General features: G+C 50.3%; 1 protein-coding gene and 1 pseudogene across 1 annotated transcript; both read right to left on the reverse strand.

Annotated features, from left to right (window-relative positions):
- Nucleotides 1–18,148: 18,148 nt before the first annotated feature.
- Qsox1 (quiescin sulfhydryl oxidase 1) lies at nucleotides 18,149–56,039 on the reverse strand. Its single transcript, XM_026388511.2, has 12 exons — nucleotides 55,700–56,039; nucleotides 46,807–46,907; nucleotides 37,312–37,357; nucleotides 36,714–36,816; nucleotides 34,192–34,282; nucleotides 32,095–32,240; nucleotides 30,433–30,567; nucleotides 28,318–28,447; nucleotides 25,386–25,508; nucleotides 24,561–24,708; nucleotides 21,696–21,875; nucleotides 18,149–19,958 (listed from the first exon to the last, which is right to left on the reverse strand). Exons 1-12 carry the CDS (start codon nucleotides 55,968–55,970, stop codon nucleotides 19,195–19,197), a joined length of 2,238 nt encoding a protein of 745 aa, XP_026244296.1. The 5' UTR covers nucleotides 55,971–56,039; the 3' UTR covers nucleotides 18,149–19,194.
- LOC144256887 (large ribosomal subunit protein uL4-like) lies at nucleotides 37,981–41,226 on the reverse strand (annotated as a pseudogene).
- Nucleotides 56,040–57,261: the final 1,222 nt, after the last annotated feature.

Raw genomic sequence — 57,261 nt, forward strand, 5'->3', positions numbered from 1 at the left:
TTTATAATTATGCCTGGGATTGGGTAGGATTCTCAGGAAACAGAGAGGTTAAGTGGTTTGCCCAAGGTCACCCAGCTAATAAGTGGCAGAGCTGACTGGAAATTAAATCCAGCCTTCTGATTCCTGATGTACTTTTATCTCTGCACGCAAGACTTGTGTATCTTTTAACCCTTGCATTTTAAGAGCTTCCCAGAGTAGGCAAGTTTACCTTTGGATGCCAGGAATCCTGAACCCCAACTGCCTTCTCCACTGAGGAAAGAATCCCACCCTCCTGCTCCCGTCACCCCATCTCTAATCATCTCCTCCGTGTCCTCATTCCTCTCAAACCCTCTTTCATCATTTGCATTTTGAAACTGTTTCCTTAATTATTCTCCTGCTGTTGGAAACCTGCTCCCCCCACCCGGCTTCTTGGCATCCTCTGATTTATCTCTGTCTGGATAGCAGCTCCCCGATTCTCCTTGGGGAATTCAATTTTCATTCATTTTTCTGTGGGGCTAGATTGATATAGACCCTCTGCCCCGGTCCATATTACTCATCCCAGCCGCGAGGACCAGGGAGCCCGGCCCCCCGCCCCGCCCCCGGGGAGCTTCTGTCTTGTTCAGGGAGCCACAAGGAGTTCTCCGATAAAAGGACAGGGGCCTTTGCTCTTCCCCATCTGTCCACCCGGTCCCTTCAGTCATTTGTCACAGGCCCCTTTGGTGGACCCACCACTTTGTCATTTGTCTCCTCTTCCCAGAACCTGGAGGGGAAGGCTCCCGCCAGGATGCTCCTCCGAAGGCGGTGGGTGCTCCTCTTCAACCTGTGTCCTTGACACAGGGACGGAGGGGTGCGGAGAGGAGGGGGCTCAGCCCTAGAAGATCCTGACTCAGTAAGAGAAACAGGACAAGACAGGACACTAAGGTCCTTGGAGGGACCAGGAAAGCCTGGTCTGTACTGTCTGTTGTACCCTCAGGTCCCTCAGGTCCCTCCAGGCAAGGGCTACTCTTACCTTCATTTTGCAAATGAGGAAAGTGAGGCACAGGGACCAAGTGATATGGCCCAGGAGCACAGGTGGACACCGGGGTGTGCCTACAGGCCGATTGGCTCTGCCTTGCCAGCACCACCAGCCTAACCCTAACCCTAAGAAGTCAAGTAACTTCTTTGGGGTTTTTTTGTTGTTGTTGTTCTGGGGATTGAACCCAGGGGCACGCTGAGTCTCCAGTCCTTTTTATCCTTTTTTAAATTTTGAGACAGGGTCTTGCTAAGTTGTCCAGGCTGGCCTTGAGCTCGAAAGCTTCCTGCCTCAGCCTCCTAAGCAGCTGTGTGCCACCCCAGCTGGCTATCGGATAGCTCTTATTTGGAGGTCCCTGGGCATGGCCAGATGGTTGGTCCATGCAGAGCACATGACCCCGCAAAGCCGAGTGCTCTGCGCCCCCTCTGTGCATCCATCTCACCTCTTGGCCCCTGTGCAGTCAGGAGCTAGGGAATGAATCTGAGCATTTGGTTTTGTTCTAATTTCAGAGTTAGTTCCTTTCTTTCTTTCTTTCTTTCTTTCTTTCTTTCTTTCTTTCTTTCTTTTTCTTTTTTCTTTTTTTTTTTTTTGGTGCTGGGGATTGAACCCAGGGGCACACGACCACTGAGTCACATCCCCAACCCTATTTTGTATTTTATTTTGAGACAGGGTCTCACTGGTTGCTCAAAGCCTCACTTTTTTCTTTTTCTTTTTCTTTTTTTTTTAATTTTTTTGCTGAGGCTGTCTGAACTCACGATCCTTCTACCTCAGCCTCCCAAGTGCTGGGATTATAGGCGTGCACCACCGTGCCAGGCTCGGAGTTAGTTCTCTTTGAGTTCCATCAAAAATTAGAAATACCAGGACTGGGGTTGTGGCTCAGTGGTAGAGCACTTGCCTAGCACGTGCGAGGCCCTGGGTTCGATCCTCAGCACCACATAGAAATAAATGAGTAAAATAAAGGTATTGTGTCCAACTACAACTAAGAAATAAATTTTTTAAAAAATTGAGAATGCCTAGATCATTCCTTAATTTGTCCATTCAAACTATTTATTATATGCCAGCCCCGTGATTGGCACTGAAGGCAGTGACCTGGGTGCCAACTGTCACAGTCCACATAGCTCCTTTTGCCCAAGACTGGGGCAGCATTTCTGTTAATGTCTGCAAAGTCCTCCAGGTGCCTCTGCCTCCTTGTGTGCCTCCTTGTGTGTGAGGGGCTCAGATGACCTCGTTCAGATCCCGCTAGGATTCACCCCAAGGGGGCCGCTGCAGGGTGTAGGGGGCCCCTCCGCTGCCAGCAAGTTGCTTTTCTGCTTTTCCATTCCACCAGCCAAATGGGACACACTCCAGGCACCCAGCAAGCTCTTCCCCAGGAACGTCACTGGCATGGTGATGGGACCCTCATGATATTTTGCTGGTTTTTTTCTTTCTCTTGTTTATATTACGGGAGAAACAGGGGGACAAGAAACTCTGAATGTTTTTAAGCAAAGACTGGAGTTTGGAAAGCTCATCTTTCCAAAGAATGCAGTTGGGGTAGGGAGAGACCCAGGGTGGCGGCCCATTCTCTGTGTGTTCCCTTTGGGGATGGAGACCTGTTCTTCCAGCTTGGTCACCAGCAGAGCTCAATGGAGCAGAGAGGCTTCTTGGGTGACATTTTTGCTCTTTTGGGGAAAGCTCCATTCTGTCTTGGAAGAGGTGACTTGTCCCCTGTGTGCTACAAAGGGAACAGGAAGGAGCACCTGGGCACACATCACCTTGCAGCTGTGTCCTCCGTGACTTGCTTTCTGATTTCACTCATGTCCAAGTTTACGTGAAGGAGGAGCTGGCCTCCAGATGCTGCGTAACTGAGCCTCCCTCCCTTCCCTGTTTCCCTCTTCAATCTCGCAGGCCCCTCACTGCAAGAATGATCCTGGGAGCCCTGGCTCAGAGCTTCCCGTCGGCTCCGAACCTCTCCTCACCTTCTTGGCCTGGGCCTCCCAAGGCAGGTGGGCCCACCCCATCCCAGAGGTGCAGGAGGATGGAGCCGTCTACACTGCCTGCCGCTGGGCCTAAGGAGGACAGCATGTGGGGAGGGGGAGGGGGACGTGCAGCCTGGCTCCATGTGAAATAGCTGCAGGTGTCAGAGCTGATCTATAAAACAACTCCGTCATCGTCTTGGCGAAGGGTTTTTATGGAGGCGCTTAACTCAGCAGTTTTCTCTCAGGAACTGACTTACAACCAAAAATGTAGATGTGTTAGACGTGGGCAGAGGTGACAGGAGGAAAGCCCAGGAGGTTTGTGGGAGGAGAGGTGGGGAGGCAGGGACAGGCTCCCGGCTCTGGAGCCAGGTGGACTTGGGGGCCAGCCTGCTCTGCGGGCCTCCACTTACCTAGGTGTACAATGGGATCGTTCCGGACAGTGTTGGCACAAGAGGGACAAAGCCGTCAGCACAGAGCCTGGCACACAGTAGCTCACCCGCCTACATATGAACCATCCTTAGTGTGCAAGGAAGGGGACTCAGTACCCCAGTTCTCACTGCCGGGCCTTCTCTTTTCTCAGCCCCGGTTCACTCTGAAGAGCTTGCAACTAACCTTCCACTTGAAAACACTGACCTGAAAAAAAGGGACCAGGACACTGGGACCGTGGCCTCTTTCAGTCAAAGATGAAATACTGTTGGGCGCAGTGGTGCCCACCTGGAATCCTGTTGGCTCAGGAGGCTGAGGCAGGAGGATCGCAAGTTCAAAGCCAGCCTCAGCAAAAGCAAGATACCAAGCAATTCAGTGGGACCCTGTCTCTAAATAAAATATACTCAAAGGTGGGGGGAAGACTGGAGATGTGGCTCAGTGGTTAAGCACCCCTGGGTTCAATCCCTGGTACCTCCCCCCCCAAAAAGATGAAATACTGAGAGCTTTGGGGGACAAAGGACTTCCCCAAGAGCTCACCTAAGGAAGCGTTCTGAAGAAGACAGGAATCCCAGCTCTAATGTGCACCTGGGTTTTATGGAGGTGGGAAGTGAAGCTCTGAGCCTCCCTTTGCTGTGTTTGAATGGGGACATTAATACTTTGATCATTCTTCTGGGAACCAACATGAAGAATCCCAAGGCAAACGGACCATAAATGCTTACTCCATCCTGGGGGCCCTTCCCACAACTCCTCCGACTTGACCATGCATACAATCAGTCGCCTGAGGATTTTTTCAAACACTATAGATCCTGGCTCAGTAGGTCTGCGGCCTCTGAGCCTGCTTCCTAAAGAGCTGCTGTGACCCGGGGGCCGCACTGTGTGTGGGTGTCTGCTGTCTAGTACGGCTGCCCCCAGCCACATGTGGACACGGAGCACTGAAATGAGGCTGTTCAGAATGAGATGTGCTTTAAATGTAAATTATACACTGGATTTTGAAGATTTTTAAAGAAAAGAATGTAAAAATATTTCATTAAGTTTTTTTTTTATATTGAAATTATGCTATTTCGGATATACTGGATATTTGGATATATTGGGCTTTTAAGAATCTATTATTAACATGATTTTCACTTTTTTTTTTTTTTTTCCTTTTCACCTGGCTATGAGGAGGCTTACAACAGAAAGAAAGTTCTGTTCTTTCCGGGCAGCACTGTTCTGGGCCTTCTGACCTGCCTGATCCTGTGCACAGAGGCACACGACAACACACAGGCACAAGGCAGTCCCCTCTCCGCCTAGCGCCTAGCACAGTCTCTGGTACTGAATGAGGGACTAACAAGCATTGGCTGGACAGGTCAACGGTGTGGATGCCCAAAATGTAGCTCCAGGAGCAACGGGCCCTGGCCCTGATGGGAGACCTCAGCTGTAAGAGAGAGAGCAGGTGGCTGAGCCTGAGGAATGACCAGCTCCTCTTTCAATTGACCCTGACCTGCCAGCCATCCATTCTCTGTCATCTTCAGCCCCACCGTCTGCTCTCTTCAGGCTCTGATGGCAAAGAAAGAGGAATTCCAGGGATCCCTCCCCAGGGCTGGCCACATAAAGAACACAGGGACAGGACACCAGCTTGCATGAAGTCCGGGGCACACTCTGCACCCTACACGTTCCCTGCCTACCCTGGCCAACCCCACGGGGCTCAGTCCTCTCCTCTGCTCCCCTCACCACAATTTCATCACACACTCGGCTTCTCTTTGTGTTCTCTCTCCCTGCCCTGTCCAGAGCCCCTTGACCACAGGGCTCTGCCCAGACCTCCCAGGGGAAGGGGCTGCAGGTGGTCCAAGGGGGTCTCAGAGGAAAAAACAGAACACAGTTTCTGAAGATGCCCTTCTTCCACCCTGACATCAGTGGGAGACTGAGCCCAGATTCCTGCAGTTTCTAAGACTCCCAGTGAGCAAAGTTGGGGTTTCAGGGTGCCACAGTCTGAGTCCAGAGGTGGGAGCTGGCTGGGGGGAAAGCCAGGCTCAGGAGAGCTCTGCTGAGTCAGGAGGGTCCCCAGGGTGCGGAGGAGCTGGGCTGTGCCCCAAACCACAGGGCTCTGAGCCAATATCTGCCCACTGCACCCAGGCCCCGGAGCCCTGAGCCGGTGTACACGTGGGCCCACCCACTCCGACCTCCAGGTGCCCCACACAGCTCCCCTGACGATTCCCCCTCCCCAAGCCTCTGACTCTCAGCAGGACAAAGAGAATTCTGGAAGCTTGTGAACTTACCAGAGGCCAGGGGAAGAATCTGCCTTCATGGTGAGCTTTGGGAGGAGGACCTGGCTGTTCTCCGGAGCCAGGCAGCTGGGGCAGAGTCAGGATCTGGGAAGCCACTTCCCCCATCCAGAGAGGGGGCCAGGAAGGGGTGCAGTGGGGTGGGGATGCTCTAAACTGGCCCAGGCTGAGCCCCAAGGAGGCCTTCTCCTCCTTTCTCTGGGAGGAAGGTCTCTGCTCCCCCTGGAAGCTGGGGAAAGGAGGTCTGCCGAGCGGGAGCGAAGCTGAGGGGCTGGAGACCGCCTCGGAGAAAATTAAATTGCACTTGAGGGCAAATTCTATTAGGGAATAGAGCCTGTCTCTCAACAGCCCGCGTCCATTTAGGTGATTAGCTCAGCCCAGCACCTCCACCCAGGGCCTGGCCAGCTCTGTCCCTTTGCTGTGAGAGTCAGGTCGGTGGCCTCTGGGGTCCCAGCCATCCCACTTCCCGCCCCTGCTCAGCCTGGGAGCACCAGGCCCACCACTCAGCCCTGCACCCGCCTTTGAAGGTGGCCGGGAGGAAGCGAGCACCGCAGGGTCCTCCTGGAACACCATGGGGGCTGGTGTCCTGGCATGTGCAGAAACAAGGACAGTCAGCGCCCAAGGGACAGAGATGGGATTTACCCTGGTGAGGTCTGGAGCCAGCATGAGCGAGGTCAGAGGCTGCCGGACAGAGACTGCTGGGCACCAGGGTGATCAGGACGGCTGCCCGACCTCCGGTATCGGGCAGTCAGGAGGCATCTGGAGAGGTGGGGAAGGTGGCCGGGCAGGGGCAGGAATGAGAGTGGGCAAGAGGCAGAGTCTCAGCAGGGGTTGGAAACGGCAGGTACAAAGAGATGCACAGGCTGACGTTGGGGACGTCAAGCGTGACAGCAAATTGGTGGAGCCTAATAGGGAACGGTAAAGTCAACTCAGCTATGAAGTGGGCTTCATGGGCACACCCATAATCCCAGCAGCTCGGGAAGCTGAGACAGGAGAATCTCGAGTTCAAAGCCAGCCTCAGCAACTTAGCCAGACCCTAAGAAACTCAGAGACCAGGTCTCTAAATGAAAAAATATAAAAAGGGGCTGGGGATATGTCTCAGTGGTAAAATGTCCCTGGGCTCAATCCCTGGTGGAAGGAAGGAAGGAAGGAAGGAAGGAAGGAAGGAAGGAAGGAAGGAGATGGGCTTCATGATGATCACATGCGCTGTGTGGGCCGCTGTGTGCTTCAGGACACGGTCCACGCTTCAGCAGAAAGGTCTAGGTCTGAAGCCTTCAAGGCCAGTGCTGACCCCTATTCCTGAGCATCAGGGGCCTCACATCCCTGCCTCACAGGCCAGTCTCAACAGGATGGACCCTCCTCTGGACGCTGCTGGTATCTGACCCCTGAAGAGAGGGCCCCTCTTCTACTCTCCGTATTGACGGGAAACTCTCTTGGTTTCCCTCAGTTTCCAAACACACTCAGCTTAAAGTGAGTCCTGAGAACACAGTGCGTGAAGCACCCCCTGGTCCTGGGTGACCCTGTCCTCCAGGCTCTCCTCAGGCTGCCTTGCACCCTGGTGCCCCCTGGGGACGCAGAATTTCAGTCCCTTTCAGCCAAGGGTTAAGTCATGCGTTTCTATTCACCCAAAGAGCAAGGGTTTGTGTTCTCTTGAGGAGGGGAGGGAGGTGCAGAAAGGGAAGATCTGAAGAGGGATGTAGGGGCAGGGTGTCTCCTGGGCTGGTGGAGGGTTGGGGCCTGCGGGGAGAATCGAGAATCGCAGGCCTGTTCTGCACACACCCTCCGGCCAGGGCCTCTCTCAGTGGGTGGGTTCCAACCCTTTAGCAAAAAGAAGAAGACCTGGTCTTGTTTACCATTCTATTTCCTGCTCCTACCACAGGGCCCAGTGTCTTACCGCTTCTTAGTAAATCTCTGTTCCGTGAATGGAGAGAGTGAACGCGTTTTTAAATAACCTACTCCTATAACCCAGGATTGGGGAAAATCCCAGCACCTCCTCCTTGGGCCAGCGAGGCTGGGCAGTAGCCTCAGTTCTCACTCCGGGGCACAGCGGAGCCGCGGGGTGGCCCATCGGGCCTGGTTAGGTTATTAGGCCTGTTATTGGTGTGGTCAGCGGCGAGAGAGGCACAGATACGCGGCTGTCAGGGCCCCACTCACCTCTCATCTGTAATGGTCTCTGACTCTTCATGTACTTCCAGCGGCTCTCTGTGGACTTCATTATGTCCAGCACGTGGTCTCCTATGACTAGAGCTAAACAGGGAAGAAGCCTGGGAAAAAGACCCAGAAACCCAGGCACCAGCCTTCCGCTTCCGTCACCAGTGGCTGGAATCAGCCTGGGGCCTCCTGCTGCTGAGGGGCTCCAGCGAGGTCTCATGCCAGGGATGCACGCCCCTGCTGCCCTGCCTACCAGTGCTGGCCACAGCGGTCTCAGGAGGCAGTCCTCACGTGCCTCTTAGTGTCACAGGATCACACCTCCGATTTAGAAGGCTTCTTAGAGTCGTCCATTCCAACCCCCCGGAATCATGTCTGCAGCCCCTCTGGGTGAGGGTCAGCAGGTGTCAGGAGCTAAGACCATTTCTAGGTGGTTCTACAACAGGACTATTGTTTTTCAAGTAGTTTTGCCTTTGAATAAATTCAGTTGGAAGTTGGATGTTTCCCACTTGGGTGTGTTCCACAGGCTTTAGAGTGAGCACTTAGATCCCTGTAAACACTTTCCCAGTTGACTTTAGCATCTGGGGTCACTTGTTTTGGGGCAGTGTGTTACACAGGTGGTTCCGCTCAACCATGTCTTGGATTTGTGTCCTTGTAAAGTCCCCTCCTCAGTCTGGCCCGACCTGTGATTTGCTCTAACTGATAAAATGCAGCAGAAGTGACATTGTGCCACTTCTAGGACTAAGCTTTTAGGAGGCATGGTATGTTGGAGAGCTTTGAGACCCAGTTCATGTAAGAAGCCTAACTGGTTTACTGGAGAGACCAGATGGAGGAGGCTGGACACACACACACACACACACACACACACACACCCTCACACACAGGCTGTCTCACTGCAGCTAAGCCGCGCCCTCAGCCTGCCCACCAGCTGAACACAGCCACATTAATGACCCTGGCAAGACCTGCAGAAGAGCTGCCCAGTAGAATCGAGCACAGACTGCAGAGTCATGAGCACGAAAATGGGCACGGTTGCCAGTTCTGACATTTGGGATGGCTCCTCAGATAGCAGGGGACAAAGATAGCCAGACCACGGTGCGGCACCCCACCAACCCTGAAATCTCAGAGCAACAGAGGTTGGCAGGAGGATCTGGTGTTTGATAGCGATGCCGCCTGGAACATGTGGTCTCCTTGGTGGCCAAGACAGGAAGAGAAAGGAGAGCTGGGCCCCTGGATGTGTAGAGAGACCAGGTCACTTCCCGCACGTCTCAGTCACTGGCTGCAGACTCCCTGCAGGGGCTGGAATTAGGGGGCAAATGGGCCTTGCCATCGTCTTCGATTTAATCAGATTTTCAAATACTTGTGAGTGACATGGAAGTGCTTTGAGGAGTAGTGGTTTTGCTGAAGTAGAAATTGTCCCCCTGTCATTTATTTATTTGTTTGTTTGTTTATTGGTGCTGGGGATTGAACCCAGGGATGCTTTTCTCTTGAGCTACATCTCCAGTCCTTTTTATTTTTTATTTTGAGACAGGGTCTCACTAAGTTGCTGAGGGCTTCACTAAACTGCTGAGGCTGGCCTTGAACTTGCAATCCTCCTGCCTCAGCCTCTTGAGTCACTGGGATTACAGGCATGCACCTATACCTGAGGTACCTGAGGTACAAGCCAGTCGAGGAGGCCTGGCAGGAGATTCTCCAGGCCCTGATCTGGGAGGGGCAGGGCTCTGAGATGAACAACTGGGTGACGCCACAGGTGACTGGCACGCTAGTGCCATCAGCCAGGTTTGAAAGTAATACATCTGCTTTGCAAATAATCCCCCAACACAGATGTACTCTAGTAGCAAATGAATGACACTTGACCCAGGCAGGAGTGTGGTGGCAATGGAGTTCAGGTGTGGAGAAGAACACACAGCCAGGGAGTGACGAAGCCCGAGGCCCAGGGACTCACGAGCCCTACTGGGAGGGAGGTGTCTGCATGGGCGTCCAGAGGGGCAGCTGGAGAAGCAGGCGGAGCTCAGCTGGACAGCCACACCAAGGCCTCACACATTACAGGCTGCGGAGAGCTTGGGCCTCAGGCCTGGACCTCTCAGGTGGGGACTCCCTACCTGAGGTGCCCCTGCCTAAGGATCCAGCCTGTGCTTCTGGACTGTTCCTTCAGTCTCCGATCTCCCCTACTGCCTCTTACTGCCTCTGCCCCGCTTCTTCCTCCTCCACCTGCCACTCATGTGACTTTCCTGGTGAACTCCCTGCTCTTCCTACAGGGTCACCCTGTTGTCCCCCCACCTCACCATGAGGAGGAGGTGACTTCTTGGTCCCCCAGCACCTGAAATTCTCTTTACACTCATTTTCCAGATGCACGGCAGGGAACTCTAGGGGTCAGTCTCCTTGAGGGCAGGACACCTCCTAAAAATCTGCTATGAGTGTAGCAGATCCCACCCTCCGCTCCCCATCAGGAGAAGCCCACCCAAGCTCTCCTCTGGAAGGGACAGTTTCGGGAGTCGGGCTTCCCTAGGAGACGGTCCCCAGCAGAAGTATGTGTGACCCCGGTATCCTCTAGTGAGTTTTAACACATGTCTACACATTCTTTGACACCTCCTCCCAAACACACCCCCAACATCCACTCAGTCTTTTCAGTCCCAGAAACAGGAGGGTGGTGACAAGAAGTGTTGCTCAGGCCACAGGCCAGACACAGAAAGGAATTCTTCCAGAGGGAAAGGGAATTGGCCTGCTCTCCCCCTCCAGCCCCGAGGTGACAGCTTCCTTGAGGCTGGTAATCCACCGTGAAGGCCGCGTTTCACACTTGTGCTCTGGAATAGGCCTGCAGGGAATTGCTCCTGGAGAGTGGAAATTGGAACCCATCAGGCTAATTTGTCCTTTTTGCCACACTTTTCAGGGCTGGTACTCAAGGTCTGAGCCGGGGGGCGGGCTGTGATTGAAAACGGTCTGGTGGGGGGGGAGAGAGGGAGTGCTGGGCCTTGGTTGGGAGAAGGCTTGGCCAGCTGACCAGCAAACCTGGCCGCTGGCCCTGGCGTGCCAGTCACCTGCTGCGTCATCCCCCTTCATCTCCGCGCCCTACCCCCTGAGACCAGGGCCTGGAGAATCTCCTGCCAGGCTTCCGTGACCAGCTTGTCCTCAGGTGCCCAGAATGACGGCGGCAGCACTTTAGAGGTTGGGAATATTCCTTCCCAGTCTGCAGCCCCCACCCCCACCTCCAGTCACCCATGGACAGGAATCCTCCTTGTGAGACAGCCGGGGGACACTCCACCTCAGGGTCGGGGCTTTCTGTGTCTTGTTTACAAAGCACCTTCCCCCGACTTTTGTGTTTTCTTTTATTAGCTTTGTCATTTCCATCTTTCCTGTTTCGGTTTCTCCGCCTGAACCATCCCTCTTTGGTGTACAGCCGACCGTCTTCTTTCTCTCCATATTATGGCCACTTTCTAGGTCAGAGTGGCCAATGCCAAGGAGGACTTTTCAGAGGGAGTGATATCTCAGCCGAGTCTAACAGGGCACAACTAAAATCTATGGAGCAAGCAACAGAGATAAATATAAGTGCCGTGAGCGAGGTCTCTTCTTAGACAGAGACGTGCTCTTCTGAGTACCCATTTCACCGGCACATTCCTCAGCCCCACACAGATAATGCCCTCTACCAGTTTTCCTGAAACAGGACCTGTATAGTTGGAGACTTAAGTTCAGGGGAACTTTTCCCTCTTCTAAATCAACAATGCAAATTATGAATTACCAGTGGAAATGCAATGGTAAACAGTAACTGCCCCTTGGTATTCATGTTGGAAGGCAAAGGGAGAGGTGAAGAGTATGGCCCTGGGGAGGGAGGGGACTGGTTGACTGTTGCCACGGAGGAAGGAGACCCACATGGGCAGTTCTTCGGGCCGGTGGACTTGTAGTTTATCCCAGGTTTTAGGTAATCTCTAATTATTTCCTCAGGATAGATTTTTGAGCAATTTTGACAATCAAAGGAAATAAACATTTTAAAGTTTGATGCATATTGCTACCTTATTTTCAGAAATGTTCTACAAATTACACTATCACCTTTGCAGCATCAAGTTGCATTATTACATGATATATTAACAATGAGGGCTGGAGTGGTGGTGCATGCCTGTAATCCCAGAGGCTCAGGAGGCTGAGGCAGGAGGATCATGAGTTCAAAGCTAGCCTCAGCCACAGTGAAGCACTAAGCAACTCAGTGAGACCCTGTTTCTAAATAAAAAAAAAATAGGGCTTGAAATGTGGCTCAGTGATTGGGTGCCCCTGAATTCAATCCCCAGTACCAAAAATAAAAATAAATAAATAAATAAATGAAAAAAAATTAGCAAGCTGGATGCATAGTGGTAACACATATAATCCCAGTAATTTGGGACCCTAAAGTAGGAGAATTACAAGTTCAAGCCAGCCTGGGTAACTTAGACCCCATCTCAAAAAAGGTTCAGTGTGCACATTTTTTTTACTTCTTTGATTATTAAAGTAGAATATTGTAATATTGTTTAATATGTTTATTGATCTTTGTATTTCTTCCTTTGTGAATTGACAGTTCATGTTCTTGGTTCATTAAAAGTGTTTTTGATTGTACAAGTAATATTTAATAAAAAATTGATGGGGGCTGGGGATATGGCTCAGTGGTAGAACACTTGCCTAGTATGTGCAAGGCTCTGAGTTTGATCCCCAGTATTGTTAACAATAAATAAATAAATTAAAATTAAAATTAAAAAATAAAGAAAAGAGAAGAAGAATATAGATAAGTAGAAAGAAAATGCTCATAACACCACAGACCATTAACCATTATTACCATTTTGGTGTATACATTCCAGGTTTTCACTCATACATTCAGTATCTATAAATACATGCGTATGTGTGTTCACATCTTGTTAAAAATAAGAACAAATGATATCAAACCTTTTAAACTTGATTGTTTTTCTTAAGAATGTGGTATAAAAATAATTTCAGTTTAAAAGTATGTATTACAGTCATTTTTTAGTGTCTGCATTGCATTCCATTGTTACGATGTACCAAAATTTAATCAATCTCCCATTTTGGGCTTTAGGTTAATCTAAAATTCTTTGATATTACACATATTTCTCATACAGCAAATCTTAGTAAACATCCTCAATTACTTCCCTAAGATAAATTCCAGAAATAGAATTGCTGGATCAAAGGTTATATATATTTTCTTAAGGCTTTTAAGACATTTTACCAGTTACATTTCATTATGAATTACTATACATATTTCCGAAAAATTGCATCCATTTATGCCTCCACTGACAGTATCTGAGAGGATTCGGGGGCAGACTGTGTTTCTTAAAATGGTCTCAACATTATCTCCCGTCTCACATGGTTTTCCAGAACATTTTCAGGCCCTTTTCAAACAGTGTAGCCAAGGACATCCCCCTTGAACCTGCGTAGACCTTTGTACCTGCACCCTGGGGGAGCCACCGTATCTGCCTCAGTGGATGAAGGATGGCAAAAGTAATGCTACGTGACTTCTGAGGATAGGAGGTAAAAGTGCTCCCACATCCACCTCGTCGTCTTTGGATCTGACCTTGAGTCCAGCCACCATTTGTGGGCATCCCACGGAGAGAGACCCATGTGGAGAGGAGTGAGGTGTCTGCCCTCAGCTCCAACCAAGCTTCCAGTCAGTCGACTACCAGTGCCCACTTGCCAGGTGGTCCCACTCACTACTGCATGGGCAGACAGCTGTTCTGCTGAGCTCTGCTCATGTTGCAGATTCATGAGCAAAATTAAGACCACTGATGTTCCAAACCTAAGTTCTGGAGAGGCTCTCACCCAGCAATAGATAACAGATACTTCTCTTTGCCTTCACTGTGGCTAACACTATTATTGTTGTTACTTATTGAATCTTTGCCAACAGGATAGGCAAAGAGTGGCAACTCTCATTTGGTTTTCATACTTTGACTCATTATTTTCAATGGGGCTTTAGTGCTTTTCTTATTTACAATAGAATGTTAAGGTCCTTTAATCCTATCCATCTTCCTTTCAGTTACCTTTTTGTTTGTTTGTTTAGTGGTGCTAGGAATTGAACCCAGGGCTTTGTGCATGCAAGGCAAGCACTCTACCAACTGAGCTATAAGTGTTGGCTGTATTTATCTTCCTTTCAAAAGGCTTATTTTGTTGCAAGAAAATTCAACAACATTTAAGCCAGACTTGAACCAGGCTACTGGGGCACCCCTCTTAGTGTTCATATTTGGTGTATATTCTTCCAGACTAATTTATATATATATATATATATATATATATATATATATATATAAATAAATAAAATTTATATACTCACATGTATAATTTTATATTATAAAATATATATTATATATAAAATCATATATAAAATTTATGTATATAATTATATTATAGGCATAATATATCCATATATTTATATATTATAAAAATATATATATTAAATATAATTATATGTAAGCATATACATATATTTTATAGAAATGGGTCCTTCTTGGACATCTCCAGGTCCTATGTCCTGCAGGCCCAGCTCATTCTAAGACTGCTTGCTGTGCAAGAATAAGATTTCTTTTCCAGTTACTAAATATTCAATAAGCCATTTGATTTTGTTTGCTATTTCAACTTACTTTTAAAGAAGTGATGTCGAGTGAAGTCTCGCCCTGATTTCCTGTCGTTTCCATGCTTTCAAAAACAGCGAGATTGTGAACTAGTCATAAGGACAATGTGCTGCGCATTTCCAAAGCGAGGAGGATTTTTGAAGTTTTCACCATAGAGAAATAATAGAAGGGATACATTTACATGGATATGAACATTACATAGTGTATATTAATCTATCAAAATATCACATTATCCCATTAATATGTACAGTTTTAATGTTTTTATGTATCAGTTAAAAAGGTTTAAAAAACTGAAAAGAAAAAAAAGTGAAGCATACAACTGTGCTTTCCTTTTTGTTTTCTTAAATCTCTTTTAGTTCTAGATGGACTCAGTACCTTTATTTATTTATCTTTATGTGCTGCTGAGAATGGCGTGCCTCATCCGTGCTAGGTGAGTGCTCTACCACTGAGCCTCAACCCCAGACCCACCTTCCTGTCTTTTTTGTGGTTTTGCATGAGTTTTGGTATTTGGTGTGGAAGTGGGATCTTAGCTGAACTTGCCCCCAAATGATTCATATTGTCAATCTCAGTGGTAAACAATAGCCCCCAAGGCAGAACTCTGAGACCACCAGAACCTTGAGAGGACTGACAACTTGGTGGGGACATTGTGAGCAAATTCGGGCTGGGTGAGATTTTCAGTCCCTTCCAACTTCGAGCTGCTCCTTCATGGTGGGTGAGAGGCAGGCCGCAGGACGCAGAGGTGGAGAAGTTTAACTGCAACACCGGAGGCTGCTGTCTTTGGGAGGAACTGGGTGGCTGCAGGGGGAGGCCTTTGCCCTCAAGTCCTGCTGGAGAAGCACTTGGGTAGATCCCTCAGAATCGGAATCCATGTAGATGCTGAGAGTCTTCCTCACTCCCCCAAAGACTGCCCCTTGGCTCTTGTGAGTCTTGCTGAGAGTCTTCCTCACTCCCCCAAAGACTGCCCCTTGGCTCTTGTGTCCTGCATCCTCAGATGCCCCCACCTGTACCCTGTGACCTCCTGACTCTTTTCTGTGACCCACGCCTGCCATCCCCCAACCCACCCCAGAAATCATCCCAAATGGTCTACTTACTCCAGTCAGGTGCCAATCACCAGTCTAAAAATTTAGAAAACCAAAAGAGTAGTTAATGTTCTTATTGGAAGGAAACAGGACTGGCATGTTCAGCTCCAACACCACCAGAGTCTCAGAGAGAATTCTGTAACTGCTCTAAATGGAACAGAATATGAAGAGAATCGTACATCAGAGCTTGATGGTTGAGAGGGCGGATCTGGGTTCAAGACCTAGATCCATCTCTTGCCATTTGTGTGAACAAAGGCAAATTTATTTATTTGGGTGGAGATAAAGGGTATAGGACATTTGTTAATCTCCTTAAACCTCAATTTCTTCATCTAGGGCTGTTGGGGGATTAAATGAGATTTAAATGAGTGCCAAGATTAAAACTGGTAATTATTGATTCTGCAGTAGTATAAACATTTTGTAGATAGAAACAAACTCCAAAGCTTCTTAAAGCCCGCCTCATGAAGAGCTCCACCTCTGCGGAGGTGGACGGGAGCAGGGTGGCATTATTTCCACTGAACGCTTTCCCTGAACCCTGGACAATAGTACCTAATGTGGTGGCCCAAGGGCTGGCACCTGGAGGCACAACTCTAGGGACACCTTCACAGAATATCCTGTGTGAAAGCCCCCCCCCCCCCCCCCCGCAGCACACGGGGCCCTTTGTTTTAGTAAGACAGAAACTGGACGTAAACAGTGGGCTACCATCATTGAGCACTTACTGTTTGCCCAGCATGGAACAACTGTCTGGAAATTTCGTAGTTGATTGTCACTGACAGGGGACCTAAAGTCACACAGCCAGTGTCAGGAGCTGGGCTCACACCTGGATGTCAGATGCCAGAGTCCATTCTCTTGAAGGCTGGACTTGCCTCCCCATCTCCAAGGCCAGATTTAAGGGCTCCCTCTGTGCCCACCAGCACTTGTGCTCCCTGGTTCATGCCAAGACTTCTAGGGAGGAGTCTGGCCAAAGGCAGACGCCTGCTTGGTCCCCCAAGATGCAGAACCAAGTGAAGGTCCCTAAGGCTGTGGTCCCTGTGCACCTGCACATTGTCACCCAGCCCCCCTCCCTCCACTCTGGTTCACACCTGGGCCAGGGAGACATTCCCCTGATGTCCTCCCTGCTGCTCTCCATCCTCCAGAGGACACTTCTCAAAATCTGGAGTCCTTTCCTGGCAAACTCTGTTGTCACACTGGGGGCAGGTCGCTCCTGTCTTATCCCCAGCCTTTAGCCCAACAGGGCATTGAGCTAATCCTTAAAACTTAAAAAAAAAGAAAGCCCTTTATTGGAATCCTTTTTTCTATTCCCATTTTTCTTTGTTGAGCAGGGCACGTGCTCCCCCTCTGCCTTTGGCCAGACTTCCCCCGTTTTCCTTGCTAACACCCACTCACCCTTCCCACCCAGCTCCGCTGCTATCTTGAGGAAATTGTCCCTGAATCCTTCAGGAGGTTATGTTGGACAGAGGCTCATGTCTTTGTCTGGGTCCCCCAAAAGAAGCCTTTGCTTACAGGGCTCCTCTGGGGACCTCCTCTTCTGTCATGGAAGCCTCCTAAGGGACAGAGAAAAAACCTAGAAAGACACAGTGAGCCCAGGTCCCTGTTTGGCAGCCTGTGTTGGGGAGGGGACCAGCTGGTCGCAGGCTGGCTTATCGAAGCTGTGGACAAGAGCCCTGGGGAAATCAAAGTGAAAGGCAGCGATTCTGCTGAGGAGTCCCGCCCCATCTATCAATCAGAGGGACTGGGACAGGGCAAAAAGAAGCTCACTGTGACACACAAATCCACACCACTAAGTGGGTCCCAAATAAGGTCCAGTTTCTTGTCTGGCCCTGTGGACAGACATTTTGCCTGGGGCAGTCACACCAGCATTTCCAGCAGAGCCCCAGACCTAAACATCAGGCTATGGTTTTGGAAATATGGCCCCTGAAAAATCCAGGACTTGCTAACAGAACCCTGTCCTTGCTATTGTGCCTGGGAGCTTCCTGCACCCTACTTGGTCATGTGCGGGCCTGTGGGTCTCTGATTCCCAGCCAGGTCCTAGAGAGCCTGCCCAGGACGGAGCGAGCAGGTGGATGACCCCAGCTGAAGGAGAGAAACCACCCCAGGAGCTAAAGAGATCAGATGACACAGCAAGGAACAAGGGACAGAGACCCCTGCCTACCTCCCCCACAGCTGCCCCAATACAGGGGGTGTCCTTGGCCTTTCACCTGCTCCACCCATGCAGAGGCCAACTGAGCTGTGTGAAGATGACAGAGAAAACCCCAAATCCGATTGAGGCTCCTGCTCCCCCTTAATGAGGTTCATTACCAGTTGCTCTGATCCTTGTAAAACCAGGCAGGCTGGATTAGGGGCAAGCTCTCTAATCTGAGACCCCTCCCTACTGAGCAGCCAGCCTAGGCCAGCCCAGATAAACAAGCCCTCCCTCCAGGAGGAGCTGAGCCAGGTGCACACAACCTCCTCAGGGCCCTGGGCAGGGAGGGCTGGAGAGTTCAGGAGGATGGCTGCACATCACTCAGGCCCATGCCAAGGCCTATGGAGACTGTAGGGCCCCTGAGCACTGTTGGCAGTGGGTACATCTCCCGTGTTCTCATCCTTGCTGGGAACTGTATGCTGGCTGTGTACAGGCAAGCTTGGGCGCTATGCATCCTGCCCAGACCTGGCTCCTGGTCTCCAAGGAGCAAGTGAAAGAACACACAGGCGCTGGCTTAGCAAGAATGATTTATTCCGTAGCCTCCCCCAAGCAGTGGGGAGTGGGAATCAGCATGTGTACAGCCCGTCCTCCTCAGACCCTTTAAACCTCTATCCCTGGGAGGTGGAACCCTGAAAGACAGGACACTCCCCTGTCAGCTCAGCGCCCTCCACATCTGAAGGTTAGCATGGAAACCCAAAAAAAAAAAAAAAAAAAAGACCCAGCTGAGAGGGGTAGAGCCCAGTGGGGAGAAGACACAGCTAAGTGCCTTGGCATTGAAGATCCAGCACCCTTCCCCACACCCTACCACCACCACCCCCTCAGGCCACCAATTAAGCCACATACCTTCAGCCCAGCAACTGTCACCTTCCCAGTGGGGCAAGGCCACACCAACCCCAACCTACACTCTTCTTGCAGCAGATATCCTCACCTAGAAAGCATTATTTCCAGAAGCCTCCAGTCCCCCCAAGCCCATCCCAAGCCAAGAGCCCCAGGCAGATCTGAGGAGCTAAAGGCTGGGCAGGCCAGAAAGGGTCTGAGGTGGTTGCCCCCCCCTTTTTTTTCAGGTGTAGAGACCTCTTTGCGTCCAGAGGGAGAGGGGTGGATGGAACCCTGGAATGCAGTGAGGAGGTCCACTCAGCCCACCCAGCCTGGGCAGCCCTCCTCTAGATGAGACACCTTGGAAATTCTAGGCTCACTTGCCCCAATTTAGGGCTAGGACCAAACAGAAGAAATTGAGGCTTCAGCAAGAACCAGGCAGGGCTTCAAATAAGCTGGAAAACAGGAATGTGGTGTAGAGGCCAGGGCTTGCGCCTAAGCCCCACGCCAGAGGCTGCCCTCCTGCCGCAGGGCAATGCACCTGGACCTGCTCCTGTCTTTTGTGTCTATGGAACTCTCCTTCCCAGCAGACCCAGGGGGTCCACCTGAGCAACTGGTTTTCCTGGACTTCCCACCCTCCTGGGCTGGACAGGGGCAGAGGCTGGAAGAAGGTAAGGGGGCAAGGGGCCAGAAGAGCCCAAGAGATGGCAGCTCTCTTTCCTGCCCCTCACAAGCTGAATGGTTCAGGCTGCAGAGTGACCAGCATAGACCTTCAGGGCTCTCATCCTGGCCCGGAAGTAGGTATACACTGCCAGCAAGCCCATGAAGGACAGGGAGTAGAGCCCCACACAGAGGCTGATGTCCAGGTGGGAGAAGCCCCCTCCTAGCACCTGCAGCCACTGGCCGTGGCCTGACACCGCTAGAGCCTTTGGTTCCCCTTCAGGGATGTGGGCTAGCTGCTTGAAGCCTCGGCCTCCTTGCCTCAGTGCTGCAGGGCCTCTGTGGTTCTCCTCAGACCAGGCCCCAGCCAACAGCTCCCTGGTGTCTCGCTTGTTGAAGTGTCGCTGCTCCTGGGGCTGCTCCGGCACACCACTCTGGAGCTCTTCCATGTGCTCAGGAGCAGCTGTGCTCACCGCAAGGCCAGCAGGCAGCTCTGGGTTGCCACTGGCCTCAGGTCTCTCAGCTGGGACATCTGGGACTGCAGCTCCAGGGGACTCTCTGGGCTCAGCCTGCTCAGGACCCAGTGTTGAATTTCTGGTCACCATTTCCAGCACTCCCATCCCCAGCTTTGGGGTAGCTGCCAAACTCTGTGCACCCCTTCGGGGGGCTGGCCCAGCCGAAGGAAAGTCCAGAACGAGGTTTTGCGGGGAGAAATGGGCCTTGAGGAAGTTGAGGGTGGCGCCCAGGTCCCACACAGGCTCCCCACTGAGTTCATTATGACAGGCAGAACAGAGTTCAGGAGGTGGCCACTGCACCTTGGGGAACTGCGGGTCTTCACTGGGGGCACCTGGGGAGGGAAGCATACACGGGCAGGCTGTGACTCTGGGCCTGCCCAGGAGCCCAGACTTCCTTCATTCAGAACAGCAGCTTCCTCTTCTGCAAAAAGGGCTCACCATGTCTTCCAAAGGATGGAGGTGACAGCTGCAGGTGGAAAGTCCCAAGAGCCTGGCTCATGGCACCCATCACATGAGGATTCCCGCCCACCACACCTGGCACTCTGTGGTTTCAGCCACTTCCCAGGGGTGACCTGGCCCACTTTACCCCTTTGTGGTTCTGTTGCCAGTTTACATTCTGGACCAGACATGGAAAGGGCAAAAAATCTTGGAATGATCTGTTTTGTACTCTGGTACAAAATAGATTTATCACCCCTCTCCCCCATTTTTAGTATTTATCACCTCTCTCCCCCATTTTTCTGAAATTTTCCAAATTTTACACAGTGAAACTCTATGACTTTTTATGATTAAAGAGAAGATGTTTTAAGGTAAGAGCTCACTGCTCAGGGCAATTCCACAAGTGCTCCTTCTATACAGCAGCCTCAGGGTAGGCAGGCAGGAAGCTTGAGGCAGGTGTGGGGAGCCTGGGGGCACTTGCTGGGCAGAGTGTGGAGCTGTAGCTATGAGGACCCCAGGTGGCCTGCCACCAGATTCAGGCCCAGCACTACTCAGGGATGCCTATAAGCCTATCCTTCTTGTAGGAAGCATCTCTCCTGATAGTTTTAACAAGAAAAGAGGTTGTGGACTGCTAGGAGACAGCCACAGAGGCAAGTGATGGGAATCAGTAAGCAAAGCCCCAGGATGCAGCAACCAATCAGGATTAGGCTGGCACAATGAGCAGTATGTACCTGCTAACTGTCAGTAGGATCTGAAAAGATCCCACCAAATAGGGCGAAACAGCACTTGCTCCTGGTCCCTGGGGGGGCCCTTGGATCCCAGTCCTCCAGCAGCAGCTGGAGCTTGCTGAGCGATGGGGCTGGAGGGTCAAATGGAACACTTGGTGGCAGGGGTGGGGCATGTGGAAGGGGCGGTGGAGAAGACAGGGACACATCTTCTAAGTCCACCAGGAAGCCCCAGGAGAGCACACCAAGTGCACCTGCTCTGTTCAGCTCCTTTAACCTGCTCCACCCCCGGGGGTGGGGCAGGCCTGTCACAGCCAAGCACTCCTCTCCACACACTGCAGCCTCCTGTCCACAGATGGCTCCCTTCCCACCTGCTGTCCTTAGAATTTAAAGCTTTTGCCTGTAGGACCCACCAGACTCCAGCACAGGGAAGGAAAGCACTGTACGTCAGGAAGCAGAAGCCAAGGCCGCCCATGTAGGAACCAATCCCTGGCATCTGTTTCTTCTCTAGCCCACTCTATCATGCGTCCTGTCCTTTGAGTGGAAAAGCCCGCTCTCTCCTCCCTGTTAGTTACAGTGAGGCGCCACCAGCCAGAAAGCAGGATAGGGGAGGCAGAAGAGACGGGGACAGGCTTACAGAGGGGCTCTAGTGCAGGGGAAAGACATCAATAGTCTTGGAAGACCAGGGTCTTATGGTGTCACAACCTCAGTTTTCTCATCTAGAAAATGGCTCTTAACCATACAGCATTGGTTGGCAGAACTGGCATAGCAGTGAAAGGGCTCTGTGAGCTGAGAAGCACAGTTGTTACCAAGGTGGCAGTGAGAGTCCCCCATCTCTGGCCCCCAATCCTGAAGTACCTGCTTCCTAACCATAGATGCCTGCGGCTTTGGGAGATGGCCCTGCCTTACCTGCGAGGCGAGCATTGACCCTGTTGTGGCCAGACCAGAGCCAGAGAACGGCCTCATCCGGGCTCTGGACCCTGTGCATGGAGCCAGCAGCCATCTGCTCGAAGTGGTCAGCGCAGTCCCGGCAGCCGAAGAAGAAGCGCACATAGTTCCGGATGGCCTGGAGGACCTCCTGGCCTGGGGCTGCAGGGAGAGGGGAATGCCATGCGCAGGGTCCTTTGGGGTGCTTGCCCCTGCAGGCCTCACCACGGCTCCCTTCCCCACTGCCTGTCCTCCCCAGCTCTGCCGAAGTCATCTCCTCACAGATACCCCACCTGTGTGACAAGGGTCCAGCATCTCCTTGCCTACTTCTCCCCTTCCAGGAGTCACGTTAGAGGTGACCCCACCTCTTCCCAAACTCCTATGCCCCGGGTCTCCTTGAAGGTCACCCATCTAGTCCCTCACCATCTGCACTCCTCAGCCGTCACTGTGCCATCCTCTGAAACACCTCTTGCCAGAGGCAGTCTCATCTTGGGCCACCTCCAGCAGCATTCACTCAGCTGATTATACCCTCGTCCCTGAAACACTGTTTTGGAGGTCCTCTTGAAGTCTCAATGGCCTCCCTTCCTCAGGCTCTCTTGCTGGCTCCTGCACACCTAGTGGTGGTCTGGGTGGTGCTGGGCCCAGGGCTCCTTCTTCAATGCTCTTCTCTCTTTTCCCACTAGGGAACTCATCCATCCCTGAGGCTTTAACTGTCCTCTGCGTGTTAATGACCACGAAGTTGATCCATCCTCATCTCTCCAGGAACCCTGGACTCAATGGTGCACACCTCTGTTCAGACGACTGAAAGGCATATGCCAGACCCCTGACTTTGCTCCCCCCTCGGAAGTCTTCCCATTACTCGGCTCGTATGACCATCATCCACAGGGGCTCAGGCTCCAAAGCCCTGAAGCCCACTCGGTCCTCTTCCTCCAGTCCATCATCAGGTCCCATCTGTTCCTTCAAACCCTTCCTGGGCCTGACCACCTCTTCCATCGGCACACCAGGAACTACATCCAGTCCACCCCTCAACTACACCCACAGCTTCCTAACTGGTTGCCCAGTAGCCCACCCAGCAGCCTTCCTAGAGCATTGCTCATTTGTCCACTCCCCTGTGGAACTGTCTGGTGGTTTTCTTTAATGGGAAACCATGATTGAAAACCCGCCCTGAGCAAGGACCCCATGCCCACCCGCCCACCTCCTTTGCCTACCCCCTTCAGCCTCAGCTCCCTTACTCCTAGGCCCCGCGCTGGCCTTCTTGGGTGCTATAAACATACAAGCTTGTTCTCTGCACCGGTGCCTGGTTTTAAGCCTGTCTTATGAGCTGAACTGTGTCCCTTCAGAAGTCTTATTTTGAAGTCCGAAGCCCTAGTACCTCAGAATGTGGCTGTATTTGGAGACAGGTCTTTAATGAATTAAGGTAAAATTAGGTTTGAGGTGGGACCTAGTCCAGTAGGACTGTTGTACTCATAAGAAGAAGAACTCTGAAGCCAGACAGGGAGAGACATGTGAAGACACAGAAGGTGACAACCACCAGCAAGGGGAGAGGTCTCTGAGGGAGCCAAGCCTGCCACACCTTGATCTTGGAGTTCAGCCTCCAGAATTGCAAGCACCCAGCCTGCGGAATCTGTCACGGCTGCCTGAGCCAACTAGACAGCCTGGAAGGTTCTCTTCCCAGATGCCCATGCCTGCTTCCCTCTGATGAGGATCTCAGCACGGGGCACCTCCTCAGAGAAGACCTCCCCAGCTGGGGCGTCTACACACAGCACCCTGCACACACCGCTTTGCTTTATCCTCCTCACAGCCTTCACCATTAACTGCAAGTGATCTAATTTTGTTTACTGCCCCTGGAGTGAACACTCTTGTCACTAGACTACTGGACCCTAAAGGCAGGGATTTAGTGCCTCATAGCTATTGTGTAACTAGGACCTATGGCAGTGACTGGCACCGTGGGGATCCTCCCTAAGTATGGACAGATGGATCCACTGACTCTGGCTTCCCACGAGCTCACTCTGCCTCCAGCAGGCTGTTCCCCCTGTCTGGGAGCATCTCTTTTCAAGCTGAACCCCCATCCACCCATCTCCCTTGCTCTTCCTCCCCTGTGAAGCCCTGCCCTCCAATAGTGCAGGGTCCCCCTTCTCTCTCCCTGGGCTCTTAGCCCTGACACGCAGCAGGGCCCTCTGTCTACCCTGCCACACCCTCCACTGAGAACAGTGACAGTCTCTATGAACCCTCCAAGAGGAGCCAGTGCCTGATTAAACCTGGCTCTCAGGAGATGTGTACTGAACTGGATGGTCACCCATACAGTGTTAAAAGCAGGTGTATGGCATGGAGGTCACCAGAGCCCAGCTGTGTGGCCTGGGGACGGAGCAGGGCAGCAGGGGAAATGTGATTCTCCATCTTCCTCAGGAAAATTATTTTTTAGGGGGAAACAATCACATTATTCACAAGGCACAGTATCAGTTCTGTAGACTACAACAGACAGACACGATGAACTTCTTTCTTTATAAGAGTACAAAAAACAGCATCACAAATGTTTCATGAGGATTAAAAACAAAGCAAGCTATAAGCCCTAACAAAGCCAAGCAGCAGCCTCATGCCCCAGTCTGAGGGGTATCATCCCAGAGGCAGGGGATCAGACTAGGTGAATTCTCAAAGTCCTTCAATTTGGGACCAGTCCCATTCTGGCTGTGTGTGGCCAGCTTCCAATGCAGAGATCCCGCTGGAGCCCCAAGGCTGTCTCTGACCCATTCCCTAAATATGGGCGGCAGGGAGCAGTCCTACCACCTATCCCTGGGAGAACAGGACAAGGCAAGAGGAGCACAGCCATGGGTCAGACCCTGGACTTACCTGGCTCTTGCGAGTGGTCTATGCTTTGCTGACTTGCCTGCACAGTCAGGAAGTGGAAGAGGACCCACAGGGAGCAGGGAAAGCCCCGGAAATGTGGCTCACTCCCCTGGCAGCCAACCCAGTTCACCTTCTTGGCAAGAACAGTGTCCTAAGGAGCACATACGAGTGTGAGTGAGTGCACGATGGAGAGCAAAGGCTGGGAACAGGGGTTAAGAAAGAAGCTTCCAGGAGACTGCAAGTTCAGCACAGATCGCCTCAGAGCTGGCACTTTCCTCCCACCAGCCACCCATCCAAGGCGGCAGATGACACAAATGAAGTCACACCCTCATCCTAGCCTCAACTCCCCATGTGTAAAAAATCAGGTTCCCCCAAGCTTTGACACCCTAAACTCTATTTATTATAAGGTCTGCATTTATTATAAGGCTGTAGTGATCCAGTGTGCAGAAGCCTAGAGAGGTAGTACTGCAGAGGCAATGCCAAGGAGGGCAACAACCTCGAAGGAGGTGCACAGTGGCAGCTAGAAACTCTGGTGCCTCACCGTTTTTCAATCCTAGCCCAAACACTAACCAGCACTACAGGATCCCAGATAACTCTTAATCTCTGTTTCTTCATTTGCTAAATGGGAACAAAATCTACCTTCCACTAATTTATGAGGATTAATTGAGATATATGTGTAGGGCTCAGTAAACAGCAGTCTATCAAGTATTAATGTAAAGATCACCAGAATGCCAACAGTGGAAGAGGTGGGAGATTACAGTGCTCACCACCTGAATTCCCAAAAGTATCAAGCCTGGGGAGAAGGTTTTCACTACCCCCGAGACTCACCTCTTTTCTGCTGTTCAAGGCAGCTTTAAAGAAACTGTAGGGAATTTTCTTTTTCTGTTGCCTCTTAAGCCAGTCATTGACTGAGTGCAGGAAGTTCTGGACCAAGGGCTGGCCAGGGAAATACTGTGAGGAGGACAGGTGAAAATCGAAAGGTGAAAAGCAATTCTACCAGAGTCTCACAATCCTGCAGAGGGCAGGGCCTATTAGAAGTGGGCTAAGGTGGGGTTTTCTTCTCATTCCAAAACCACCAAGAAAATATTCTACCTAGAGTACAAACATGGATTCCTTACTGCCTTTGCTCTGGGGCACCTGGTTAAGGTCTGAGAAAGGGGAGGAGAAAGGAGAGCCTAAGTGGAGATGAGCCCTGCAGGTCTCTCCCAGGAAGGCTCAGGCCTTGGTGCTGACCCCCACGCCGCATGCCTCCACTGGGAGAAAGGCCTCGCACTGTGCCACATCTCAAGGCTGCTGGGGACCCGGGCCACATGTCCTCTTTTCAGCTGGTCTTCTGATGGGGTGAGGTTGGCAAAAGATTGTTCATTTGTATTCCAGTGGTTGCCAGTGGGGATAGGCCAACGCAGGGGCCTAGAGCCAAGATCCAAATCTTGATGGTAACTCCCAATGGTCTCTGAGGAACATGAAAAGCTACTTTGACAATAAGTCAACTCAAATCTTATTAGTATCAGCACTTTAAAGCCACAAGGACTCCAGGGAGGAGTGAGAGTGTGAGAGTGTGTGTGTGTGTGTGTGTGTGTGTGTGTGTGTGTGTGTGTTTGCATGTATGTACAAATGGGGGAGAAGGAGGGAAACAGCAGTACAGCAGGTCAGATAAAATCACAAAAGTCAAGGGTTATATGTTTTCTCTCATGTGGAAGCTAGAGAGAGGAAAAAGAAAAAAAAAAGGTGAGGGGATCTCATGAAAATCAAAGGGAGATCAGTGAGTAAGGAAAGGGACTGGGGAGGGTGAAGGGAGGGCAAGGGGAATACTGGGAAATGACATTGCCCAATTATATCGTCGTATTGTGCATGTACAAATAGGTACCAACAAACCAACCATATGTACAACGATAATGCACCAATTAAAAATAGGGAAGAAAAAAACACAGAGACATATGGAGAGGACAATGACCCTGAGAAACCTGCAGAGGAAAAAAAAAAAGCTAAGAAAACCATTTGAGAGAAGGATCCTAGAGACAGGGATGATAACCAAACAGAAAAATCCACTACAGATTTCCTTCTCTGAGGAAGCCCTTAAGTGTTATGAGAAGTGGCTGGAAAGAATCAAGCCTCGTGTGCTCCCTGCACACAGGGTCCCGGGCTCATGCAGCGTCCCAGCTAAAGTCAGAATTCCTCACTACCTTCCCATCATCTTGGCTTGGCACCTTCCGCCTTCTGAAGCCATAGTGTCAGAAGAAAGGATGAAGTAAAAGGCTCTGGACTACAGGGAGCAGGGCAACCCTGGTGACCACACGCCACCCAGTGGCCAGTCCTGCCAGCCACTCCCATGAGAGCACAGGCTTCTGGGAAGGGAGGGCTCCTTCCTCACAAACTCACTTCCAGCGCCTGCTGCAGGCTGGGCTGCTGAAGCCTCTGCCCATATCAGGCACTTTCTGGGGCTCATCCTCCCCCTCATACGGCTGCAAACCACCCCAACAAGGGCCAAACGGAAAACCAGCTTTGTGTCCAGTGCGAGGGTGCCATCCTCCTCCTTTCCTGAGGCTCACTGGGGAAGCACACACAGGTTCCTCTCAGGGCTGGCAGGAAGCTGGCACACAGAATGGTCCTAGACCATTCTCCCTCTAATGCCAGGCCGTCTGCCTTAGGCCTCAAAGAGGTGAGGAACAGGCAGCTCTCAGGCCTCTGAGGAAAGATCTCCATTATTGGAATGGATTAATTCTGCATGAACCTCTATGAGGGCCAAAGACTATATCTTGCCTTGGGCTACAATCTCCTTCACAGGGTCCTCTCAGTGCCATTCTGGATGAGGTGGGAAAAGGGACAGGCACAGGAAGTTCCCAAGGGGAGGCACACAGTGGCTGCAGACCTGTGCCAAGCAGGGCAGCTTGGATCAGCAGTCCAGGGCTTAGGGTGGCCAAACCAACAGTCAGCCCAATGCCCCTATGAGAAGAAGCTGGGCTCTGAGGTCCCTGGGGCATCATCCCTGGGACATGAAGTCCATCCTAATCAGCATGCCTCCTCCCAGGAAAGAGGAAGACAGTGCTAAGGCCAGGGTCCTGGACCCTCAGCCAGACAAGAAGGAAGACAAGAAAAGTAATTCTCTTTTTCACTATGGTAACCCAGGGGTCCTACTTTCTCAGCGATCCCAACACGGAGTGAGATGCCACACTTTGGGGCTGAAGGGTGGGCAGAAGAATGACACAGTCACTGAACAGCTGGTCCCTGTGCTCCACTGCCGCAGTCCGGCTGCAGCAAAATAACCGGGGGGTGACGAATAACTTCTGTAGATTGATGCAGCAGGAATAGGAGCCATTTATTGTAGGACAACAGAGCTATTCATACATTTTGCACAGCTTATCTTAATTAGCATAAACTAGATACATCAGTCAACCAATAAGGAATCTCCACACTTAATGGCTCACTTTTGTTACTTCTCAAACCACTCCCTCTGACATTTTGCCAGGCACCATCCAGACTTGTTTACGAACTCTAACATTTGTCTGGCAAAATACCAGGTGTTATTTTTGACTTATTTACAGACCTTAACACTCCACCTGGCCCATGCATGGGATGGGCTAGCCCTGGCAGTGGGGTACTGGTGTGGGATATGGCTGAGGGTAGCAGCCCAGGTAGGCTGGGGCAGCTGTTGGGTGCAGATCCTGAACCCCTAGAAGGAGGGGCTGGCATGACTAGGTTTGCAGGCATGCACACTAATCACATCAGGAACTACAGACAAGGGAAGCCATGCCCCACTCACCTTGGCCAACACTGCCACAAACTTTTTCAGAGCCACCAGGCGCTGCCCCTCCAGGACTGAGAATTTTCCCACTTCTGTCCGCAAGATGTAGTGCAGCGCAGATTCCAGATCAGCCATGTAGACCTTGGAGCTGAGGACCCAGAGGAAGGCAGAGTGAAAAGGGAATTAACCACAGGGCCTGGGATAGGGAGGAGCATTCAGAAATAGAGGGAAAGAAGAGGAGGGGCATTGCTAATGGTCACAGAGTCCTATAAATTAGCACTTGGCTCTGCTAGCAATTTGCTGAGCAAGCTTGGGTGAATAACTTCACTTCTCTGAACCTCAATTCTTCATCTGTACTATAGGAACAATAATACATTTTTCATGGGTAGCTTGCTAAGAAGATTAAATATAAGTAAAGATGTAAAATTCTCTCAGTAGCTCCTGCCAGGGAGCAGGGACTTCTCCTTTCCAGGTCCAGAATCAGTCCTTTTTTCTGACTCATTCATCACACCATCAGTGAAAGGCTGAGCTTCGTTCGTTTTGTGTTCTGAGCAAAGACCTCTGAGGACAACAGTGCACACACAGAGCTCTGGAAAAGCTGGGCCCTCTTTGAGACACCAAAGGTTTAGCTGTCACCAAGACTGGGGACTGGTGTGGTGGAGGAGCTGTGATGTATTCAGAGCTGCCACATCTCAGGTCTCAAGGGGACCCCACTTCTTACCTCCTCCAGCCCTGGGGGGAGGGACTGAAGGATCCAGATGGTAGCATCACCCCATGCCATCATGCTCCCAGGGGTCAGCTCAGGACTCTGATGGGAAGGGCCCTCGAGCACTGGCTGCTTCTCTACCCCTGCCTCCTGGCACCTGGTTCTGCTGGCACCTGGTTCTGGCCTCAGCTCTAGGGCGAGCTAGTTCTGAGAGCCTGAGCAATTCAGCTTTCCTCCCTGGGCCTCAGTGGCCTCACCTGGAACATAAAACAATCACTCCATTCATCTGCCTCCTATAGGTGCACAGTGTCAACAACACAAGCAACCAGGTCAGCATGGTGAGTGCCTCTCAGGGCAAAGTCCCCTCTGCCCACTCTGGTGTCCCTGGCACTCAGTTTTTCTCTCCATAATTGTTTCTGCCTCAAGAAGGGACTCTCACTGCATGAGATAATGTAAGGAAGGTCCCCAGCACAGAGCTGGGCACATCAGCTATTATACTAATGTGTAATAATTATCATATAATCATAACTTCTCTAGCTCACTCATCAGACCATCAGTGAAAGGTTGAGCTTTGTTTTATGTTCTGAGCAAATAATCATAACTTGAATGCTCATAATGACCACTACCACTTCTTGGTTTCTCTTTCCTTCTCCCTTGATTACTAAAAACCTCTCCATGGGTCCCCACCACCCTAAATCCCATATGCTAGATGCAAATTCCTTCTTGAAACCCTTCTAGGACCTTCCCACAAGTTTCTTGTTCAGCCCTCTCATGGAGGTCACTTTCCTGACCCCGCTCTGAGCTACACAGATATTTCCCCTTGGTACAGAGCTGGGTGCCAGAGCAGAGGTCCACAGCACCATCTCCCTGCCCAGCAAACAGGATGTCTACTACAGGAGCAAAGCCAAGGAGCTTAAGAGATAATAGCAGCTTTCTCATGCTTACAACCATGCACAAAGATATGAACTACCTGGAAAAATTACTTTTCCTTGACACCAGAGGCATTCCAGTGAGGTGGGCATCTTCCTAGCAGGGATGGGGAGTTGGGTGGGGAGTTGGTTTGCAGGCCGCTGAGTATCCTTCCAAGCTGATCTACTTATTCTTGAATAGAGTTTAGCTTCAGCCAGGTGGGTGCTGGACAGTATTCCCTCCACTGTGAGGGACATGTATGCTATTCAGCAGTGTCTACATACGTACGGCATGGGGCCCAGTCAGCAGACACTGAGGCCACCAGCTAACTCACACAGCAAGGCTCTCCTATGCATGGCCAGCAGCTGGGCACCCCCAAAGGCCAAGACCAGCCCTTGGGGATGGGGGAGCATAGGCTCAGAACAGCAGATGCTATACCTATGACAGGAACTGGACGGGCAAGACAGTGTCTGTCACAGAGGGGGAGGGGGTAAGTGGAAAACGGGACATGGCCTTACCGATCGGCCAATTTCCACACCGTGGGTGCTACCTTGTCAGCAATGGTAGGTACAGCTGTGGTCTGGGGAGCCGCCCTGGTGAGCCCAGAGAGCCTCTGCAGGTAGGCAGTGTAGAAGGACCTGGATTCCACCAGCCTGTGGGGAAGAGGGCACAGGGAGGCTGATCAATGTCAGAATGAAGCAGGGTGACAGAAGGGCTTATGAAGAAGTTTACAAACTTGGTTCCGTCTTGTTTTGGAGGTCAAAGGTGGGACTCCCAGGCCTCACATCAACCTTCTCATTCACTGCACACTAGGGAAAGCCTCTGGGATACAAGACTGTTGCAGGAAACCATCTGGAAAAGCAGCTATATCCAGGAGGGCCAGGTCAGGAGGGTGTGGGACAGGCACCGGCAGGGAAGTGGGCCCCTCTGGGCACGGTGTTAGTCCTGCCCATGGACAGGGATGGCTGGGCTTGACTCCCCTCCCCACAGACCCAAGGCTCCAGAAGGCACCAATCTCAAGGCAGCCCCCCTCATAGCCTGCTCTGCGGTGTCATGAGGTGGCATTTCTTCCGGAGGAAGTTAAGGGAGTTTGATAAGGATTAAGTAATCTTAATAACAACAGCAAAGAACTACCAGGATCCTCCAAATCTCTTGGTTTCTCTCTTCTGATACAGAGGAGTCCTCAAGGGCAAGAAACCTCACCTGAGCACAAACTCCCCTCACCAGGCTCAGGCCACGGGGCAGAAGAAACACCATGCCCAGCAGCAGTGCACTGCAGTGCCCATGGGAGCTGACATCAGGAAACTCTGCTTTCCACTCCACCGTCCTGGCCCAGCATTTATCGATGAGCAGATGGCTTGGGAGCAGCATCGTCACAAACAATTTTCCCCTCCACCAACTCCAAGTGAGGAAACAATGCTTCTTGTCCCCACCAGGACTGGCACTTTCTGGGCCTGCCCAGAATCTAGCCCTACCATCCCCCTATGGCCATCGTGCTTCCTGAGTCTCTGACAGGCCTGCTCCAGGGCTGCCTGGTGATCTGGGCCAGAGCAAGGGCAAGTGTCCACCGTGCCCAGTGTCAGTGTAGGATGGCACTAATGGCCCCGAGGGGCGACTCACTGGGCACCTCAGGCGAGCCTGGATCACCCTGCCCTCGAGCTGCTGCCTGTGGGGCCAGGGTGACATCAATCATCTGCCCAGGGAGGGCACCAAGGCACCATCTGGCGCCATTTAACAGGCCATTCAGCAGCAGGAGCCTGACAGTGGGGCTGAGGCTAGCCTGATTGTTTTCTCTCAGCATTTTGGAACAAGCTATTGTCTGGATCCTAATGAACTTTTCTGCAATTAGAAAACCAAAGGGAGGGAGGGTCAGGCATATTTGAGTCCTTGCCAGGCCTGAAGCCTGCCAATGAGTCTGTCTGCGGATAGGGAAGGATGGGAAACAGGATCACGGCTGGGTGTGGGTGGTGTAGAAGCAGTCAGGACTGAGGCAGGACTTCTGAGCTGTGGAGGCCATAGGGCCCTGTCCCACACAGAGGGCAGACATCTGCTTCTCCTGTCCTCCAAAGAATCTCCAGGGAGAAAGGATCTGTCTGCTAGGGCTGTGTCCTCTCTAGGCAGGCAGGCAGCAGGCAGAATGAGCACAGGAGGGAGAGAGAGCAGGGAGACAAAGTACTCACACAGGGACTCGGGAGACAGAGCCATTCCGAAACAGCAGGTAACAAGACGGGAAGTCAGTGACACCAAACTTGTTCACCACATTGCCCTCTGTGTTCAAGACCCTGCGCACCACCATGCCTTGGTGCTGGGATAGGTCCAGAGTTACCTGCAGAGACAATAAGACATCTGAGGGGCCACACCATTGGGTAAAGGGGGTCAGGGGCTGAGTCCCAGTTCAGTGCTGGGTAGGCACCAGTTGGCAGCTATACTCTGTTCAGACTCAAAGCCTTTCTAAGAGTAGACCATAGTGAAGAATGAGAGTCTTGTGCCACCACAAGATTCCAGCCCGCAGGTAACAAGTGCCAAACACCACCCAAGAGGTGGTGCACTTTGTAAGTGCACAGACTTCATACTTTGCATTTCCCAGGGCAGTCCCAATTTAATATAATTTCCTTACCAATAAAAGCAATAGTAAAAGGCCCAGTAAAATAAGGGGCTTTTTCCCTTGTATTTATAAAGCTTTCTAATTATATTTTTGGTCAGAAAAATATACTTTCTTTTATTTTTAGAAAGATATAAGGGACAATATTAGCTAACATTTATCACATACTATGTATTTTATATAGATCATTAAAATCTTCAGAATAACACTGAATAGGAACTACCATCAGGGCAGTACACTATGGCTGCCAGTGTGAGTGTCCTGGTGCCATGGGAGCAAACCTCTTCCTGGCTCAAATCCCTCACCTGCAAAACTACAGCAACTACAACAGCAACAGCAATCTCAGAGGGCCGTTGTGAGGACTGCACAGGTTAATTTTATAAAAGTACTTGTAATGACAACCAGTACTCAGTTAGGCGCTTAAGTATTTATTTAAAAACGATTTGTAGCTGAAGAACCACGAGAAGTGACTCATGTCTCTAGGTCCCATGGCTAACACGGGCCTGAACTCCAGAACCTGACTTTCAGCCATACCACCGTCCTGCCTCTCCAATTCACCCTCCTAAGCATGACCGCATGAACACAGAGCTGCGGGCTCCACCCATGTGGCCCTGCCCTGGTTATGGGAACTCGGGATGAGGGGAAAAGAGCTGACTCCCATCAGCGTCTATCAATCACACCTGCCTAAGAAGCCTGGCCCCAGGCATGGACAGGGAACCCTGAGAATTGGATACTCCTTCAGCAAAGCTGCCCTCTACCTCCCTCTTCCCTGTGTTTTCTCTGAGGAGCTGAAGTACCCTGAGCGCTTCTGGCTTAGATCCAGAGCACCATCAACTTGTTTCTGCAGGAGAGCCATCTGGGCCCACCATGGTGTTCCCCATCACCCCTTCAGGTCTTATCTCCCTGAACTGCCTCCCACTCTAATCTGGGAAAAGCTCCCAGGCAGTTTGCAGGGAAGTCCACAAGCCAACAGCAGAGCAGGTGCTCTCTGCATTAGACAATGGGATAGAGCTTTATAAAGCACCTACCATGTGCTGGCTACTAATCCATGTGCTGTTACCTAAACTGTCCAGCTATGCTAGGAAGAAACATAACCATCACTACTCTATAGACAAGGAGATAAGGCTGAAAAAGTTGAATAACTTGACAAAGACATACCATGTAAATGATGGAGTGGAAATTCAATCTGTACCGCCTGGTAAAGGACACCATTTCTTCATGAGGGGACTGGGCCATCTCTAATGTCTCCCCCTCCCCAATTCTCTATTCCAATTCTATGTGGCTGGGGCAATGTGGAAACAACACAGGCTTTGAAGCCAGACAGACCTGGGCCAAAGCCGCGTTCTACTTTACCAGCCATGTGATCCTGGACATATTTGGTGGTCTGCTAGTTGTGGTGATCAGCAGCTGTATGTCATCAACCTATTCCTATACTCAAAAAGCAGTAGTTTTCAGTTATGTTTGGTTTCAGTGAAGGAGATTAAGAATGAACAGAGGTTATAAACAGAAAGGCTTAGCTCCTACACTTCCCATCTCCCCCAGCAGGGGTCAGGCTGGTGCCAGACTAAGAAACGCAAAAGGCCAAGATCCCAGTGCTGTCAGGAAAAGCTGTTTCTGAACTGGGACTTCCTCCCAGCAGCTATCCCAGAGTTGCAGGAAAACAGAGGCACCTCACCTCTCTACCCAGGTAGGAGCCTTCCTTTTCAAAGATCAAGGCCAGATACTCTTCATTGTTTCTTGCAAAAAATCCTTCAATCTCTTCCAGCCTGCAAGAGACAACTCATGAGGTCACTCTCTCCACAGCCATTGGGAACAAGGCATAACTGACCATGCAGTGCTGCAAGTCCAGCCACACTACCCTGTGGCTCTGTGGAGACTCTTCTCCCTCTGCCAGTCCTGCAGCGAGAGAAAGCCAAACCCTTGGTCTCAAAGGATGCTGCCCCTGTTATCTAACTCTGGTTCTTCAGAGAACCACCTTGGGTTTTTTGTTTTTTTCTTCTTATTTTAGGAGTCAGGAGTGAGCAGGAGGCAGGCTGGGAAGGACTGGCAAGGATGCCTTGAGACCCAGATGTCACTGTGTTCTGGGTAAGGCCCAGGGTTACTGGACATGGTTCAGTTCCCCTAGGAGAATGGTGATTAGAACCCATCGGATACGAGCCCTGATCCTGTGGAAAGTCACATTAAGTGGGAAAACTGCAAGTTCCTCTCAAAAGTGGGCAAAAAGGGGAACCAAAGAACCAGAAAGTCCTAGGTGCAGGAGACCTCCAAGCTAACAAAACCCAAGATGAGTCTAAGATGAGGAAGCTGAGGCCCAGCTTTCTCAGGTGGAAATGATTAAAAAGGCAAATTTTATCCCCACAATAGGGGAAGTTACTATAATTTATTTTAAAAACTCTGTCTCAATAAAAAATAATACAAAAATTATTTGTTTCCTTATTCTTATTAAAAACATTCCAGGCTGGGGTTGTGGCTCAGTGGTAGAGCACTCACCTAGAATGTGTAAGGCACTGGGTTCGATCCTCAGCACCACATAAAAATAAATACGGGAAATAAAGGTATTGTGTCCAACTACAACTAAAAAAAATTAAAAACAACAACATTCCATGCATATTTAAGAGGCTGATAGGTGAGAAGTCACAGGGAAAAGGCAACCACATCTTTTTAATTTCAACTTGGCACTTCATTTCCCTTTATTGGACCCAAGGACATGGCAGCAATCAGCTCCAGAGAGAGGTGCAACATGGGGCTGATGCCAGAGCCCAGCCTGATGACAGGACAATTGGGTATGCCAGAGAGGTGGGAGTCAGAGTGCACCCGACTCAGTGGATAAAGAGGTGTCACAGATACCACAGCCTCCGGGGGTAGCATCAGGTGGCTGGCCTCTCAGACTATGTCCCTAAGCCTGCCCACAGCTGGCAGAAGAGCAAATCTTCAGCTTCCTAGAAAAGATGACTTCTTTCACCATGTACCTTTGCCTCCTTCTGAAATAGGTTGCTTAAGAGGGTCAGTTGGAGAAGATGGGAGATTTGGCCAATTTGTTATTTGGAGATCCCCAGGGCTAAAAAATGCATGGGAGAAGTACTTGTGTGTGTAAGAGACAGACACACAATCATCAAGAAATGAAGAAGGAAACATCAGAGTGGCGGAGGTGTTTCCCACAGGGATGGGGTCTGGTTGAGGAACAACAACCCATATCAGGACCATATGCTGGGCAGCCCAGGGTCTTCACAAGGCCCTCTGGGAGGAGGGTGAACTGGGAGAGACGATAAAGCAGTCACTGTGAGTTGGATTAACCCCAGCTGATACTAGAAACACAAACTTTCAGCAGGGCTGTGGCTTTGAAGGACACCAGCACACAAGCCTAGAAAGCATCAAGCAAACACTGGCCCTCAGCAGCCTTCCCAGCTCCAGGACCTTGCTGAGTTGGAGGCTAGGTTCTCTCAGTTGTCTCTGCTGGTACCTGAATTTGTTCCCTCTTGGCAAAAGTCCCCAAGGTAGGCATTATCCTATCCTCAGTTCTCATCCAGAAGTCAGGGGTCTAGTGCTTAGTCTTCCTGTCTCCTTTTACAGGAGAATTTGTGCAAGACAACAAACATGCAGTATCCTAATTTTCCTAGGAAAGAGGCAACATGGAAGGTTGCCTGGCAGGTGGGTATAGAACACCAGCCACCACACCGGATGCTCTGTGGCACAGGGAGCCAAGGTTGCTCCCTACCCCAGTCACAGCCACCACTCAGAAAAACATCCCTCTTCTATTCATAGGGAAAAACCCCTACTTTTCTGAGCCCCTTTCCCTTCTCTTCTAAATGGTATTTGATCTCCTGTCCACCCCCAATTCTGTCAGTGGCCTTCCCTAGGTTAGATCCTGTAAATCCAGCTGCTCTTCCAATACTCCTGAGAACAGGCAGGGAGCAACAGGTATGACCTGGAGATCCCCCACCTGTCCTCTCCTTCCCACCCAGAAGAATGGACCATTGGCCCCTCAGTCTGCTGCTGGAGGACAGGGGGCCTCAGAACCTGCAGCAAGAGGAAACTGCAACAGTCTCTCCCAGGTGTCTAAGGGCTCTGATGAACTGTGAGTCTGCCCCACAGGCAACGAATCGACATGGGTCCCTGCCCTACGGCTCCCACCACCCTCTTGCTCCCAGGTGCAGGACCCGGCCCACATTGTGCTCAGCCTCCCCAAGCCCAAAATACCTGGCAGGTTCCAGTGGTGGACAAGCTGAGGGCCATGTGTCACGGTGGGACTCCAGGGCATCAATGAGCCTCTCCCGCAGGGTCTGCACATCAGCTCCAGCCACTGTAAATGAAAACAGGCATGAGGGGGTAGTTAGGAAAGAACAGATCTGTGCCCTTCCAGCCTCACTCAGCAACAAGGGCCCAGTCCTGAAAGAGACACATACAGTCCTATCTCAAAGTTGGGGAGGGGGGCTTCTCTTGTGACCTGAAGCAAAGCAAGGAGCCCCTTCCCTCAGAGGGAAGGAAGGAGTCCCCCCCACACTGGCCTCTGAGGGCTCTTCCAGGGGCTATCTGGTCTGCCCTGATACCAACCCATTTTGACACGAAGGCTATTCTTGAGATGTGGTGCCCTTCGTCCCACCCCCAAACCTAGGATGGGTCACACCTGAAGGAGTTTCTTCAGCCTGGTTTTCCTAGGGTCTTTCCCAGGCTGACAGAAGAAAATGTATAAGGCTTCCCTTGGGGACTCTTCACCCAGTAGAAGGCCAGGAAGAAGGGGGAATCAAGGAGAGCAAGGCATTGATAACGCACACTGTGGCAGAGCCAGGACACCTACCTGGTAACGTTGTTCCAACTCCACTTTTGGAAAAGGCCTTAAAGAACTGGAAGAAAACACAAAGGCAAGAGTCAGCAATTCATGCTGGCAAAGAGGACAAGAGTGGTGTCAGACAGACCCAGTTTAAACTCCAGCTGCTTATAAATTGGGATCATTTTGGACAAACTTCTTTTTTGAGCCTCAGTTTCTTCATCTGTAAAATAAAAACCAGGAGGTTCTTCTCTGAAGGCTGGACACTGATTCCCTGCTCCATTACCCTCCACCTAATCCCCTCCCCCACAATGCTGAAGCACACACGGCAGCTGGAGGTGACAGCTCACAGACCTCACTCTAGTGAGGTCTTTACATAAAGCACTTTACATAAAGCACTAGTGCTCACACATAACTATGGACTCGTGTGAAAAGAAATACAAAGAAAACACTTTATATGCCCCTTAGAAAATGTCAGCTTTCCTCTCTGTCAGTCTGTCCTTGCTCCTTGTCTGGGGAAAGGGGTTTCAGGCTGGTGTCCCATCACAGAGCACTGACAGCCTGCCACAGCAGGTATCAATGAAGGGAGGGGCTCCAGAACAGGACCTACCACAGGGTGGGGGACAAGTCTGTCACACACAGCCCACTTTGTATTGTTTTTTTGTGATCCGTTCTTTATTCAAAATAAATTATCCAAAATTATTTGATCTTATGGAATAAGAGAGGTTTCTTTTCAGCTGTTGGTTTCTTGGAAGGTGCAGCCCTTTCCCCCACAGGCTGCTTCTGCTTAACACCAACATCCTTCTTTCCTGCTTTTTTACCACAGGCTTCTTGCCTGCAACCCCCTTCGGATCTTTATTTTTTTAATCTGATTGGGCTGCTGCCTCTGCTTTACCCACCTGGAGTTTGTGATTCTTGGCCTGTGAAGAATGGCTTTCCGACTCACAGTCTTTGCATATTGGTTTAGTTTCAACATGATTCTCAGATTTTTCAATGGATTCTTCTTGGGACTCTGCAATGAATCTTACATGGTGCCCTGAGAGCTTGTTGGATTTCTGGGTTTTCCGAGATTCTGCTGAGGTCTGCACTGATCATCTTGTGAATAGGGGGGTTATTCCTGAGGGAAGCACTTTATGTCAAGGGCCACACAGATCGTCTAACTTCCAAAAAGCATTTTCAGTCCAAATGCAGAAATGCCCCACATGCCCACCAGGAGTAAGTTTCAAAATGTTCAGTTTGCTTACATTAAGTTGAGTAATTCCAGGGAGGATGTTTCTGAAGGCCTTGATGATACCCTTGTCTCCACTGTAGATAACACAGGGCCCCCTGCGCTGGATTCTCTGGATACGAGGATGGTTTCTTCTTTTGCCTTTGCCAGCTCTCATTCGTTGTGAGGCATAGACCTTTTTGACATCATTCCAAGGTTTAAGTTTCTTAAGAAGCAAAACAGCCTCCTTGGTAGTCTTGTAACCTTCAACTTTATCTTCCACCATCAAAGGGCATTCAGAAACTTCCTCAATTCTATGACCTTCAGACATGACCAGCACTGGTAAGGCTGAGGCAGCCAAGGCAGAGCAGATGGCATAGCGTTTTTGGATTGTGTTCACTCTACAGTGTCAACGATGCCATGTTTTGGTTGGTGCAAACATGCAGCCTCCTCTACACATTTCCAAAGGCACCCGGCCAGAACAGTGGTTCCCACCACCTTGAACTCTGGAAATTCGAGCCACAGCTCTGCCAGTAGCCCAAGACTCAGCGCTGGTCTGATGACCTACTAATTCACTGACAGCACAGGGCTGTCCGATGTTTTTACACAAGTTGGTGTGAACAAAGTTCACAATATCTGATCTAATTAGAGCCTTGAACACAGCAGGCAAAGTGACATTTTTGCCAGATGACTCCCCCTTTTCAGAGTGCAGATGTCAGGGGTCGAACACACACCGTGACTGGGAAGGGAGAGGGTCACGATTCTCTCAACTCAGCTGTTCCCTCAGGAAAAAGTCAGGCCACTTTGATTCATCACTTTGTCTTCCTTTCCCATGTACATGACACCCCAGGCCTAATCTGTCCCTCCTTGGCGCACGAGGACAGAGAACATTGGACAACTCTTTAGAATCTGGGCTTCTGCCCAAGTGGCAATATAGTGGCCAAGGCCCTTGCCCGTGCCCTCCTAACTCAAGAAAGAACAGAGCTGTCCTCCTTAAGGACAATCACTTAACTGCCTGAGGAAGAGCCTGAAGGCAAAGAAGAAGCTTCTGGCTCCAGGCCCTTAACTTCAGGGCTGCTTTTTGCTACTTTGGGCCTCTGCCTCTAAAAGCACAGCCACCTGGCCTTACCACAAGCTGATGGCTGAATGGCCCTGGGATCTTTAAGACCTGCCTCTGCTATACTCTGTGAGACCTTTGGCAACCCATCAACCTCTCTGAACCTTAGTATATCGTATTTAAAATGAGGATGACATCACTTACCTTGAATTGTGAAGATTCAATGACAACACATCTAAAGTGCTTGGTACATACAGAAATCACTAAATGTTAACTACAGCATGACATAATTATTCCTTTCTCTTCTTCTTTCTAAACACTAGGAAATGCTGATAAGCTAGGACTGTGTGTTCTGGCCATGTGTAGGCAGGAAACTAAAATCTGGAGACCAACTCTACCCCCCTTACCCACACAAGGAACAGACTGCAAAGAAATACCATCTCCTCAGCTGAAGCCTTCTCCTGCTCCTTCTGACCTCACCTGGCCCCTACCTTGCTCTCTGTTGTATTCTCTTTTTAAAACATGAATATCAACTTTTATTCGTAAGTGAAAACAATCCATTTACACATGCCACACATATTTTAAGAGTGTTTTGAACAAATCTTGACATAGTAAAATTATGTTATCGTAATACCTATAAAAATGATCACACGTTCCAGAATTGTGACATGAGACCAAGATGATAATATATGTTCAGGCATTTGTGGGCAGACATTGTTTCCCCCAAAAAAAATAGAAGTTTTGCATCTGCAGTCACTTGGTGTCAGTGTCCTTGTGTATTTATAGACAGGACAGACTTCACCTTGCTTCCCAGGCAGAAGAGCATCTCTGACATACTGAAGCCTTGAACTGTAGGCCCTTCACATACCTACAGCTGTCACGTTCAGATCTGAGAGATAACCAGTACCTTTCCTTCATCAGCCATCAGGTCACCCAAGTCTGAGCAGGTACCTGCCTTAAAAGAGACCGATCTTCCCCTCATCAAGCACCCCCTCAGCCCCTGCTAAATCTCAGACCCAACCATACAAGCTGGGAGATGGCATTAAGAGTTACCTGGGGGAACACAGGGACTCCAAGGGACCCTCATGAGGTACAGGGCTAAGGGAAGGCTCTGCTTCCACTCCTAGCCACTATACTGTCACTCTGCCTTCCCTCCTTCTGTCCTCAGAAGCTTCCCTTCTACTTTCTAGAACAATGTCACCATCAGAGCTCTGGTTCCCACACAGCATACTCTTTGGGGACTTTTCCCTATCAATTATCTTTTCCATCCTTTCCCTTCCCTAAGCTACAAACAGGTGAGGACCTAAGACAGGTCCTCACCTGTCCTAGACCCCTTTAGTGCAAACTTTAAAAGAAGAAAGGACAGAAAGAGGAGGAAGGTGGAGTGAAGAGAAGACTCCTCCCTTCTCCTACATTTCCCGTTTCCCCTCCCCTCACTGCCAAATATCTCAAAAACCTCTTCCCACTTCTCTGACCTCTCTCTAGGTTCCCCAACCAGCTGGCTCTGGTGCCTGCTCCACCACTGGTTGACAGTGTTCTGGGAAAGCTTGCTGGTGACATTCTCTTTGGCTGCTCCAGTGATCCCTGGTCTCCCCATAGTATCTGATGATATTCCTGTCTGCTTTTCGTCTCCATGGCTGGTGTGGGTCACTTTTTGTGCCACATTTTCTTGATATTCCATGTTTCCTTGATATTCTCTCTGCTTGCATACCACCACCTCCCCTCTTTGCTTACCATGGACCAGCCCTCCTTGGCTACCGTCTTCTAGCTGCACCTATGACTGCTCTCCTGTGCTGTTGTCCTTGCCATCTCCTGCCCCCAGCTCTCTGGCAGCCACACATCAGATCGTGGCACTGTTGTGTTTAACGAGCCCTTGAAGGCACTGTCACAAAGAGGAGGCTCAGTCTACGCCTTTTGTGTGTGTGGGGGAGGTGGTGCTGGGCCCAGTCTACGTCTTTCAGTGAGTGACTGAATACATGATTCAAGAACATGCCCATCATTTCTCCCTCACCAAAATCATCTACTTTCTCCAACTGATTTGCAATATGAACCACCTGTCTTAGGTCCTCACCTGTCCTAGACTTATGGTTCCTCTTGGTGGCCTCTGTACAGATGTCGGGGAACCCACACACACACCAAGACTGAATCACCCTCCTTCAACCTGCTTCTCCAACCTGTTTCTTATCTCACCCAGTAATTGGTCCTCCTCCCTGTCACCCAGACCAGCTTCTCCCTCTCACTGACAGGTTCTGAGAGTCTGACTTCAGGATACTCTTCAACAGCTCTCTCTCTTCACCTGTTGCCTTGTCTAGGCAGAGTCAATAGGTGAGAACCTATTTCCTAGACTACTGCATCTGTCCCTATTGTTCTCCTTTCACAAGTCAGAAAATTTAATATGCTCCATCTTTTTATTCCTCATTGCCAGCAAGGTTAGCTTTCTAAGGCACAATTCCTCAAATCTCTTCCATTAACTCCCCAGTGCACATGAATAAGGTCCAAATTTACAGCATTCCACAACTTGTTTCCAGAATCTGAAACCAAACTGACTTCCTACTGCTACCCATTCCCTACACTCCAGCTACAAAGGACTAGAATTTTCCACCCAACCAGGAGGTGACAGAATGCATTCATCTCTGCAAGCCCTGCCGAGCCTGAACAGCATCTAGCACACGGAGGTACTCAACAGACTGTTCAGCTGAACACAAACTCTGCACTTTGATCACCTTGGATGCTCAGGTGAAAATCTAGTTAGGACACATTTTTGTCTACTTATTAAGTAGCTGTTGGAAGCGTGTGCCTGCCCCAGGAAACCACCACAACCCCTTGGAAACAGGCAACTGAGCCTTCGGGAGTGAGTCTTCTTTTCCCCAGGGCATCTGTGCCTGCCCCTTTCATCTCTTTACACAAGACGGGAGCTCTGCCCTCCTGCCCGTGGGGCACCTGTGAGGTCCTTGCCTCTCCCCAGAAGCAGGGAAGCAGGTGGTACCAGGCAGGCCAACCGGAACCTACAGGAAGGACTGCCTCCCTGGGGACCACACAGCTGCACATGGGCATGCTTCCCAGCTGTGACCAGCCATGGCACTGAACACAAACTTCCATTAACAGGTTTTCAGAAGAATGACCCGATCTCCAAGTATTTTATGGTGAGCCCAGGAGGACAGACAACCTTAGCCACTTCCTGTGCTGTGGACAGGAAGGTAGCTGGGAGACGGCAGGTAACACAGAGGAGACATCTTTCTGAGCCCTGCCCTCACCCCTGACATGCACCCTCATAGCAGGAGCCACAAGATAACGGCTGACTTGACACTCTATAGGGCATCTACACTACCAGCCTGGCTTTCAAGGACCTGCCATACTGGGTTCCTTCCTCCCCTGCCCTGCCTTACCCCAAACATAAGCCTCTGCCCAACAGGTCCCCTCAATATGCCACACGGTTCTGCCTACAAAGAGTCTGACTTTGGGATACTCTCACCCCCTACTCCCTCCTGTGGTGTTCTGCCATGCTCCTCCCCTGTCCTAGCCAATGCCACCCATCCTTCAACACACGCAGAAGTTCCCTCCTACAAAATGTCCTCTCTGATGAGTAAGGAGGAGCTCAGGAAGTGCCTGGGCCCATTCCTCCTGTCCTCGCCTTGTTTGGACCACTCAGCCAGTTAGTGTGTGTCCTCGTGTCAGACGCACCTGGCCTCTCCCACAGTGCTGAGCACCCAGCAAACATCCCCTCACTAGCTGCTGTTGGCCACCCATCAGCACCCCCCCCCACCCTGGGGACAACAAGAAGAAAGAAAACTTTCATTTACTGAACCCCAAATAATACCCATTCTCAGCACTTTCACAGGCAAGGCCTGGCTTCACGTGTGACCACAGTCCCACCAGGCAGGCATTGTCAGTCCTTTTTATAGATAGCGAAACGGGCCAAATGTCACCCAGAAAGCAGAGGAGACTGGATCTGAACCCACATCATGATCTCCTTGGTATCTTGCAAAGGGAAGTCATGTCCTCTCCTCCACTTCAGCCAAGCCTTGGCCACAAAGGGTCCCATTCCACTGCCCACAGAGGGGCACTGCAGTGGCCCAGAGAAAGGCCCCTCCTCAGTAGCCTAGTCAGAACCTACTGCAAACCAGCCCCTCCCTCCCTGTTTCTTTGTTTTCTTCCAGGATTCCAGCTCAGGTCTGATGGGGATCTGACACAGCCAGAGCCTGCCCTTCAGGGCCAGCTGTTTGCTAAACAGGCTGGGCTGGTAGAAGCTCACTCTGTTTATGGTGACAAGGGGCAGGAGGCATAGGAAAGGACAGTGAGGTATGTCATTGACTGTGGCCAGAATTATGGTGAACTGTCTTAATGATATCAGCAACACTCTCTCCCCCTGCTCAGCATGGGTCCTCAGGGCTCCCACAGCATTTATATGAAGAGTGAGCACAGTCAGGCTCCAGTTCCCAGGGGCAGCCACGGCAGGTACAACAGGACAGGCCTCTGGGATCTGCTCTCCTTTCTAGGAGCCCAGCCACAGTGCCCACAGGTGCACAAGGCTCTAGAAGGGCCAGAATCTCTGGAGATATGAAATCCGAGTACTGTTTTAAAAAGCACTAGTTGTAAAATCAATTTAGTGAAACATAGTATTTTTTTAAAATGAAAATATCAGTGTATTGCACTTAATAAGAATATACATTGTGGAATTTGTTTTATCAACAGATACAAACCAATTTTGGGATCACAATGTAAAATAGAGACTTCTTACAGTTAGAAAACGTTTGAAAACCACAGCACAGAACAAGGACCCCCTAGCAGCTTGAAACTGCTTGGCCATGACCTAGAGTCCTGAAGACAGAGCACTGAGTGCTTCCCCTGGCTGAAGCTGAGGACCAGGTTCAGGAGAGAAGGGAAGGTTTCGCCAAGGAAGGCCACGCTAGTCTCTGGAGAGCTTAAGAAATGGACAGCTGACTACCAGACTGGCCCAGCCAGGTGCTGCCTGTCTGGAGACAGGGGAAGGCCAAGAAGACCAGCTAAGGCCCTCCTAGCCCCTCCCACAGCCGGCTGCGTGGGTAGAGTGATTAATCACTTGAGGCATCCAGGCTGCGTGTGCTGCGTGACCTGGGGAGGTTGCTGAGGAGCCTCTGCACCTGTGACTGCCTCCTTCATACATACTGGGCCCAGCCTCTCCCAGGTAGAACAGAAAGCCCCAGGTGTTGAGCCCTGAGGAACCCCAACAGGCTGTTCTGACTGGCCACTATACCAAGGCTGGGGTACTGGGCAGTGGCTGCACCCTTGTCAGCCTGTGAATGACAGCTCCTGTTGCCACATTGGTATTCCTACACTTCCCACTCAGTGCTACCCTGGCCCAGCACAAGGCACCCCATTTTCACTTACATACCATGGGGCAGAGGACAGGGCAATGTCCTTGCCAGGGAAGTCTACTTCAAATGGATGATGGCTAAGCAGTCTTTTTCCTACCAGCTCTAAATAATATGGCAGAAGCTGCTCACTTGCTGCATTGTCCCGCAGACTAGACTGGCCTCAGAGCCTGGGCCTGGGCCCTGACCCTAAGAGGCAATAGTTTAGAAAGGGTCCTCTGTTGGGCTGTGAACCCCCTGAATCCAGCAGGACTTCACTAGCCTTGAGAAACAGAAAGGTGGTGTGGCGTCAGAGCTGGACATTCCTGGAGATAAAGGCTGCTGGGTAATTAGGCTGTGTTCCAGCTCATAAGTCTGCTTAGAACTCCAGGTCCCTAGCTCAGGGATATTTTGTTCCAGGGACAATACTTGGCATTTTAGCTTTCAAAGGCATTTCCTGATTACTCTTAATGGCTATAGAGGACACTGCTTTTTTAGCTGCCATTCTGGTGAGGGGGAGCATATCATTTTATAGCAGGGAGAAAGAATTGGATATGGTCTCTTACACTTAGAAGAAAACTAACTGGATGAGAGCTAGGTCTGAGTCCAGGGAGGGCCCTCACTATAACTGCAGCATCCTTGCTGCTCAGGGTTGTGCTGGGCCTCCAATTTAGAGCCTGGGAAGTTGTTCAGACATTGATCAAGCTGCTGGTGCCCTGTGGTGGGCAAGCTGGCAGGCAAGCATCATCAGAGAGCTCGTGGCTCCTTCTGCAAGAGCTGGGTGAAAGAGTCCTCATGTCTCAGGTGTGACAACTCTGTGCCATGGATCCCTGATTTCTGAGGTACTGGCATCTCCATTGTGGGCTGAAGCTGCTCTATGAGCACTTGTAGGTCAAACCCCTTGCTTGATAAGGATGAGGCTTGTCAGTGTCTCTGGGATTCCTCTGAGGAATTAACACTAAGTGCCGGGTTGCTCAGGATTAAAACACTCAGGGGTCACTCCAAGGGACTGGGCTAACAAAAGACACAAATACCTTTTTCTTTGGGGGTGCTGTGACGGCTCCTCTGACCTTAAGGGTCCAGGGAAAAAGAGAGACAGAGAGAGCATGCACGTGCTGACCCATTTTATTGAGGAGAAGCTATTTAAATGAGGCAAGGGGTCAGGTTTCAAGGGGCTGAGTCTAGCTTCATGATGTCTGCTGTCAGCAGGTTGACTGACATCTGGGTAGGCCACACCCAAGGGCACAGTAAGAGAAGGGGACTCACACAAGGCACTTCCAAGGAACATTCTATCTCAGGCAGAGCAAGGGATAATATTACAAAGGAACAGGTGAGCATAGCTCCACCCATGGAGATGTAGGAAGGCACACCCATGCACGAAGACACAGTCACTCAAACCCTAGAAGAGTAGGGAGGTCTAGCAGCATGGATGCTGACTGACACATCGCCCAGCAGGGGAATTAACTCTGTCATGTGCCAGTCTGTCTCCCACAATTAAGTCCCTGGAGCCTGATTCTGTCCAAGGATGGGTCAGAGGCTGAATCCTGGTTTTACAGAGAGAGGTCAGAACTCCAAGGCTGGGAAGTCAGGAGTGAGGAAGTTCACCTTCAGGTCACTTCACACACAGCTCACTCAGAGCAGCTAAAATCTGCCCAGCCCAGCACACCCACACAGGGCCATTTCCTTTACAAAAAGCACACTTTTCCAAAATAAATGAATTTTCCTTTTCTGCCTCCACCTCTAAAACATTTACATCATCTAGCAGAGGGACACTATTCCAGGGGCTGGGATTTAAACAACTCAGGCCTAGAAGCAATGGTGGACCCCTGAAATGCAGCATCTGGGCAGATGCCAGGGAAGCACAGAGCAGCTGGTGAGATGCTTGACCGGAGCTACTCACCACCCTCACCTCCCCCATCCTTGTCACATACCCTCACGGTAGGGAAGCCTGAAATGCTAAAGTCTCTGCAGATGGCAGTATTCGACTCATCAGCACAATCTAGGGCAGCAAGGTTCAGTGCTGGCCTCCAGTCTGAAAGGATAAGAAAACAGGGGTAAGCAAAAGAAGCGGGCACACACTCTGCGTCTTACCTAACTTCCCCACACAACACCATCCCCCACATACCAGCCCCGACAGCACCTGACCCCAAAGCTGAAATGAGAAAGGTCGCACCTTCATCAGAAGAGGGCCTCTGAGGTACTCCCTTTAGTCTGCATCAGACAGAGCCTCACAAGAGCCTGTGCTTAGCACACAGTTCTGCAGCCCAGGTGATGTGTAAATTACATAGCATAGGCAATGCTGGCTGGTGATGCTCTGCCTGCCCCTAGTGCTCTGGGGGCAAGGGAAGACGCTGGAGAGCGGGAGAGAAATGTGAAAGGAACCTGCCCCTGAAAAAGCCCTGGTATCACCTCTGTCCTATGGTCATCTGAGAATCTGATCAGTTCCAGAAGGGTGGAGTGCATGGCTCAGGGGGGCTTGGCATTCCCCAGTAGACCCTCAGGGTTTCCAGGGCCAGAGGTACTGGCAATCAGTCCAGCTTGGGTGGATCAGGCATAGGGTGTTAGGAAGCAGGTCCCTGGCTAGAAATGGAGGCAGGAATTTTTAGGGGAGGAAGGAACGCATCTGGAATCTAGGAATGGCAAGAAAGGAAGCTGAGGTGAGCGTCTGAAAGGACATTAACCCTGCTCCCTCAGCAGGTCCCAGGCCATGAGGCCTCTCTTCACTGAAACTTACTGGCAGAGAGATAATAGCAAAGACCAGGGTCTGGAAAACAGAAAACTAACATACACTAGGCAGGTCCCCTGAGCTCCGATTCCTGGTCAGAGGCCCTGTGAGCACCTACTGAAGCACCACCTTACACTGAGGCTGCCCAGCTGCAAGGCAAGCACATACAAAAGGCCACACAAACTGTGAGACAGCAGTTACTGGTACCAATTTATGGAGCACAGACCTGCAAGAGTTTGGACATCAGAGATCAGCCTTGTGGACAAGGCATGAGTAGTGCAGGAAAAGCTGAGATGGAGTAGAGCCTCAACACTCAGTGCAGCTGACTAGCGCCATAAGCAATGCTTGATCTGGCTTCTGCCCACACATCCAGCCTCCTCTTACCACTTTCCCAGAGGAAAACCAAAGTTTTCTCTTTCCCTAAAAGCACAGCTCTCTCTCCCATCTCCAGCTACTCCCCCTGAGAAAGGGCCTGTCAGCCCACCTTACCTAGGCTCCCCACAAACTCCTTGCATCAGGTGCAACTCAGTGTTGTTTTTCCCCAGGAAGAGCTGTTTCTGCCCAAGGCTCAGGGGCATCACTCATGTTTTCACCACACAGTTACAACCCTGCCCAGCTCCAAATGTCTTTTTGTTTTTGCACCCTCTGCCTAGCATCCCATTACCCAGCACAAAATAGATGATCAGTGAATGTTTACTGAATTATACGACTCAGGTCAGAAGACCATCTGGAAGAGCACTCTTGCTAAAACATTTTCTCTATGCTCCCAGCCTCAGTCTTTCCTGGGGTCCAGATGGTGGGTGAGGTTAAAGTCAGTCACCTGTGATTATGCCTGTATTCACTCATTCGATATCCTTTAGAGGCTACAGCAAGGTCACAGAAGAGAAGAGCTCCCCTACAACAGCCTGATACCTAGAGGTCCTGGGTTTTGCTCTGGATCACAGGCAAGAGCACACCAGATCCCTTCTGTGTCCCTCACCAAAGGGAGAATGACCAAGGACAGTGGAAAGCACAGTTCACTTCCTAGGACTATCTGGCACACTGTTAAGTTTGGCTCCTAATTTGCATTAAGGGCTCTGATCACCTTATTCTGGGGATACGCAGAAAAGAGATCCAGCTGACCTCAAGAAAGTCTCAATTAGATGTAAAGGCAGAAAAGAAGCAATTTCTGTGGTCTTCTACCAGCAAGGACCCTCAGGGTATTCAAAGAACCAAAGGCCTCAACGGTTCCTCCTCTAAGAGTACAGACCACTATCCCTCAGGCCAGAACTGGTACTCACTTCTGCTAAGGCATGAAGATCCTTGAAGGGACTGGAAGAGGACAGAATGTAAGGTTGGCATTCATGAGTACCCACGGCATACTCTGTATGATTGTATTCCACCACGGCCACTTGAGGTGGGCATCATGCCCCGACTCTGCAATGAGGACACAAACTGAAAAGCCTCCCAGTTCATCCAAGACCAACTGAACTGGAAAACCTACTGTCCTCTCCACCTCACAAGGTCATTGCATTTGTGCTCTTTGCTCCAATAGCCTTCTGCATGAGAAAGAGCATAGTGGGAAGAATTTGTCTTCTAGTTAAATACCATTCTCCATAATTCACAGCAGTCAGTGGCAGCCTAGGCTCAGCACAATGCTCTCAGCAAATGTACTGAGTTTACTGTGAGCCAAATTTATCTCCTTTGGTGCTCTGAACAACCCTATGAGGAAGTAAGAAGCTATTTATCTTTAAACCTGCTTTCCTCAACTGTAAAACAAAGATTAGATAGCCATGCACAGGGCATGGTAGTCTAATTAATGGTGAATCTGGGATCTGAACTCAGGAGTTGAGCCTCTGAGCTGGTCTCAGAAGGGCTCAGGTCAGAACTGAGGTCTGCTCTATTGGCTTCCCAACCCATAGGCATGGAGGGCCCATGGGGGGCAACTGTTGAGCAGTGGACAAGAGCAACGGCAATGCTGGGAGTTGTCTTTGCCTCCTTTTCTTTATGCTTTGATTCCTTAGTGCCTCTTCTGATCTGCCCCAGCTTCAAGGGGAAGGGAGGAGGAAGCTGGGGTCAGTCAGGAGCTGGAAAAGTCCTGTCCAAGGAATGTTTCTCAGAACTACCCATGTCAGTACCTTAATGAGCCATAATGACAAATAAAGCTTCAGTTTGACAATAATCACTATGGACCTGGCTATTCATTATTCTAATATGTTAATAAAGGAAGCCATTGGTTTGGATTGAGCTCCTACATTATGCCCAACAGACCAAACCAAAATAGAGTCACCAAGTTGAAGCTGTCCTCTGACCTTCCCAGATATCAGTAAAGAGAACAGCCAAATCCCTAAACAGGCCACTTTTAGCCACATGATAAGAAGTTCCCTCTGCTTAATTACAAGAAAAGCAACTCTGAAAGACTAATCCAGTTTTGTTCTGTTCCTGCTGTCTTCAGCCCTTTTCTGTCTATAAAGCCACACTCCTGGGGCTGGGGATGTGGCTCAAGGGGTAGCGCGCTCGCCTGGCATGCGTGCGGCCCGGGTTCGATCCTCAGCACCACATACCAACAAAGATGTTGTGTCCGCCGAGAACTAAAAAATAAATATTAAAAAAATAATAATAATAAATAAAGCCACACTCCTCTGCTCAGCTCATCAGAACACTCTTTCTATTTAATAAAATGAGATGTTACAAGATCTAGAATCATAAACAAAAGCCTATTAAGGTATTTAAATTAAATTTGCCTTATCTGAGTGTCCTGCTGGTAAAGCAAAGCTGCATTTAACTAAGTGCTTTGCCATCTGGGCAAGAGGAGCATTCTGAGGTGTTTGGTGACTTTAATACACCACCCACCCACTCTGGAAAACTGCTAGTGCAATTATTGCCTTACAGAGTAATTTTTCTACTAATAGAGTAAATAGGAAATAGAGATGGGAAGGGTATGGAAGCAAGAGAAGCCAGGAGAGCTGTGAATTCTGGAGTGATAGGTAAGGGGGCACTCTGCAATGAGAGGATATTCCATGGTGGGAATTCTGCTGTACCTGGGAGTTTCCTCTGGCACAGGCAGGGTCCTCTTCCCCACTCACAAGTGCAGAAGGGGCACTGCATCCAGAGTTAGAAGACTATTCATAGTCACAACTAGCCGGAGTACCAAGAGCTCCATATGTGTCTTCTCTAGGCCTCAGCTTCCTCATGGTCAAATGCGGGCCAGCATGGATGGTCTATACCAGCTCTGATAACCATTCAGGTGCTGGATGGTAAATGCCTCTTGACAAGAAAAATGGCCATTGGGCTGGGGATGTGGCTCAAGCGGTAGCGCCCTCGCCTGGCATGCGTGCGGCCCGGGTTCGATCCTCAGCACCACATACCAACAAAGATGTTGTGTCCGCCGAGAACTAAAAAATAAATATTAAAAATTCTCTCTCTCTCTCCCCTCTCTCAATCTCTCTTTAAAAAAAAAAAAAAAAAAGAAAAATGGCCATGTAACTTCTGAATGTCAATCAAGTCTGGCCCCTCATTAAGGTAGAGACAGATTTACCCAAATCTCCAAGAGCCAGTGAGATCTAGTGGTCCGGTGACTAGACCCCACCTGTTCTCAACTCTGACACCCCATCCAAGTCTTCAGGAGTCCTCCTGATAGTTAGCCTATACCTGCCGCATGCTTGTGATCCCAGCAGCTTGGGAGGCTAAGGCAGGAAGATCAATAGTTCAAAGCCAGCCTCAGCAACTTAGTGAGACCCTGCCTCTAAATAAAATATATAAAAGGGCTGAGGATGTAGCTCAATGGTTAAGTGCCCCTGAGTTCAATCCATAGTACCAAAGAGAGAGAGAGAGAGAGAGAGAGAGAGGGAGAAAGAGATTGTTTATACCATGCCCAGCTAGTTCAGGGCTGTGCAGTCACCATCATATCCCTTCCTTCTACCCTGATGAAGGCTTTTGGGCAGTGAGGTCATGGGATAGACAAAATGCCTTCTCCACCCCTCCCATCTGGCTTGACAACCCAGGTTTGAGTCAAGAGGAGCCACAGCACCAGCATAAGCTTCTATTGTTCACATTCTCTTCTGGAATCCTTTGAGGCTCAGGCCATTGAGTATTTGGTAGACTCCTGCCATGTACCAGGTTTTACACTAGACACTATAGGAATACAAGTAGGAGGCGTCATCTGTGCCCATGAAAGGGAGGCAAAGCCAACCATGCTCATGGTCACTCAAACTTGTCTTACAAATCTTATTTTCATGGCTCTGCACATGCTGTTCTCCTACCTGGAGTACTCTTCCTCCTCCTGCCAGGCTCTACAGAGTCAGAAAGGCCTGGGGTTAGCCAGCATGATGGTGCACACATGTAATACCAGCAATCTGGGAGGCTGAGGCAGGAGGATCACAAGTTTGAGGCCAGCCTTAGCAACTTAGTGAGGCCATAAGCAACTGAGTGAGACCCCATCTTAAAATTAAAAAGGCTGGGGGATGCTCAGTTGTAAAGCACCTCTGGGTTTAATCCCCAGTACTCCCAGGTTCCCCCAAAAAGACAATGATCATGATATGATCTACGTCTCAGACATTTTTACTAGTAAAGATATGTGTAACAACAGTCTATAAGAATTCTTAGAAAGCTAGACTTGGGTACACACCTATAGATCCAGCAACTCGGGAGGCTAAGGCAGGAAGATCACAAGTTTGAGGCCAGACTCCACAAATTAATGAGAATGTGTCTCAAAATAAAAAATAAATAAATAAATAGGGGCTGGGGCTGTAGGCTCAGTGGTGGAGCGCTTGCCTGGCATATGTGGGGCACTGGGTTTGATTCTCAGCACCATATGTAAATAAAATAAGGGTCCATCCACAACTTTAAAAAATTTTTAAATAAAACAGTTAAAAGGACTAGAGATATGACTCAGTGGTAGAGGCTCCCCTTGGTTCAATTCCCCAGTACTTTCCCCAATACACAAGACCCTCAGCAAAATGCTAAGAAAAATATGTGATAAATAATTGCTTTAATAAAGGACTTTGGTGACCAGGTTAGCTCTCTGTGATTACTTCCTTTCATGAATTCCTCAATAAGAAACGAACCACTCCTTCTGCCATTTTCAAACACAGCTTCGTACTGACACCAGTTTTCCTGCTGTGTGTAGTCCACTGCCCCAACTGCAAAGTAAACAATGATTTCTGACTCAACAAATATTTGCTGAATGATTAGCCAGTGAATATAATGAAGTTCTCAATTGAACACAATCCATTTCTGGAACATATGGTAAGATAATACAAGTTTCTCTGAAATAGAAAGGGGAAAGAAAGCTCTCAGAAATAACAGCTTTGCCCCAGGGCAGCAAATGTCCCAGAGAACCTATCACCCAAGTCACTGAAGAAATGTGCCCTGTCCAGTCAGATTAAATGCCCCAAGTCAACTGGGCAGAATTGCAAAATTCCTCTCTCCCCATGAACTTCCACACTCTCTGTGCTTCTGTTCCAAGATACTTATATTATCAGTAACAGGAATGTGCCGCACTGGCAGGGTCTAGGGTGGTATGAGAGCAGCCCTCTGCTGGCCCACAACCTCAACTTTTCTAGGAACTTGAGAATACAGAGATGAGGTGAGATAAATTTATAGGTTTTCAGCAGGGTCTCACCAGGAAAGTCCCCTATGGACTGGAGTGGAGGACATGCCTCACCATTACAGGCCAATGCCAGATTCTACCAGTGACCTCCCCCTAAACAATGTTGATCCCCATGCCTCACATGAGACCCTCAGTTTCCACAGAAACCTCCTACCTATCACTTACCCTGGTTCTCCTTCAGACTGATGCTTTCATTTTTCCTTTAAGAGGTTAAGTTTGGCTTTAACTTTTCTTTTTGGGGAAGGATTTTCACTCCTTGCACTGGGAAAAGACCACTTTGGAAGTGGCAACCCTCATCCAAAAGTAGGTTGGCTCAGCATCTGGATGTCTAATTCATAGGAAAACTTCAAATTGCAAGAAGCCAAATAGATGAGTCAACTGGAAGCTCATCTTACCTTCCAGCACACTCAAGATCAAAGAATCTTCTAGAATAAGTCCATCTGCAGCCATTAAAAAGCTCTTATAGCCTCAAAGTGGAAACTGATTGGGGGACTTTTATGATGTTCAGGTCCACAATGTCCCTTGATTAACCTCCCTTTATGTATTCCAGTTCCGTGGCCCACATTCTTCCTCCCTCCTTCCCTCATCAGGTTGTGTGAAAGGCAGTTTAGTAACAGCTCACACAGGAGATGGACCAGAGAGGCATGTGGGCAAGTGTAAATTGGAGGTAAAAGTGTTTGTAATTTTGTTAAAAGATTATTTTTCAGGACAATATAATTAAAAGATATATGCATCATTCCATCCAGCCACTCCAGGAAGTCCTTTGTGAACAGCTGCTCAGGGGAAGAGAGAGGCTGTTAGAAAACTGACATCTACATATGCATTCTACTACAACTAGTTGAATTTATCAAGAAATAATAACACAGGAAGGGAACAACAGTTCTAGTTCTCCTTTCTCTAGAAAGGCCTATTCCCTAAAATGCCTACTGTTCTCACTTGATGATCACTTCAAGGAAGGAACCCCGATAATAACCCTACACCACAATCAGGAAGTAGCTCCAGTCAGAGGTGGCAAATCAGAAACAAATCACCATCACTACGCCATTCCTGCCCCCACCCCAAACCTACTATCTGGTTTAGGCAGATGTGTGATACTACAGGAATCTTTACTTATTATTTTGCAGTAATGGGGACTGAATCCAGAGGCAGTCTACCACTGAACTATATTCCCAGACATTTTTATACTTTTGAAACAGGATCCCACAAAGTTGCGAAGACTGGCTTTGAATATGCCATCGTCCAGCCTCAGCCTCTGGATTTGCTGGGATTACAACCTGTGCCATAATGCCTGGCCTACAGGGATCATCAAATTGGAGAAAGGAAACTATGAGACAATATATGTTCATTACTTAGTAAGGTGCCTGGTGTATAAACACTCAGCAAATATTAATTACTATTATTATCATATTTCCTCAACTCTAAGTCTTAAGTTTTTAAACATTCTAACATTTTGTAATAGAGTTCATCTTAAAATCTCTATACATTTAATTGTTTCTTTCTTTTTTTTTTTGTACTGGGGATTGAAATAGGAACACTTAACCACTGAGCCACATCCCCAGCCCATTTGTAAAATATTTTATTTGGAGACAGGATCTCACTAAGTTGCTTAGTGCCTAGTTAAGTTGCTGAGGCTGGCTTTAAACTTGCCATCCTCCTGTATCAGCCTCCAGGGCCGCTTGGATTACAGGTGTGATCCACCTTGCCTGGCCATTTAGTCATTTTCTTATTCACCCATTCCTCAGGCTGTTATTAAAGGAATGGTGGGTTTCATAACCGATTGTGTCTTGAAATTAGGGAAAAGTGCCCAGGCCAGTGAATGGAACACAGAATAAGAACCAAACCCAAACCATTCAGGCCTCTGGGTTCATGGGATTAAAACATAAGGGTCTGAGAGGGTCCTTGGTCAAGAGGAAGAGAAATGTGGATGTGGCCCTGAAGCTAAGGAGCAGGAGGCAGCAGGTCAGGAGAGGCCTGGAACAGAGACAGAAAAACTCCCTAGTGAAGACACCCACTCAAAAGATAACCACGAGAAAGGAAGTCTATGTACCAACTGTGTCACCTAGCTGAAGGGGTGGAGGACGGTGGTGGGGCGGCAGAGTGAAGGTCAGTTCCCTTTTCTCCCCAGCACAGGTCCAGGACAGGTAGGAATTGGCAGGAAGGTGACAGGGGTCCTGGGGCGAGGGGAAGGGGGCTGCCGCGGGCTGGGCTAGAAGAAGTGTCTGAGAAGCACCAAGAGGAACAAAAGCGAGCCCCTCTCGCAGGGATGGGGGCAGCAACCTGGCAGAGGACGATGGCGGCGAGCAGAGGTGGGGGGCCGCAGGCGCGAAGAGGGAGAGAAGCTCCGGATGTGGGCCCAGAGGAAAAGCACAAAAAAGCGCTTGAAGGATGTTCAAGTGCGGGCGGGCGTGCGACGGGCAGGGAGGACGCGGCGGGCCGGGGGTGGGAAGGCGGGAACGCGCCCAAGGGAGGGCCCTCGGCCGGCAGGTGGGGGGCGGCCCCGGCCTCTCACCCTTAACGTCGTTGGCCAGCGCCTTCCACGTCGGGGCGAAGGCGATGCAGTGGCCGCACCAGGAGGCGAAGAACTCCACCACCCAGGCGCTGCGGGAGTTGAGGACGGCGCCGCGCACCGTGTCCGCCTGCAGCAGCGTCAGCGGGTCGGAGGACGAGTAGAGCGCCGAGAGCCGGGCCGCGCCAGCGCCGGGCACCGCGAGCAGCATCGGCGGCAGCAGCAGCAGCAGCAACTGCCGCGGCGGCCCGGAGCGGCGGCCGCACCTCTTCATCCTCAGCGGCGGCGCCCACCACAGCACCCAAGTTTGCGACCAGTCGCTGTCGGACTGCGCCGCGGCACCTCGGACCTCCACCCTCGAGGCGGAGCCACGTGGCCCCGCCCCCGGCCCTCAGGCCCCGCCCCGAGACCCGGCACGCCACTGGGGCTTCCCCTGCTGGCCGGCCCGGCGCTGAGCGTGGTCCTGGCTAGCTGCCGAGGCCTCAGAGCGGCGCGAGCCCGCTTCCCGCCTCAGGTCCGAGGAGGCGAGAAGCGCAGCCCGGCCCCAGGAGCCCCATCCCAGGGGAAAGGAGTAGGTGCCCGTCTAGCAGAAGCCCGGAGTTGGGGTCGCGGCGGGGTTCGGAGGTCATTTGGCCTCTCCCGGCCCCCGTACCGACGGAAGAGGACTCCGTTGGAATGGATGGTGCCGATTTATTCGGTTCCTGGAAAGTTCTGGGTCTCCCAACAAGCAGTGTGACGTAGCTAATTCGAAGTAGTTGGGGGGTAAGAGGGCCACACAATCGGACGGTCTCCGAGTGTTTGACCCCGCAGGGGTCAGATGCACCCACACCCCGGGGCTCCCCGCGCTGCGCTGGCCCATTGCCCTGGCACCCCGCGCCCGTCCCTTCAGACCTCCCCACACTCAGCTGCTCCTTCACAAGTAACGGGAGCTCTAACCTGTGTTCCTGAGTGCCAGGGGTTTGCGTGGTCGGTGGATTTATTGTGAGTTTTTGAGAAGAGCAGGTGCCCCTCAGGGTTGTCGCTAGAGACCTTTCCCTGTCTGCTGGTTGCCCACCTCACCCCTAAGCCCTGAGACTAGATTTACTGTTCTTCTCTTCCACGTTTATGAGTTCCGTCTTGGTGCCAAGAATAAGTCCGGGAGCAGAAGAGACTCTCGGGGTGTGGAACTTACAGTACACTGGGGATAAAGAGATGAATCGCAAGTCAATGAAGGTCCGATGATGACAAATGCAATGAGGAAATACACTATTGGGAAAGAATGGAGTGACAAAGGAGGTGCCATTTTAGAGTGGTCAAGGCCCACCCTTAATATTTGCAGGAACTGAGTCAGTATTACAAATAGAAACCTACATATTGTATGTCTACACATTTAAAAACTATAAACCAAACTCAACTTATGTAAAATTTCTATCCTTTTATCTTGACATACATACTTTGCAAATAATCTGGAAAGCCAAATAAAAGTTTAGATTTCTTGGACTCTTCTGAGATGTACACTTGATATGGTGGCTTTGGGGGTAAGTAGTTTCTGACCTTCAACCTTCCTTCTCTCCTTTGCATCCGGC

Source organism: Urocitellus parryii, chromosome 9 (assembly GCF_045843805.1).
Source record: "Urocitellus parryii isolate mUroPar1 chromosome 9, mUroPar1.hap1, whole genome shotgun sequence".
Classification (NCBI taxonomy): Eukaryota; Metazoa; Chordata; class Mammalia; order Rodentia; family Sciuridae; genus Urocitellus; species Urocitellus parryii.

Bases quoted from the DNA above. Each gene is read 5' to 3' on its own strand.
- Qsox1 (XM_026388511.2), bottom strand. From the start codon at position 55,970: ATGAAGAGGTGCGGCCGCCGCTCCGGGCCGCCGCGGCAGTTGCTGCTG. The intron at 46,908-55,699 runs GTGAGAGGCCGG...TTATCCTTTCAG, and splicing joins GCTGGCCAACGACGTTAAGG to ACTGGAGGCCAGCACTGAAC. The intron at 37,358-46,806 runs GTATGTGACAAG...GTTTTCTTCCAG, and splicing joins CAGGCTTCCCTACCGTGAGG to TTCTTTAAGGCCTTTTCCAA.